This window comes from Aulonocara sp. 'chitande type north' Nkhata Bay, linkage group LG1 (genome assembly GCF_057382095.1).
Source record: "Aulonocara sp. 'chitande type north' Nkhata Bay isolate Kocher_YH1m ecotype deep benthic linkage group LG1, A_spYH_male_GT1.1, whole genome shotgun sequence".
Taxonomy (NCBI): domain Eukaryota; kingdom Metazoa; phylum Chordata; class Actinopteri; order Cichliformes; family Cichlidae; genus Aulonocara; species Aulonocara sp. 'chitande type north' Nkhata Bay.
In genome coordinates, this window is record NC_141344.1 from 4,739,005 (window position 1) to 4,795,073 (window position 56,069).

At 39.4% G+C, this 56,069-nt stretch overlaps 1 protein-coding gene across 1 annotated transcript; it reads right to left on the minus strand.

Moving 5' to 3' along the window:
- Positions 1 to 29,294: 29,294 nt before the first annotated feature.
- Positions 29,295 to 39,310, minus strand: LOC147338547 (uncharacterized). The gene is made up of 11 exons (XM_086302155.1): positions 38,245 to 39,310; positions 37,521 to 37,599; positions 37,171 to 37,215; positions 36,331 to 36,375; positions 35,031 to 35,075; positions 34,191 to 34,235; positions 33,351 to 33,395; positions 31,764 to 31,808; positions 30,707 to 30,836; positions 30,413 to 30,507; positions 29,295 to 30,210 (listed from the first exon to the last, which is right to left on the minus strand). The coding sequence occupies exons 1-11, from the start codon at positions 38,367 to 38,369 to the stop codon at positions 30,199 to 30,201; spliced, it is 711 nt and encodes a 236-aa protein (XP_086158281.1). The 5' UTR covers positions 38,370 to 39,310; the 3' UTR covers positions 29,295 to 30,198.
- Between the last annotated feature and the right edge of the window lie 16,759 nt (positions 39,311 to 56,069).

Below are 56,069 nucleotides of genomic sequence, written 5' to 3' on the forward strand. Positions count from 1 at the left end.
TTACTGAGTGAGACAAGTGACTGAAGAAGAAATATTAAATGCATCATGGGAATCCCCCAGCAGCCTACACCTATTGCGGCATAACTATGTGTTAATAGACCTTGCTGCACTGAATCATACTTGTTATTAATCTCTGTCTCTCTTCCACAGCATGTCTTTTATCCTGTCTTCCTTCTCTCACCCCAACAGCATGGCCCCGCCCCTCCCTGACCCTGGTTCTGCCGGAGGTTACTTGCTCTCACTGTCGCCAAAGTGCTCATGGGGGTCATTTGATTGTTGGGTTTGTATGTATTATTCTAGGGTCTACCTTACAATACAAGGCAACTTGAGGTGACTGGTCTTTGTGATTTGGTGCTGTATAAATAAAATTGAAATCGAAAAATTAAACTGAATATGACTGAATGAGGCATGTTGCATAGAGTGCTCAAGCTGAAAAGCACTATATACTGTAAGAACCAGCCCATTTACCATTTATGCTTAAAAGTGATCTTAAAAATAGAAATTCTAAATATTCTGTAGCCTACTAGTCTAAATACTGAAGGAAACCTGTAAGCCACTGTTCTTTTCTTGTTGGAAACCATAAATTTGTGATAGTTTTGAAGTCTTGAAACGGCAACTCCATGAAAAGCTCTTAAATATGCACTTCATAGCTACTGATATCACCTACAAAACAATTTTCTGATGTTTTATAGCATGGAGAAAATGTGAAACTAAAGAGCCAACAGTGTTCTTAAGCCTGTAATGTCGCCCTGCTTTGGTACATGGCATTGCAAATTTGTTTTGAGAATGCTTTTAATTTTTATATTAAAAGAAAAAAGATCCTTAAAAAGGAAAAGTAACTACCTGCACTTACCAAAATCAGATGTATAATTCAATCTGAGTATCATCATTTAATCAACTTTTTTCATCTTCCTTGTTTGAAGAAAAGTCTTGCTGGAAATAAAAAATGATCAGTAAAGACCAAATGCTTACCAATCCTTACAGCTCCAAACTTGTAAAGCAGAACTCACAAAGAGATGCTGAATGAGCCTTTCACTTTTCCCTCACCAATTAGCTGACTGGTCTGAACTGGATCTAATGATAATTGGGTCTGCCGCAGCACCTCACACAGCTCCTAATAGCCTTCTCTTTAATAAATCTCAAATGCAATCACTCTTCCATTACCTTCAATCACACAGGCTTACACCATTAAAACACCACACTGTATAGATTATACATGATGACAGCAATTCAATCGGTTGTCTTTTAAATTGTCTCAAGTAGAACCAGAGGTTGGACAGAACACAATGCGTGGTGTGAAGTCAGCAGTTTTGGTCACACGTGTGCCTCATAACCGTTCAATCTTGCCTGTTGTTGGCAGTCAAGCTGCGTTTTTTAGCTTTGTTTCACATTAACCACGCTGTTCCCCGTACTCAGTATATTCTGCTACCCATCTTAATGCTGAGCCTCACTCTTCCTTGCCACTTTATTAGCTTTGACCTTTGCGTGTCAATTCCAGTGTGGATACTGAGCCAGAGACACTGTGCCAGAATCTAAGCCAGAAATAAAGGGCTAACACATGTTGCATTTTATGAACAGTGCAGCTATGGATTGTACTCATACAGCCACGAATACAGGTCTGTAGGGACTATAAAACCACGCTGGGCTCTCACCCCACACATGCCCCCCTCACACACACACCCTACAACTCTCACTTGGTTCAGACTATCTGCATACATGTCATCCCATGTCATCCCTTCTCCCTTACTTCCATTTCTTTCTTCACCTTCACCCTGCAGGACAATTCTTAACACATGCTCGCATCCCCTCCCTTAATTTGACCTTCCCAACCCTGCCTCCTTTGACTACTGCAAAAGCTACAGGCTCATGCTTCATCATTCCTCCTGAGTTCTTGTAATTCTGTGAACCCACCATCACACATTCATGATTAGGTCACCTCTACTCCCCTTCACTCTCAAGGATACCTCGTGGTCAAAAGAGTGGCGTCCTTATCAGCTAATGGTTTGTTTGTTTGTTTTCTGCCATCTCAGCATCTTTTGAGTTACTGATAATCGGTGACTTTATTGCCAGACAGCTGTATGGCTCATCTGCAAATTCTGAAAATGTGACTACATATGATTCATTCCATATTCAAGCTTCTTTGTGATAAAAAATAAATTTAACTAACAGTTCTCTGCAAAAAGTGAATATACAAAAGCCAAAGCAAAATGATGCAATGATGGGGAAATTTAGTTTTCTGGCAATTACTCTGCCTGGTAATCACTACCAATATAAAGTACAAACTGCCTCTTTTATAGAACAAGAAAGCTTTCAAGAAAAAGGTAGATGACCATTAGAATTTTTTTTCTTCAGCTTTATTCCTTTTTGGAATCTCTTTCCAAAATATGAAGCACCACAGATCACTGATGCTGGTAAACATGATACTGTGTACTGATGTTACTTCAGAGGACTCATGCATATTAAACTGAAGATAATTCTAGCTTCTCTAACAGCCCTAGAGACATGCTGCAGACCTTAAGTTGCATTAAAAGTAAGCCAGTAGGATCTACAAGTGCTGTTTACATGAGAATATACCTACAAACCTGCAACCGCATTTAACAGAGCCACCATATGAGCAGCTTTATCTTGTTCTTCGTATTATGCATGCTAATACATGGGACCTGACTTTTTCAGATTTAGTCATTGTGCCATGGGGGTAGTATAGAAGGATAGACCACAAACTATCCATCCATCCTCTTCCACTCATCCTTATCAGGGTTGTGGGTGGCTGTAGCCTTTCTCAGCTGTCATTGGGCGAGAGGCAGGGTACACCCTGACAGGTCACGTATCACAGGGCTAACACTTAGAGACAGACAACAGTTCGAACTCACATTCAAACCTATTAATTTATTGCCCATAGACTCCAAGAGGCAGCTGGAGAAAATGCCACACAGAAAGGCCCCAGCCTGATGTTAGAACTGAAATCCAGACCTCCTTGTTGTGACCACGCTGTCCAAACACAAGCAAGTAAAAAATTAAAAAAGATTATCCTTTTGAAAACATGAATGTTTGTTCTTAGACTCCACCTCTCTGGGAACATCTCAGGCTCTCCGAAGTATGGAGGCCTTTCTCCCCTCACCACACTCCCTGCCAGTGGCTGATGCCCTCAGACGTTGGTGTGTTGGTGGTTCTTGGTGTCTGAGGCTGGGCGCTCATGTATGTACCAGCTCACTCCTGGTGGCCGCTTGGCGGGGTCTGGTGCCTGTGGCCCGGCTGGGCCCCTTCCGGGGGGTGGGGTGCCCTCAGGCCTCTGGCCTCTGGGCCTGAGGCCCTGTCCTCTCTGGCACAGCTGGCTGTCGGCAGAGCCCGCGGGCACATCACTGCAACCCCATCTGGTCTCTGCTCCGTGGCTGCTGGGTGACCTCTCGTTTGCGGCTCTCCTCATTTTCCCAGGAGGGTGGCATGGTTGCCCCCCTGGTGGTCCTCCTTGAGTCCTCATATTCTGGGGCCTCTGGATGTCTGGGGCCTGGATCTCCTCCATACCTGCTTCATGCCCTGGGGGACGGGGCTATGGCTCCCCACACTCCCTAGCAGATCGTTACATGGAGAAACCTTTTGAATACAAGCGTGCTGATCCACACAGGTGTTCACAGACACAAACTACACCTTTCTTGGCTGCTACCTCAAAGCACATTGTGCACTGTCGATCTTGCGTGCTGCACAATAACATGTAATATTTAATATCTACTGTTATCTACTGTTAGCTAGTTTATTGTGATGGTGTTGTATTTATTATGTTGCTCTTTTTTGTTTCTTTTCTCTTCTGTTTTTTCTCATCTCCATACAGCTGATCCAGGTGTTTTGTTTGTTTTTCTTTTTTTTTCTTCCCCCCTTTCTCACCATCTCTTCTCCCCTCTATTTTTCTTTCTCTCCCTCTCTTTCTTTCATTCTTTCTCCCTGTCCTATCCCCCAGTCATGTCTGTCCCGTCTGCAACAACTGAAAATAAAATAAAAATAAATACATAATTATAATAAAGGTCAATCAAAGGCACCAATATGGCAAGGCCATGATGATCCACTTGGTAAAGTAAATCTGCTTGGCATCTTTCTTGGCCTTCAGACAACAATTCTGATGGCTAAAGAGCCAAACGGGACAGGCAAAAAAAGGAAAAAAACATGAATGTTTTAAACATCTGTTCATATTTACTGGATTTTTGTGGTGATACCAGAAGAAAGCATAGATCATAGATGAAATTTTTGACAAAATCAAGTATTCTTTGTTTGTCTAAGAAGAAAAATGTCTTTTTGTAATATTTTTTGTACTTGTGAAAACTTTATATTAAACATCTCACTGATCTCACAGATATCTGTCTAAGCTTTCCAAGAGTCCTGATGATCTTATTTCCATTTGTGCTGTTTGATGAGTTATATGCTCCTTATGGCCAACTTTATCTCTGACAGGAGCCAGAGGATGTGTGGGTGATCAAATATTCATGTCATCTTGGGTACATTTAGAGGGGAATTTAATATATTTTGAACCCCTCCTAATTACAGTGATCGTGCTGTCTGCATGCTAATACCTGATGCAAAGCGGCACGCTGTATTAAAATTCTTTCCTCATACTAAACATTGAGTCGAAGTCGAACTACCTAGTTTATTCACAATAATAAACTACCAGTAGGTTTTTCATGTTGTAACTTCAGTCTATAAATCTTTCACACAAACAGTGGCTGGATGAATGGATTTCCACCCTAGTTGGACGTTGCTGTTCAGCAGAGCAGTAGGATGTTGAAGGTATTGTCATCAACCACTCTGTGCTTCCTTTCTCCACTTCCTTCTTCCTTTTTGGCCAGTGGCACTGTGAACGAAGAGGTCTCCCTGTCAGAGAGTCAGTGTGCATGTGTGTTTATGTGTGTGCGCACGAATATGTGAGTGTTTATGTTTATTTAGTTTTGATCTCCAGGAAAAGAAACACTGATTCATTCCATTCTCTCTTTACCTCTTTTGCAGTTCAGAAAGTTTTATCTGAATTGGTTTGTGCACGGATGCACGCACATATTCCTGTGTGGATGCACAGGATTTGCAGGCCACTCCAGGACACTGACATGCTCTTTGATAAGTCATTCCAGAGTAGCTTAATCCAATCATAGGGTGGTCTGTTTGCTTATAAAACCACAATAGGCAGCTGTTGCCATCCCTCGATTATCCATTAGTCTTTTGCTGAGCTCCCACACAAGTTCCTTTTGCATGTTCACACAGGCTTTGCGTCAGCTCAAGTAAAATTTACAGCTGTGCCATTTTTTCCCACTTCTTAATGATTAATTTAACTGTAGTCAGAGGGGATTTTCAGTGTTTAGAAAATGTTTTCGTATTTATCTCCATGGTAAATGTTTTTCCCCAAGGCACAGAAAAACTGCTATTACACTGAAATCAGATGGACACAGTTCTGCTTTCTCCTTTAATCTTTAGTCAAGTATGAACTGGATATTGTGGTCACTCAAAGTGTATGACAGCTGAATTTATTTGTATTATTATACTTTTCAAAAGTGTATACTGCTCTCTAGACTCTCTGAAAAGAACAACAAACTTTAATCTTTTAATTCAAGTCAGTTTTATTTATATAGCGCCAAATCACAACAACAGTTGCCTTGAGGCGCTTTATATTTTAAGGTAGACCCTACAATAATACATACAGAGAAAACCTCAACCATCATAGGGCCCCCTATGAGCAAACACTTTGACGACAGTGGGAAGAAAAAACTCCCTTTTATAAGGAAGAAACCTTCAGCAGAACCAGGCTCAGGGAGGGGCGGGGCCATCTGCTGCGACCGGTTGTGGGGAGAGAAGGAAGACAGGATAAAGACATGCTGTGGGAGCGAGACAGAGATTCATAAGGATGTAAGGATTTAACAATTAAAGACCAGATATTCTCATGACTTCTCAAGACATTACATATCAAGAACAGTATTTTGGTACAGTGCAGTATGAATAGAACGATCCAGATTTTTTGGGCATGAACATACTTTGAATGAACTTTGAATGACTCATAGAATACACTTCACATAGATAATACTGATTTAATATTTCTAGGAAAATGGTTAATGAGACAAATTTCATGTCAGTCTAATTAATCGGTATGCATTTTCTTCAGCTTTCTGGACTCCTCTATTAATCTTCCTTAAGTTTATTACTGTTGATGCCAATGGTACACATCATTGTATTTTATGGTTTGGTGGTCCTCTTTCAAAATTAAAAATGATTCTCGTTGCTATTTTTTTCACCTACAGAGCCCTGAAAAGAAATGCTCTAATCCTCGGATAGACTTTATCACTTCTTCACTTACTGTTTCTTGCTTCTTGTTACCCCTCAGTGATCTCAAGAACAAATAAATGTTTCAATTTAACATTAAAATGTGTTTTTCTCATGATCATAAAAGTCACATTAAACCTACTTTAAGTCAGTGTTGTAAAGCCATAAATCATACACACTTCCAAAGAGGAAATGCTTCATGTATGTGTATTTATAAAGGCAAAAAGACCTCTTGCTGCTGATTCCCATCAGCGGCTGTCACGGTGATCTATCGGCTAGGCTTTGTGGGCGAGCTGTTTTTAGATGGAGGGAATGTCACTGGATTTATGTGGCTAATGCCAAAACAGCTGCTGCCATGAATAGCTGAATGAGGCCTCATAGTCAATATCCACATCCAGATTAGTGTCGTTCCGGAAATGTTACAGGTGAAGGTTAAGACAATAGAAAGTGAACGTGTTTTATAGTATAGCAAGTTTGCAGTTTTTGTATTGATGTTAAAGAGCTTTCACCCAGTCTTTATCTCCTTGTCAAACAAATACACACTTAAATACACACACACAGACCAGTTTCTCTGCCAGCCAGCTGGCTCTGAGCCCATCTGCATCCTGTCTACCATTTATGTTCCCAGCTCGTCCATAGAGTCTGCGTGTGTGTGTGCGCACATGTGTGTGTGCATGCACGTCTTCCTGTCGAGGACCAGTCCCTTGGCACACACAGTCACATTTCCACACCCAGTTCCAAACACAGCTCCATCCTCACAGTTTCCCATTTACCCAGTCACACTGCCATAGTACATCACACACGCACAAGTGTTAGCTGAACTTGCTGTTAATGGAAAGGACTGGTGGGTGGAGCTTGGATGAATGAAGAAGAGATAAAGTCAGAAGGCTGGGCATGAATTAAATTTATAATTCTAATTCAGTCTAACTGGCAAAGAAACAGTCTCAATGTTGATCATTGATAGGTGTGCAAGATACACAGCACAGATGTATAATGTGCAGCACAGTGTTACCAGCCTGTAAACTTCTCTCACTATGGCACTCATACTCAAGTCCACTTGAAACTGACTCTGTCATCAGTGCTAACCTCAGCTACCTTGTCTTTATTTTGAGCCTTTCACAATTAGAAACATCCCATTGCTCCACAGTTGAACTTTAATGTGGAGGAGCAGCAGGGGTGAAAATGGAAAATCACTTAATGATTACACAGCGGTGAAGAGTAGACTTTATCAAAGTAGATGTCTTTCTGAAAGCACTGTAACTAAGTTTAAGAATATAATCCACCCACTGTTATCATCTCCAATGCCCTGTACCAACACAGAGCAAAGCAGCTATCTGAACGCTACCCCAACAGAGGTCGATTATCTTGTTAATAATTTCACCTCCTCACTACGTACGACTCTGGATACTGTAGCTCCTGTGAAAACTAAGGCCTCAAATCAGAAGTACCTGACTCCGTGGTATAATTCTGAAACACGTACCCTAAAGCAGATGACTCGTAATCTGGAGAGGAAATGGCGTGTCACAAATCTAGAGGATCATCATTTAGCCTGGAGAAATAGTTTGCTGCTTTATAAGAAAGCCCTCCGCAAAGCCAGAACATCTTACTATTCATCACTGATTGAAGAAAATAAGAACAACCCTAGGTTTCTCTTCAGCACTGTAGCCAGGCTGACAAAAAGTCAGAGCTCTTTTGAGCCAACCATCCCTTTAACGTTAACTAGTAATGACTTCATGAACTTCTTCACAAATAAAATTTTTATCATTAGAGAAAAAATTACCAATAATCATCCCACAGATGTAATATTATCTACAGCTACTCTTAGTACCATTGATATTAAGTTAGACTCTTTTTCTCCAATTGATCTTTCTGAGTTAACTTCAATAATTACTTCCTCCAAACCATCAACGTGTCTTTTAGACCCCATTCCTACAAAACTGCTCAAAGAAGTCCTGCCATTAATTAATTCTTCGATCTTAAATATGATCAACCTATCTCTAATAATCGGCTATGTACCACAGGCCTTCAAGCTGGCTGTAGTTAAACCTTTACTCAAAAAGCCATCTCTAGACCCAGCAGTCTTAGCTAATTATAGGCCAATCTCCAACCTTCCTTTCATATCAAAAATCCTTGAAAGAGTAGTTGTCAAACAGCTAACAGATCATCTGCAGAGGAATGGTTTATTTGAAGAGTTTCAGTCAGGTTTCAGAGCTCAGCACAGCACAGAAACAGCTTTAGTGAAGGTTACAAATGATCTTCTTATGGCCTCTGACAGTGGACTCATCTCTGTGCTTGTCCTGCTAGACCTCAGTGCAGCGTTCGATACTGTTGATCATAATATCCTATTAGAGCGATTAGAACATGCTGTAGGTATTACAAGTACTGCGCTGCAGTGGTTTGTATCATATCTATCTAATAGACTCCAATTCGTGCATGTAAATGGAGAGTCCTCTTCACACACTGAGGTTAATTATGGAGTTCCACAGGGTTCAGTGCTAGGACCAATTCTGTTTACATTATACATGCTTCCCTTAGGCAGTATCATTAGAAGACATAGCATACATTTTCACTGCTATGCAGATGACACCCAGCTCTATCTGTCCATGAAGCCAGATAACACACACCAATTAGTTAAACTGCAGGAATGTCTTAAAGACATAAAGACCTGGATGGCCGCTAACTTTCTGCTTCTTAATTCAGATAAAACTGAGGTTATTGTACTCGGCCCTGAAAATCTTAGAAATATGGTATCTAATCAGATTCTTACTCTGGATGGCATTACCTTGGCCTCCAGTAACGCGGTGAGGAACCTTGGAGTCATTTTTGACCAGGACATGTCCTTCAACGCACATATTAAACAAATATGTAAGACTGCTTTCTTCCATTTGCGCAACATCTCTAAAATTAGAAATATCCTGTCTCAGAGTGACGCTGAAAAACTAGTTCATGCATTTATTACTTCCAGGCTGGACTACTGTAATTCATTATTATCAGGATGTCCAAAAAACTCACTGAAAAGCCTTCAGCTAATCCAAAATGCTGCAGCAAGAGTCCTGACAGGGACTAGAAAGAGAGAGCATATTTCTCCTGTTTTGGCTTCCCTTCATTGGCTTCCTGTTAAATCCAGAATTGAATTCAAAATCCTGCTCCTCACATACAAGGTCTTAAATAATCAGGCCCCATCTTATCTTAATGACCTTGTAGTACCATATCACCCTATTAGAGCGCTCCGCTCTCGCTCTGCAGGCCTACTTGTTGTTCCTAGAGTATTTAAAAGTAGAATGGGAGGGAGAGCCTTCAGTTTTCAGGCCCCTCTTCTGTGGAACCAGCTTCCAGTTTGGATTCGGGAGACAGACACTATCTCTACTTTTAAGATTAGGCTTAAAACTTTCCTTTTTTCTAAAGCATATAGTTAGGGCTGGACCAGGTGACCCTGAATCCTCCCTTTGTTATGCTGCAATAGATGTAGGCTGCCGGGGGATTCCCATGATGCATTGAGTTTTTCCTTTCCAGTCACCTTTCTCACTCACTATGTATTAATAGACCTCTCTGCATTGAATCATATCTGTTATTAACCTCTGTCTCTCTTCCACAGCATGTCTTTATCCTGTCTTCCTTCTCTCACCCCAACCGGTCGCAGCAGATGGCCGCCCCTCCCTGAGCCTGGTTCTGCCGGAGGTTTCTTCCTGTTAAAAGGGAGTTTTTCCTTCCCACTGTCGCCAAAGTGCTTGCTCATAGGGGGTCATATGATTGTTGGGTTTTTCTCTGTATCTATGAAGCGCCTTGAGGCGACTTTTGTTGTGATTTGGCGCTATATAAATAAAATTGAATTGAATTGAATTGAATTGAATTAATGCAGCTCAAGGAGGATGAATTGTAAACCGTTAGGCTGATATAAATGAAATAAAGTTATTAACATCTGTTGTGTGCTGTGTAATTTCCAGAGAATCTAGACCATTTGAAACCAGTTTGGGTACTAGCAATAAAAACTGTTCTCCAGAGAGGCATTTAAAGACTGTACTTATAATGGCTTGAAACGGGAAAAAAGGACAGTGAAATACAAGATTGAGCCAAAAGGTCTGATAATGAATACAAAACTCTTATTGATTGATTTACTGATCTTCCCTTTGAGATCCTTGTGCACTTGTGGTCCACCCCTACTGCTCCCATAATGTTTAGATTGCTCTGTGGAGGTCCTTTTCTGAATACTAGCACAAGATTATTTTGAAATGGTCTAGCCTTTTCAATGCACAGTGGAACACAGTACAGTTTCAGTGGTCTCCCTCGGGTTGTTAAAGCCAAAACTCAGAGTTGACTGGGTGCAAATTCCAATGCATGACCTTATTTTGATGAAAGAAAATGAGCATGCTCTTCATGTTTCACTTCTAACCTGACAGGCCACATTTAGACAAACTGGAATCTTACATGTAAGACTGCGATTAGGTCTCTAGGTCATAGCCACAGAACAAGCTGGGTCACACCATATAAAATCAATCAAATATGAAAAGTTCAGGGAATTTTGTTGCATCCTTCATGTACTGGCAGAGTGCAACTATGAAACTGTTTGAAATATGAAAGTAAATGTTGCATGGCTTCAGTCATACTAACGTTATTGCTTAATTTGCACAAATTTAACATTGCTGTGTAACTGCAGTTATGGGACTTGCAAGGAGCTTTCTTAAAAAGCGGCAGTAAAAAAAAAAGTCAGCAAGGAGAGATAATTCGGAAGAATTTTGGTGAGAAGAGAAACTGATTCCGATGATCAGTCATGGCAAAATGAATCCCAGTGATAATATGATTTAGGATAGGACGCCTAGAGTGTAGTCGCTGGTAGAGCTGAAGATGAAGATTGAGAGTTGGATGGAGCTCTGAGTGACTTTGGTGAGGGGTGATGGTGAGGAGAAGGGTTGCATGAATGGGAGTCTGAAAGCGAGACTGATGAGGAGCACCGATTTAAACCACTCAGAGCAGAGGTTGATTGGCTCAAAGAAAAGGATGATCAGACCAGAGTAATGATGTCAGTATTACGACTGACAGGACAGTGATGTAAAGAATAAATTAGCGGCCAAACACCCAAGAAAGTACGTAGATCAGATCTTGTTTACTGAACTTATAAATAAGCTTATTTTCAGAGGTGCACCACAAGAGGGCCCTGAAGGGGAGACTGCACATCAGTATAGGATCAGCAATGTATTTAAAGTATTTGATTATGTCTCTATATTTAAAAAAAAACAAAGAGAAGTATCTGGTCTTCAGAAGCTCACAGAAATAAGCCTCTAAGGCTGCATGAGAAATTGTAATTTCCCCTCTCCTTTCCATGGCTGCTGCATCCATCAAGACTCTTCAGGGCCTTTGATGAAGCATCTTGGATGTTGTGTGTTATTTTTCATGTCACACATACAAACCCAAAACCTTGTAAGAGGGTTTGGAGGCGAGAGAAAAGAGATCTGTCTAGATTAAGAGCAATAAAATTTGATCCCAAAGTCACAGTGACATATGAGTATTACTCGAAGTGGCTGCAAGTGGGAGTTACTGCGTGTGTGTGCCGGTGTCTGTTTGCATGTGGGCGGGTGAATCCCTTTATAAACCTTGGCTGTTAAGTGGAAATGGAATGTATAATGCATAATGACAGCTATGGATCTCGTTGGAAGCAAACACGCACACATACACACACATGCAGAAATCAGTTGTGGCCCCTTTACGATCTAATATGCAACAATCTCATCACAAACAATGTTGGTAGTAATAAGTCTGGGAATCAAAGCTTTGCTTCTCCTTCCAGTGAGTGCAACAGCTTCCCATCGTCTCTTTTAGAGGCTGTTGACGACCAAAAAACAACTGCAGCTGATGGAGAGGAAGCACAGCAGCTGTAGTCAGAGACGGTCCTTCTTCACTTTAATAGATTAATTTCATTACTGGATAAGACTGACAATGTCTGAGTCCACGTTGTCTCCCCAGATTAAGATTCTATAGCTACTTAATCCAGTGCTTAATGTCTGTACACCTCATAACATTCCTCCTTAATAATTATTCGCTTAGGAAGCTACTTATGTTGTCACATTTGCATTTGTTCCACAGTTGTTCAAGCACAGGTTGCACTGTGTAAAGCCACATTAGCATTTACTCACCAGTACACTGAAATAATGAAATAATAAGACTCTGGTAGATACACCAAAAACAGCAAAGGATAAATGATATCTAAACTGAATCTATGCTGTAAGGCATGAAGTGTTCAGATTACAAGTTGCTGAATGAACGATAAATTGTAAGAACATTTTTTGAGCTTTAAAATACATATAGATAATTTGGGCTGATGAGAGTTTGTAAGAAACTAACAAAGAGAGAAGAGAAAGATGAAACACAAACACAAACATTAATCTGATTTGTGTCCACGCACACCAATTAAACATTTTGCATCTAGGGAAAATATATGCAAACAAACTGAAGGGAATTAATATAATTTGTATGTGGAAAATAACAAATAAATCACAAATATGTGCTTACCTCCTATTTTCTATCATTAATGACTGATAAACTGACAATTATTAATCTAGAATAAGATTTTAGGTTTGACCTGTTTCCATCTTGCAGTTGATCCTGGTTGGCAGTTAGAGCAGGAGTAGGAGCTCACTGTTAGGTCCCCACATAGAAAGTAAAAGTTGGGAAACAGAATATTTAATGGCTGCTAAGTATCTTCATGTATCTTGTATAAAATGTACTTTCACTGTAGATAAATCAGTTTTTCTCCAAGAACTGGAAGAGCCATAACCTTAACGACGTGCAAAAATTTGTTAATTAATGCGTAGGTCGAGCAGCTAAACCGGCCTCTGAGAAATAGAGGATTCTGATTTACCCTGATGATTTCAGTTCTCTCTCTTTCTTAATTTTTTGTGGTCCTGTGGACAAGGCATTACAAGTATAATAGGTTATTAGATTATGACTTATCTTTGTTTGGGAATGTTGCATTTTCCGTGTCTCCTCATAATGTAAACAGCTCAGTAATGTGCATCTGCATCGCTCTGGGGGACTCAGATCACTGCTTCTACTCTTTTAACTACATTAATTTTAGAACTTGCTAGACTGCTGATCCTGTAATGCACAGGCCCCTTCTGTTAGGTCTGGCGGTGACCCAAAGCTGCACAACATGGTTTAAATAACTTGAAAGGATACCAATCATTTTGTATAACAGATAAAAGTCCAATGTATCAAAAAAAGAACAAAACTACAGCTGACTTGCCTGCTTCTGACCTCCTGAGCCTCCACAAAGGACTTCATGCTCTGTCTGGCACCTAATTCATGAAAATTTATTTTCTCCTCTACATCCATTCACTACTTTTGCTTTTAAGTGTAGGCACACACAACCTATGACTGATGTTTTCTAATCTTTTTTTCCTTCTCTTTTCACATAGCAGCTTTCAGACTGAATCGAGGTGTGCATCTCTCAAATGCGCAAGCAGTCATATTCATACTTATTCCAGTTTTTTCATAGTAGATAATTTATTTCACTCGGTCACAAAACAGAGGACATGTTGTGACATCCTGTACAGTAGTGAGAGAGAAGAGTTATTGCTGTATCAGGAACTTAAAGACGTCTGTGACTGAAAGAGAGTAGAAGAAGAAATTAGAGAATCGACGAGAAAGAGGTGCACCCTTCAAGGACACGTCCTCTTTGTACTTTTTGTCACTCGTCCAAATTTCCGCACTTGAGAGCATAAGTGGAAATAAATCAGCAGACAGCTCGAACATGAATGGGCATCAGCAATGTTTGTGTGTGAGATAGCTAGAAAAAGAGTACACGCTCATTTAATACCTTTGGGCCAGACAAATTGTGAGTGAAACACCATCCGTCATTTCTGCCCCTCCTGCCCCCACCCTGACTCCACCCCCTCAGTCTCCATTCACATCGTCCCATCCTCAACAAGGACCAGAAAACCTCTATGGCTATAATTGGTGAACTGTCTGCACTGAATGACTATCACATCAGTCCTCTGTCCACCTCGCTTTGTGCTTTGTTGTGTCTAATTTGGACCGTTTTTCTGTTTTTCTTTGAACATCCACCAAAAAGTATCGTTTCATTTCTCTTCTGTACCACTTCATTCATTGCACTTACTATTTTATCTTTCTCTTTCAAGCTCCCATGTCGCCTCTTTCTACATATTCATTTGACTGTGGCATGGCGTATTGTGAATGCTAATAGGTTCCCACGCTCACAAGGTACAATACAGTGACTAGTAAATGACTGTGTGTGTGTGTGTGTGTGTGTGTGTGTGTGTGTGTGTGTGTGTGTGTGTGTGTAGGAGGCTGGGCGGTCAATCCACAGTTCCATTAGCCTGATGGAGTTTCTATTAAATTAGAAAGTCTCTCTCTCTCTATCTCTGTCTCTCTCTGTCTCTCTCTCTCGCAATCACATTAGCGCTCTTATCTCATTTGTGGAGGCTCTGCAGGCTGGGAGGAGAGGGGGCGAGTGCAGGGTGGAGTTATGATCTCAAAGTGGACATGAAAAAGGACAAACCCTTGTAAACAGAGAGACATAAGGTTGGCGACTGATGTGTATCTGCAGTATGTGTGTGAGCCAGTACGTCTGCGTGCACGTACACGTTACGTATGGATTCGTGTGTATGATGAGTCGAATTTTTCAATTGTCAGGGATGCTTAAAATGGAATTGGTCCATTAACAACTCTGACAGACATGCCAGCCTTTAATGCAGCCTGATGACAAAATGCAGCAGAGACGAGCTGAAACGACTACTCTGTGTGTGTGTGTGTGTGTGTGTGTGTGTGTGTGTGTGTGTGTGTGTGTGTGTGTGTGTGTGTGTGTGTGCGCGTGTGCGCGCTCAACTAAAGAGCAGATGTCTGTAAAGCACATAGTGAGGAAAATATGTTGGTCCTTACTTTGATGTTTTTGGACTTGAATTATTATCACATAAAGGTAGATTACAATAAAAACAAAATGAATTTCAATTGTCTTTAACTCAGTTTTGGCAAATCTAACTCTGAAAGTGAGTCTGAAGTCTAGTGTAAGTTGACACCACACTCGTGCCTTTGTCTGTAATCAATCATTAAGCACGGATTACTAGGCATACTGCATTCCACCTAATTTCTACACAAACAGAAATGAAAGAAAACAACCATTTGGGACTAAGAGGTGTGCCAACTGTCTGGCAACTTGAAGGTGACGACAGGATTCAGGCACATTGACTGCATCCATCTGTCTTTCAGAATAAAAACAATTACTGCATTTAACTCATTTTAAACCACTAATCGTGTTTAGATTTGTGTACAAATCAAAAAATGAATATGGAATAAAGGAAGATGATTAAAAAAACGATTTGGAGGAGTGTGGATTCCCAGAGATAATACCACTGCTGTTTATTTGTTTATTTTTATTTTAATTTTTTTAAATCCAACAGATCCAGAACAGTTAGGATGATCAGACAAAACACTGAGATAAGGAGCGACTGAGATAGATTTCATGTAATAAGCAGAATCATTTATAAGCCAGTTAAGTTTTCTTAAGCACATCGATTACTTTAGACAAATGAAGATTGATGAGAAAAAAACTTAAATTGGAAATAAGAGGCTAATTCCCCAAAGCTAAATCTAAATGTAAAGAGTTTGAGAAAAACTGTGAAAATCTCCAAGTGATTTTAAAATAAAGTCAGTTATGAATGGGATAAGAGGCTGAAAAAAAAGAAGAGCTAGCTGGAAGAATTACTTTTCCTACTACAGTATCAGCCAGAATTTAAGGAAACTTATACATAATGATCACCTAATTGGTATCCACCCAAATAATACACGGAAGCAGTGAAAAGAAAATCAAATCAAGTGATCAAAAGCTGTAATGATGCCTTTGATATTACTAATGTGTGTTCATGTGTTTGTGTGTGTGCCCAGTACAACAACAGCAGCACAGCAAGGACTCAAACAAATATGTGCTCGAGGGCCTATGACAGACTTGTTACACCTGTGATTGGTATTTTTACTTCATCTGAACACTTTTCCCACCTCTTCATATTTTTTGCTAGAAAGACACCTTTTTTTAAGTTTGACTGTTGGGGATGTTTAGCACGCAAACACTAAATAACAGAAAACTTTGTATATCTAGAAGTCGCTGTGTTCAGCAGATGACTACTTCCCCAAAGTAATTTCCAAACCAAATGTGTTGACAGTTATATTATAGTAATTATAATATTTTGTTTCTGCTGGCAATTAAAGCCCCTAAAGACATCTCATTGTCTTTGTTCTTGCTAGAGGGCTGCTATGACCCAACAACATAGCTGCGTCTTACTCTTGAAATATTACTCATGCAGGATTGTTACTGTGTGGTATCAGACAGCACATTCAAAGGACTGTTTCAGACAATTGCCATTCCTTTCATCTGCCTGCAATACAAATGTTCCTTTTATCTCAGTCCTTCTATCCACAGCATGATGGTTGTGCTCATTTGGAAAGCTGTGAATTGTATTATTTGAGTCCACTATATTCTGTAGGATTTAAGGGTATGGTTTTTATTTTATGTCATATGTATATGTACAGTGATGGATACTTAAATAATGTTGGTTTACAGTTCCAGATAATTAAGTGCATGCAAGTGGGCCCTGTGAGGGAAAAGTCTGTTCTTCATACTGCTGCGAACAGTCAATTTTAGACAGTTTTTACTACTCCTTGCTTTCTGTGATGTAAATGACTCTGGCTGTGAGCACAGAAACCCCCTCATGCCAGGCTGTTTGTTTTCCAATCAGGACAAAGCTGGTTTAAAAGGAGGGGTAGGCAAACTTGTTTCACATTATGAGGTTAAGGGTCTCACCACAGACCGTTACAAGGTAAGGGTTATTATAAAACATGAATCACACAGAGCTTGGCCCTGTGCTGGAATGGCAATGTAACTGTCTTAAGATGAAAAAGACCCAAATTCAGGACACATGTAGCCATCTTAAAATCAAACATCCAAATCATTAAACCAAAAAAACAGGAAGTGGTCACACACTTACAGACACTCAGTGAAGGCAAACTATCCAAGCAAGCGGCAACAAGGAAAAGTCCATGATGAAACATACCAAAAACACAAGGGACATGTGGAGGCTGGAAAGCTCGACAAAATAAACAAGACTACAAGACAATCTGGCCACTTGGAAATGATACACATGAAGTATGCATACAGGTGGATGATTGGCTAATTGGAAGCAGTGTAATTTACACAACGCAGGTGACACTGATTAGAGCAGCAGTACAGATACCTAGGGCTGGTCCTAACTGAGTGAAGTGACCCAGATGTATCCGCCTGGCAGTCATAGTAAGCACGCAAGATGCTTCATTGCTTACCTTAGTACTACTTCCTTTAACAGACGATGCACTGGAGTATCTTTTATGCAAGAAAAGGAAATAATATTTCACATCATTCACAATGACAGTCATCAGATCATGTTAACTGAGTGAAGTATGAACATTACACAGCTTCTTTTTGAAGTGTTGCGTTGTGTGAAGAACATAGATTTACATAAGCTCTCCAAATTCAAATCCATGATATAGTTCAGTTTGCATTAGTAATGTCTGCTGTTGTACTGTCAGCTTTCAGAATTATCATGAATTAACTTTTACATCAGGTCCAGTTCAGTTCCTTTTCTTGACAATTCAAATCCTTTTACACAAGGTGATCATTTTAAACACTGGTGGTCTTTAGCACGGTCTGCAGGAAACAATATTGTAAGAAGATGAGGTAAGGCAGCGAGGTAACATTGTGTAATGTCACTACGTTACATTTTAAGCAGTCTAGTATTGGATTCTCTAAACACCATGTTTCCAAAAGCCTTGCACATCCTCCGTCATATCTTTCCTCGGCCCTATGAAGCTTTCCATCCAGGTCAAGGAAAAGTGATCAGGAAAGGGAGGTAGGTGTTAGGTTTTTGGGCTATTTTACCACATCCCAAGGAGGGGACGTGGGGACATGAACAAAGACAGGAAGTTAACTGACAACAGTGTAAAGAGGCTAAGAATTCAAATATAAAATAAAACAGGAAATTATTTAACAGGCTCAAGTCCTCCCGTGACCCTGAGTTGAGCCACTCTAGTAGAGTACAAAAATAAAAACATGAGGTTGGAAACAAGCACAACAGATTTCCTTTAAAACAATGCTTTGGACAACGTACTGAGCGTTATGATGTTTCAGGCACAAACATCGGAGTAAACAACAAGATAATGTCCCCAAAGATAGTTTATACCTTAGGTCACATTGAAGGTGATGTAAGGTTAGAGTTAAGGGTTGAGATAATGACTTTAATCAGGGCCTGCCATGTTAAAGTGCAGTATTTTGTGCAAGAATGTCTGTGCTTGATCACCTCCAGCCATCCAAGGATGTCAGCCCACCTGAACAACCGAAGTAGCAAGCATGTGGCAACAACAAGAGATGCAGTGAACCAAGCGAGAAGAGATGGGCACATGGAGACATTCCAGCATGGAGACCTGTTAAACGGAGACAATGTGTCCCTGGAACGTATAATTAACAGCATGTGAATGAGTGTGTATGTGGGTGTGTGCAGGCGACAGTGAGCCATTAGCCAGGTTTAAATGAAGGTCTGCATCAACAGCAGCTATTCTAATAATGACTATCTTAGTCACAGACAAACTAATGTATGGTGGCGTCTCCTATGTCCTATTGTCTTTATGTAAGAGTGTGTGTGTGTGTGTGTGTGTGTGTGTGTGTGTGTGTGTGTGTGTGTGTGTGTGTGTGTGTGTGTGGCTGAGTAAGGAAACATACCTCTTAAACTGGCCAAGGTGACACTCGGGTCTCTATGTGCAGACGCTGTTCATAATGCACCTCTGGCAGCGATTGGGTTTCTCTGTTCTGCTGAGTGCTGTGAGCGTTAGACAAATATCAGCATCTAACAGCAACGGTCACAATGTATCTGACTTTATTATACTCATCGTTAAACTGTAATTTTATGTTAAAACAGGATTTATATACATCTATATCATAAGTGGTATCCTTATGAAGGTGACCTCATATGCACGCATGCACACTTGCCGGCACTTATGCAAACACACACTCCCACATGGTTTCAGAGAACAGCCCCTCACCTCTAAATCACCCAACCACAGAGATTAAATTCAAAGGCTGCAGGTAGTGACCTCACCGCTTACCTCATTTGTTGAACCTCTGTGATTGGTTAATGGTTAATGTGAGCCATTTAGTACCATCTGTCTCAGTAATTAAATAGTCTCTTTGTTCTTCCTCCCTCGTTCAGTCCGGCCTTTGTTCTTTCAGAACAGTTTCAGATATTCTTCTCGTCAGCTGTTTTTGATAGTTTTCCCATGTTGCTGAAACCCTCTCAAACCCTGACCCTACAGCAGGTTCATGTCCATGATATTGCATAACAGAAGCTCACTTTCATCAAAAAGCCATACTAGAGTAGTTTTAGCTTCAAGGACTTGTTAGTTCAAGCTTTGCAATTGTCACAATTTGCAGTAAATGGAAACTGCCACAGTCAGATTTAATTGGGTAAGAGAAACCAATCAATATAAAATGTCATGCACAGTCAACAGGGGACTGCAAAATGCAGCTCAGTGGTTTCGATTAGTGAGGGTCAAGCATGCAGAATAGCCCTTAAACACTGTTTGGGTCAAATTGACCTGTTTTGACATTTGACAGTAGTAAAAATGTCTTATATGTCATTCTTTTCACCCGATGACCTTTGTAAAAAAATAGCTGGAATTATACAACAATGATACATTTTAAAATTGTATACTGTTGTACGCTTGCTACAAATGTATAGATACTGAGGCTCTTCTGGGTCATATCTATTGAGACAGGTTTTAGATCCACCAGTGGGAGTCAGATCAAAGAAAAAGTTTTTTTTAGAAAACCTTGAAACCGTACATACCATATGTCTGTGTATATGTCGGATGGGAGTGGTGATAGAGTCCGAGAGGGACCTTGACACTGACATGAGAACTATCTGCTTTACAACCACATTTGACTAGATTCCCACAGAGACAAGCACTTTCTGGACTAAAGGATTCCTAAACAGAAAACAGCACAGGAGTGATCACATATGATGCATATAAGGAATAGAGTCATACGGTTAGAGGGAGCCCTGAAAGAGGGTGACTTCACATAGACATGAGCTCTGTAACAGGACAGCACAGTGCTGGGTGGTTACCACTATTGGCTCATAGCGAGAAAGTTCCTTGTTCAAATCCTATCTGGGGTCTTTCCATGTGGAGTTTGCATGTACTCCATAGTTGTGAGTGCTTTCTTTTGTGTTCTTTTCTGGCTTCCTCCAACAACATGCACGTTGGGTTAACTGGTAATGTAAACTAGCCATGGATGTGAGCTATATGTATAGAATAAAGTGCTTAGTTCTTACATTGTGTGTACTGCATTTAAGCCATATTATTTGATCATTTAGCTGAATTATCAAGTGAAAGTTCTAAAAAGCATCACAAATTGAAAGGTTGAGTTCAGTAATTTGAATTAGTGATGGTCAAGGTTGGCACGCAGCGATCAGCTAAAGTTTTGCTTCGCTGCAGCCGCACCCCTGTACTCTGAACTTTACCAGTATCCAACTGGATGAGTAACGATAAAATAATTCTATGGAAAGAATTGGAAAGAACAAATCAGAGGCCAAAATCTTTTTGCATCGCATGGTGGAAAATGTGATTTATATTGATTTTGTCCATTTGAGCATTCTTTTTTATTGGTTCTTATTCACTTTTGGATACAATCTTAAGTGACCATTAGCAGAACTGCAGTACTTGACTTTTCAGCTTCAGTTGGTACTTAGTTTTAGCTGCTAATTTAGCACACATAGTTTGAGCTATATATTTACATATTTCCAGGGTCCGGAAAATCAAGGTGGCAATGGCAATGAAGCTTAACTGGAAGCTCAAAAGTGCACAGTTAAAAAGCCGGTGGTCGACATCACAGAGGCTTTTTGAATATTTTAGAGATGCAAAATGTGCAAAATGAAGGCAATCTCCTTCCCCCTTACAATTACCTGAAATGTTTGTTCAGTTTCTGTTGTTTCCCAAAGCAGTTTGTGAAATCGATGCGTAGGAAAATCATTACCAGTCTAGATGGAAGTATTAAAAATGGTCAGTTAATGTGTAGTAACATAATATGTACCTGCTGTGAATAATATTTCCTATATTACATCAATTACTAAATTTTACTGCTTTTGTTGTTGAAGGCACCAAGGCTCTTAAATATTTTTGCTTCCATTATGCTGATGCCCAAAGCGAGAACATGTTATTCTCCAACTGTTACAAAACAATCTGTTGTACGCTGTTTGAGAGAGCACAAAGACTTTATAATCGTCACCACTGCACCAATCAATCGACCTTCAGTGTTCAGGCCTTCAAACTGCAACGTATGCTTGCGTGTGTTGATTCTCCCAGGGTCTTATGTCTCTACAGGTCCTGGGAATCAAACACAGCAGAGGACAGTAAACACAGCTGGGGTCATGTGGGAGGAAGGATATATGTTTTACATGGCCATGGTCAGTTCAGGAGAGAGTGATATCACAGCAGGCTCTGTAAAGAAAAGGGAACTTTTAGTTTTAACACAGGAACACCAAGCAGGCGGGAGAATCAGGTGATATCTTACACACCTGTCTTTTCTCACATGTAGCACACTGCACAAAATCGTTCCTTCTCACTAGCATCTCTTCTGGGTAAATCTTAGCCTTTTAATACAAACTACCACTGAGACAGGTTTCTGGATCAAAGGTTTGTCAAATACATTATAAATGAAAAGAAACAGGCACCAGGTGAAGGGGATCATGCACGGCTTGTCGTCTACTGCCATCTGTGCAGTCTGTGGTGTGACGTTCACAACTGTTTCATATCCTCTTTCATATGTTTACTTCCTTTGAAAGATGCTTTATTTGTCAATAACAGCCAGTGAACCATGTAAGCAAAAACTTGATTGGGAAATTACCCAGAAATGTGAAACTGAGTGTTTTTAAAGGGACGGAAGAACTTTTTCACTGATTCCTGAATGTTCTCTAAACTTCAAAAAATGCTAAACACTTAGTTCTATCTTTTATAGTTGACAGATCCTAATCTGAACATACATATATCTGCTAGTTAGCTGTGCAAGTTAACATACTAATAAGACGCTATAACCTCAATTTATTTTATTTCTTAAATAACTCTATAACTGATTAGAAGGTCAAGAAAAAAAATTGGTCACATGACGCACGTTCTCATGAACTTGGCTTGATGGGAGTATACGTTTACTGGACACTGGGGTTACGTCTCAGTGGTTTCCAGTATCTGACATCATAAAGGTGTGAAAATGCTGGAGGCAGTATAGTGACCAGCAATGTTGCCCAATATCCTGTCTAACCACTGCCCATCCTCAAGTCACTCCATTCACACACAAACCCTTTGCTTAGGTTTGTCTCAGGCATCAGCTCTAGGTGAGCTCGTCTCTTTCTGTCTGTGTGTCTGACACTCTTAAATGACTTTTTTAATGAATGTAAAATGCAAAAAAAGGTTTTATTTGAAAGTGTTCTATCAATTTTGTGACGTTTTGTCACTCACGCTCACTCAAACACACCCACACGAGCACCACTTCCCACAACAAGAGCACGTAGTCACAAACGTAGTTGTAAGAGGAAGGAGGTGATGTCACCAAAGTCTCTTCCTCCTCCACCTCTGCTCCACATTTCCACCACTTCTTCTGATATGTCTGTAGTTACGTAAAGGAAAAGTGTAAAATGCTCCTGAAAGAAAGGAAGGAAGGAATTAAGCCTATGTTGAATGACCTATGTTGAGTGAGGAAAGAAGAAAGAAAATCATCTGATAACATGAAAACCAGATACACCAACCATAAAAGCGTCGATAGTGTGAACTTTGAGGTCACAAATTATTATGAAGTAGCATTTCCCATTCAGTTTCCTTGCTGAGGGAGCAAGCTTGTCATTAACAAGCAGCCACTTTGTATGTGTGTGCATATATATGTGTGTTGCTCCATCATTTAGTCCACTCCACAATTCTATGATGAATTAGTATGACCCTTGACCTCCATTATAATAGCTGATAGTGAGTTATGCCCATGGGTCTCTGTGCCAGCTAAATCATTTAGCAGGAGGGACTGCATTACAGAAAAGACTTTTACTACATCATGCTAAAAAATAAAATGAAATAAAACTGCTTTTTAATGGTTTGACACGGCATAAGTTCTGGGATTTGAACAGAAGCTAAATACTAAAACCACAAGTGTGACAGAAAAATATATCACTATAGAAACATTTGATTCACTGCAGTCACACTTCTCACATTTGAAATGACTGATTTCTTTTTAAATTTGTTTTTAATGTTCAGAAGATTTGAACATGAGCTGAGACCTCAGTTAAACGCATCTGAGATATTAAAACAAATAAATTATTCACAAACAGGTGACAAATACACAGACAGAAGGGCAGAAAATTAGGCTGATGTCAGGTAAAACTGTCACCTCATAAATGTGTGGCTTGTGTCGACTCATAATGTTAAATGAGAAAAGTTGACAGCAGTTATTTAAATCAATACCGAATATCAAAGTGCCTCATTGCATTATGTATTCCAGCGTGTTGCCTCATTTGATTGTTTTTCCGCTACATAAAAAAAAACCCCTGATGCACAACATAAAGAAATTCCTGCATAAAAATTCACCAAATGCTTGTGTTTTTTGTTAAAATAGATCCACGTGCAACTTTAACCCTGCATCTTAAAGTTTTGCAGTGTTTTTCAACGAGTAGAGACCTGTCACACTTTTACCATAATGCATTGCATCATGTCACTGATCTGTATTATGCCAATGTCTTTAAAAAGGTGCTAGTATTTCACACCAAGGGAAAGACAACAGGCTCATTCAATGTGAAAAATGTCAAATGGCCCTATTTTTAGTGTGGCAAAAGATTCAACTCAGTTTATTTATATAATGCCATATCACAACAACATTTGCCTCAAGGCACTTTAAGGTAAAGACCTTACAATAATACAGAGAATACAGATCCTTTAGGAGCAAGCACTTGGAAGGAAAATCTCCCTTTTAACAGGAAGAAACCTCTGGCAGAACCAGGTTCAGGCAGAGGCAGCAACCTCTCGTAACCAGTTGGGGGTGAGGGGGGGAAGACAGGACAAAAAAGAGAGCTGGACTCATTGTGATACATTTGAGATACTCACAGTATTTAATACCATAAGTTATTAAAAGTAATACTATAGGTTTCCTATTCCGTGTAACCATGTTGAATTAAAATCATCTATCTCTGATCCTGCTAATAATCTGTTACCTTCCCCACCTCCCCTGGACTTCTTGGGAAACACGAGACTGTACTAGCCCAAAGATTTTCATGTTCATAACTCAAATAGTCCAGATCTGGATGTCATTGCTGTAAGGGCTGCAAACAAAAAGATATCCATCACTGTTGTACTGGATTTTCAAGAAGGCGAGGAAAATAAAGTCCAAAACAGAAGACAGAGATAAAGATTATCACCAGAGCATATCGCCAAATAGGTAGTCATTACATTAATTGAACACTTTCCTCATTTTGCTGGAGGACTTCCACTTTGAAAACTGCTGGTCTGGAACCATGGTGGTTGGATAATTAGCCACTGCTTCCCCTTCCGCCCTCTCCACGGTCTCTCCTCTTTCCCTTCTCTTTCTAACCATCTCCTCGAGGCGCTTCTTCCCTTTGTGACCCTCTAATCCATCAGGGTTTTGTTCTTTGCCTTTGTGGCTGTCAGATTGGGAAGTGTGGTCAGAGTATTGAGACCATCCTTCTTTATTACATATCAATTTAAAAAAATCTATTTAAATATGCCAATAACAATGCCCATTAAAAACAAAGTAATCAGTAGTAAGCAACAGCCAACTGAAGCTCAGCGATTATTATAGCCAGTGATATTCCAAAGGTGATGAGAATTAAAGTGAAGCCAATCGATACTTAAATGGATGACCTGGTTTATACGGTAGCACTTTCTTAGGTATTTTTGTTGTGATGAGACTAAGACATCACTCTTTCAAAGATGCCAGCCAACACAGAGACAGAAAGATTTTTAATGGACTCTGCCACAACTAAATATAAATAAATAGAAATAAGGTATGTAAAAAAGACACTATATCATGTACACGCTATCCTAATGAATACATTTTTATGAAAATGTCACATTGCTCACTGATTGGTAAAATATCTGCTCGTCTTTTATTTACCGCTACAGGAATAACTGCATCTAATAATTGAATATATCATCACTTTCCAGCTAATCTTCCTTATCTGTACTTTTGGGTCTCAAGGCCAGCCTTTCTTCCTGCAGTTCACTTACTGAATGATAAATGCAGACTAAATCGAGTCATTGGTCCTCCCAGAGGAAATAGCTGTTGAATTAAACCATAAGGTCACTTGCAATGATGAAGGCTTTCACTCTTCACTTGACTCCTGGGATTTGATCAGTCCTCTTAAAAGTGCCTCAATATGGCTTAAAATAAAGCTCAACTTTTCATTGCGACATGCACAAACACATGGTACAGTATCAAACACACCCATGAGAAGAGCAGGCAGCAGTAGGAGTGTATGAAAGACGATACGACTGTTTACTTGATGACCTTTGAAAGAACTGTGGTCAGTCTACCACCCATAGTTGCTACACGTAGGATGAATAGCTAGACGTAATTACCGAACTCATATGGAAATCCTCTGAAACACAAGAGAATTGCCACAGTTGAGCAGGGTAGGCAGACTCAATCTGATGCAACCCTGTAATTTACATAAATTGGGATGACAGACATGGAAGAATAAAAATGAGCTGTGAAATGCCTTGTGTTTATTGTCTGATTTGTGCATGAATGTGTGTGTATGCGCGTTTGTGTATAAGAGATACAGTAGGAGGTAGTAATTACCGGCCTACACTAGAGATAGAGATCAAGATGGAGGGATGATTATGGGATCAAAGAAAGAGAGTGGGTAGTATGAACTAAGAGTGATGGACATTCACCCAAATACTGTCTAAAACTCACAAGCAGCTTAGCAACACTGGTACATTTATGTCAGCAATATTATTCAAAATTACTACAGCAACTATAATCTACAGCTGTCCAGCATTTTTTCTTCATTTTTCTTCTTTTTATGATAATTTTGTTAGTGTTTTTTGGAAAATAAATCACAGCACCTAACATGTGCAACTATGGCATCCTACATCCACCAATAGAGGGTCAATGTAATAATTACAGACATTTAATATGAATGAATATCTCGATAGCAAACTGTGCACAGAACCATATAAAAGCCATAAATGCTGTAGTGATTTAGCAAGAAGCTACCTCTATTGAGAGTTAGGACCAGGAACACCTTCCTCCGCAATGCCCATTTTGTACCGAGAGGCTTTGTTGGTATTTGTGTTAGTACTCACAGAGTTGTAAATCTGGTAACAGGGCACATAAACTGGTAACAGAACAACTATTTCCTAATTCTCTTTAGAGACTACTTTGTAGAGCAGTAGTCTTCTGCCGGTGGTCTCCTTGGTAACACTGGCTCATTTCCTGGTTAGCTTGCTTGGGTGATTTGAGTACACCAATGTTTCCTTTGGGATTCCTATAATGAACCCTGTCTGGCCCTCTGTCTAGATTGAAGTGATACTAAATGAGGAAATGGGAGTTAATAAATAAATAAACATGACATATTGAAATTAAACATTTATTAGTATTTATGTGCAACCTTGTACACAACCTAAAAAATGAAACCAATATAAAGGTATCAAAACAAGTTCCTCAAGTTGTCATCCATCCATCAATCCACCTATTTTTTGCTGCTTATCTGGACTCTGGACCTGGGCAGCAGTCCTTCAGCACATCTGGGATGAAGCTGGGTCCAAATGTGAGTCAGTCCCCATGGACTGAGGCAAAACCAGCAGTCATCTGCCAGTTTTCACTTCTACTGCTTAGAGTCACTCTCCATTGTGTTTCTGCTGTTTGTGGCTTTTGAAGTATGTTTTATTGAATTTATCTGAAAATGAATTGCTGCCTTGTTAATTGTACAAACTGTACAAGAACTGTGTAAACAAGTTTTCGATGAGTGTAGTATTTTATTTGTATGCTACCTCGCACCAATAATCAATACCTGTGTCTGTGTGTTGCTAGCTTTCTAACTTTAGTTGATAACTTAGCACACCACTCAGCACAGCTTAGCACTTTTTCCTCACAGCAAGATGATGCTCAAACCAAAAATATGTCTGTTATACCCCATTCCTACAAGACTGCTCAAAGAAGTTCTACCATTAATTAATACACCAATAAATATGATCAGTCAATTAATGGGCTGGGTGCCACCAGCCTTTAAGATGGGAGTAATTAAATCATTACTTAAAAAGCCATCACTTGATCTAGCTGTCTTAAATAATTGTAGACCATCCCCCAACCTTCATTTTATCTCACGAACTCTAGAAAGAGTAGTTGTAAAACAGCTAACTGATCATCTGGAGAGGAATGGTTTATTTAAAGAGTTCAGTCAGGTTTCAGAGCTCATCACAGTACAGAAGCACCTTTAGTGAAGGTTACAAACGATCTTCCTATGGTCTTTCGCAGTGAACTCATCACTGCCCTTATCCTGCTAGATGTCAGCATTCAGTAGTACTGTTGACCATAATGTTTTATTAAAGAGATTAGAGCATCTGACCCTATATGTCTGACCCTGAATCCTCCTTTAGTTATGTTGCAATAGGTGTAGGCTGCATCCCATGATGCATTGAGTATTTCTTCTTTAGTAACCTTTCTCACTCACTATGTGTTAATAGACCTCCCTGCACTGAATCATGCTTGTTATTAATCTCTGTCTCTCTTCCACAGCATGTCTTCTATCCTGTCTTCCTTCTCTCACCCCAACCGGTCGCAGCAGATGGCCCGGCCCCTCCCTGAGCCTGGTTCTCCTGGAGGTTTTTTCCTGTTAAAAGGGAGTTTTTCCTTCCCACTGTCACCAAAGTGCTTGCTCATAGGGGGTCATATGATTGGTGGGGTTTTCTCTGTATGTATTATTGTAGTGTCTGTCTTATAATAATAAAGGTTGTTTGAGGCGACTTTTGTTGTGATTTGGTGCTGTATAAATAAAATTGAATTGAATGTATTAAAGGTGTGTCTGCTGTGGTTTGAATCATGTCTTTCTAAATTTAAAAATGTGGAGTTTTCTTCACACACTAAGGTGAATTATGGAGTCCCACAGGTTTCTGTCCTAGGACCAATTCTGTTTACGTTATATATGCTTCCCCTAGACACCATCATTCAAATACATACATTTATATGCAAATAATATCCAGATTTATCTATCTATCAATGAAGCCAGATAACACACACCATAAATACTTGGATGACTTCTAATTTCCTGCGTTTAAACTCAGATAAAACTGGGGTTATTGTACTTGACCTTAAAAATCTTAAAAACTACTTACTCTGGATGCCGTTTCTTTGGGCTCCAGTAACACTTGGAATCTTGTTCAAATTAAGACATTTTTTATTGTGAGGTGACAGAGCTGCCCCAAAATAAATTATGAAACCTAATCATACCATGAATAATACAGATCACCACATACACATATCAATAAGTAATCTTAATCATTTACACAGATATTATTTCCTCCACATACATTATGCAAATGTACTGTTTATAAGATTGGGGAAACCTGCAGTCAGCTGAGACTGAAGAAGTCACAAGCCAACAATACTTTCACACAGTAGAACTTGACAGATGAGGCGATATCTGCAAACTATCAGCATGAAAAGAGAGCATTCCAGTGAGAAGCAGGTCAAGACCAAGCTGCCAGTCTCTCATAGATCATGTCCAGTTCTTCTCTCTGTCTGTTTTACTGGAAAGAGTGCAGCAAGGGACAAAATCATTCACAAAGGCACATATCTATCCATTTTACATGAAGGACGATATTCTGGCTCACATCCACAATGATCTGTGCCAGCGGATTGGCTCGCTCCTTTTCTTATATGACTTGGCAGACTCGCTCTCTTTCTCAAACACACACACACACACACATACGTGTTTTCGTGATATATCAGTACGTATGACAAAAATGTGACAAATGGGAACGTGCCTTTCCGAAGGTCCTAGAGGCATGGGGATCTCAAAAAATTTGACCCATGCTTCCAGGAACACACCCATCTGTTGAGATTTTGGCTAGGGCTAAATTTTGGTCAAACCTGAATTTAATGCTACTTGTGAGGACACTGTCAGGTTTATGTGACTTATGAGTACCATAAGGTCACACACAGATATTTCATGTTTAGGTGAATTGTGAAGCCCATGGAAACACATAATTTTCAAGTATACATGACTTATAAGGACCAGGTAACGGTAGGTTCTGCATTTTTAGCTTGGCTCCTTTTGAGATTACAATATAATAGACATGGATGCACAATAGTAATGCTCATCAGTTGGGTAACTTCTGACAGAAATATCAGACATTTATGTGTTAATAAAACAGTAAATCTGAGCTGTGTAAAGACTTAAAAAAAAAAAAAAAAGACATGGGTCAAATGTGGTCAGTCTACTTTTTAAGTCTTGATATTGTAATGCATTAATTAATTTTGTAGTGAATGTTCATGTGAATAAAAACGTGGAACATTATCTGCCTTTTTTATCATTTAATTGCAAAAAGCACCCAGCATAAACCACAGATTTATGAGTAAGAACAATGCAATACAGAAAACTGCAATACTGACATAACTGTGGAAGTAACAAAGTATCTTTCTTTTAATGCTATGATCCTGTTGTGGCTGTAGTACCTTATGACAACCCAGTCTCTGCCTTTCAGAGCTGCCGGCTCTGCTTGGAGGCAGCAGTCACATTCCTTTTTACCTGGTACTTTGCAGCTTTTTATGAAGTGAAACATGCCGCTCAGCAACCTTCACTTCATCATTTGTCCACTTGCTTCTCACCGTCCCAGCTGTCATAAATGGAAACAAAAGAAAATATCTTAATGTGAATGCAAGAAAAGATAGAAAATATTCTAGTTTATAATGTGAATACAAAATGTTCTTAAACCTTGCTTTCTACTGGAGCACTTTAAAGGAGCAATAAGCACAATTCATCATACTTAGGTTGAAGGAATTAAAAATGACTATGTGAAGAACTAGAGGTGTAATTACATCTGGAGTACAGCATGAAGTCACAATCCCTCTCTCTGTGTTGATCTCCAGCCATAGACTTTGGTTTGGTTCACAGGCAGTGCAAAACAGCACACCTAGCAGTGAAAAGATATTGCTTATTGCTCCTTTAAGGATGCTTGGAATGAACCATTTGAAGTGCTGTGTTCTGCTGGGAATCAAATAAGATGAAATGATTTATGATAAAAGCTCTGAATAGTGTCATGTCTGAAAACAAACTTGTTCTTTGATCACAAGTATATTAACCTAAAACATTTTGTATTTTGGTGCCTTTACCCCTTCTTGGTGAAGTGTTGCTAATGTTTTTGTTGTCCAGGGTGATTGAGGCAGAGGTGCCCTTCATGTTGTCCAGGGCAGCTGAGTAAAGCGTGTGGCTTGGAACCCCCGGAATACTTGGTCCTTGAGCCTTTGAAAAGTAACAGTGAAATATGAGAATCAATGCATGCAATAGGTCTGTTTGCTTTTTTCTCTGCATTGTAGGCAAAGTCAGCGTTAGGCAGTGTGTAATTCTACATTAAGGGGCTAAGGGGCGATCGTGGCTCAAGAGTTGTAATCAGAAGGTTGCCGGTTCGAGCCCCAGCTCCGACAGTCTCGGTCGTTGTGTCCTTGGGAAAGACACTTCACCTGTTGCCTACTGGTGGTGGTCAGAGGGCCCGGTGGCGCCAGTGTCCGGCAGCCTCGCCTCTGTCAGTGCGCCCCAGGGTGGCTGTGGCTACAATGTAGCTGCCATCACCAGTGTGTGAATGTCTGTGTGAATGGGTGGATGACTGGATGTGTAAAGCGCTTTGGGGTCCTTAGGGACTAGTAAAGCGCTATATAAATATAGGATATTTACCATTTGATATGAATATTTTACATGTGAACATAATCTACTAATAATACTCATCACAGTGTGATTGTTTGAAATCGGATAGAGTGTTATTATCTTCATGACAAACATCCCTGCTGTTCAGTTTCAATGTAACACAAACTAGAGTTGTTGGTTCTAACAATTGAGAAAGGCTAAAAAAAAACAAAATCATGTCCTTCAAAGCTTAAAACAATCTGAGGACAATGTAACACAGAAATATCAAATTTAGTAGGAATAAAGATCAAGCTGATGCTTTAAAGGTAAAGTTAGGACTAACAAATGATATGCCAATTTCTTTCTCCTAAGATGTTCACAAACAAGTAATGCTAATGTTGAATATGGGAAACTTTCAAACTGATTATTTTAATATAATCAAAGGGCACTTAATTTATGCACTAGGCCCAACTGACACATATACTTGATGCCAAATACAAAAAAATAATGTGTAACCTGTTGGAAGAATGAAGTGGGTGTGTCACTCACCAATTGGTCTGAAGGAGGTTGAGACAGGACCTCGGCACTTGGTGTCTGCAACAAAAGACAACAATATAACGTCAGAAACATTCTCTAGTATAAATCCCGACTATTTAATTAACTACAGATCATATTTGTATCAGTGAATATTATTACAGAAGGATCTGACTTCCTTATACCAGATTCTATAGAAACTTAACACTGTACGGTTCTGCTACCCAACGATATGAGGACAGTGTAACACACACACTACAATCACTGGTCCTACCATATGAGGACTTCTACTTAAACACACTCCTGTCCTTCACAGCTTAAAACAATATGAGGACATGACGACTGAACACATGTAGAGTTCACATTCCTGACTTCTAACTTCTCCTGCTGTTGTCAATAAAAGCTCTAAACCCAACACTGATGTACAGCCATCTATTTCCCCAGAAATTAAATCATGTAAACTGATCAGCGGGAGCTTATTTTGACAAAAACATGTGTAAAACGACAAAAATATCAAATTTTGTCAGAATAAAGATCAAGCTGATGCTTTAAGGGAAAGTTTGGACTAACAAATGGTATAGACAATTACTTTATCCTAATGCTAATGTTGGTTTTGGTTAACTTCGACTAAAACTGATTGTTTTAGTACAATTAAAGTGCATTTCATTTATGCACTAGGCCCAACTGACACATATACTTGATGCCAAATACAAAAAAATAATGTGTAACCTGTTGGAAGAATGAAGTGGGTGTGTCACTCACCAATTGGTCTGAAGGAGGTTGAGGCAGGACCTCGGCACCTGGTGTCTGCAACAAAAGACAACAATATAACGTCAGAAACATTCTCTAGTATAAATCCCGACTATTTAATTAACTACAGATCATATTTGTATCAGTGAATATTATTACAGAAGGATCTGACTTCCTTATACCAGATTCTATAGAAACTTAACACTGTACGGTTCTGCTACCCAACGATATGAGGACAGTGTAACACACACTAGAGTTGTTGGTCCTACCACATGAGGAAGGCAACTGAAACACACTCCTGTCTTTCACAGCTTAAAACAATATGAGGACAGTGTCACACACACACTACAATCACTGGTCCTACCATATGAGGACTTCTACTTAAACACACTCCTGTCCTTCACAGCTTAAAACAATATGAGGACATGACGACTGAACACATGTAGAGTTCACATTCCTGACCTCTAACTTCTCCTGCTGTTGTCAATAAAAGCTCTAAACCCAACACTGATGTACAGCCATCTATTTCCCCAGAAATTAAATCATGTAAACTGATCAGCGGGAGCTTATTTTGACAAAAACATGTGTAAAACGACAAAAATATCAAATTTTGTCAGAATAAAGATCAAGCTGATGCTTTAAGGGAAAGTTTGGACTAACAAATGGTATAGACAATTACTTTATCCTAATGCTAATGTTGGTTTTGGTTAACTTCGACTAAAACTGATTGTTTTAGTACAATTAAAGTGCATTTCATTTATGCACTAGGCCCAACTGACACATATACTTGATGCCAAATACAAAAAAATAATGTGTAACCTGTTGGAAGAATGAAGTGGGTGTGTCACTCACCAATTGGTCTGAAGGAGGTTGAGACAGGACCTCGGCACCTGGTGTCTGCAACAAAAGACAACAATATAACGTCAGAAACATTCTCTAGTATAAATCCCGACTATTTAATTAACTACAGATCATATTTGTATCAGTGAATATTATTACAGAAGGATCTGACTTCCTTATACCAGATTCTATAGAAACTTAACACTGTACGGTTCTGCTACCCAACGATATGAGGACAGTGTAACACACACTAGAGTTGTTGGTCCTACCATATGAGGACTTCTACTTAAACACACTCCTGTCCTTCACAGCTTAAAACAATATGAGGACAGTGTAACACACACACTACAATCACTGGTCCTACCATATGAGGACTTCTACTTAAACACACTCCTGTCCTTCACAGCTTAAAACAATATGAGGACATGACGACTGAACACATGTAGAGTTCACATTCCTGACTTCTAACTTCTCCTGCTGTTGTCAATAAAAGCTCTAAACCCAACACTGATGTACAGCCATCTATTTCCCCAGAAATTAAATCATGTAAACTGATCAGAGGGAGCTTATTTTGACAAAAACATGTGTAAAACGACAAAAATATCAAATTTTGTCAGAATAAAGATCAAGCTGATGCTTTAAGGGAAAGTTTGGACTAACAAATGGTATAGACAATTACTTTATCCTAATGCTAATGTTGGTTTTGGTTAACTTCGACTAAAACTGATTATTTTAGTACAATTAAAGTGCATTTCATTTATGCACTAGGCCCAACTGACACATATACTTGATGCCAAATACAAAAAAATAATGTGTAACCTGTTGGAAGAATGAAGTGGGTGTGTCACTCACCAATTGGTCTGAAGGAGGTTGAGACAGGACCTCGGCACCTGGTGTCTGCAACAAAAGACAACAATATAACGTCAGAAACATTCTCTAGTATAAATCCCGACTATTTAATTAACTACAGATCATATTTGTATCAGTGAATATTATTACAGAAGGATCTGACTTCCTTATACCAGATTCTATAGAAACTTAACACTGTACGGTTCTGCTACCCAACGATATGAGGACAGTGTAACACACACTAGAGTTGTTGGTCCTACCACATGAGGAAGGCAACTGAAACACACTCCTGTCCTTCACAGCTTAAAACAATATGAGGACAGTGTAACACACACACTACAATCACTGGTCCTACCATATGAGGACTTCTACTTAAACACACTCCTGTCCTTCACAGCTTAAAACAATATGAGGACATGACGACTGAACACATGTAGAGTTCACATTCCTGACTTCTAACTTCTCCTGCTGTTGTCAATAAAAGCTCTAAACCCAACACTGATGTACAGCCATCTATTTCCCCAGAAATTAAATCATGTAAACTGATCAGCGGGAGCTTATTTTGACAAAAACATGTGTAAAACGACAAAAATATCAAATTTTGTCAGAATAAAGATCAAGCTGATGCTTTAAGGGAAAGTTTGGACTAACAAATGGTATAGACAATTACTTTATCCTAATGCTAATGTTGGTTTTGGTTAACTTCGACTAAAACTGATTGTTTTAGTACAATTAAAGTGCATTTCATTTATGCACTAGGCCCAACTGACACATATACTTGATGCCAAATACAAAAAAATAATGTGTAACCTGTTGGAAGAATGAAGTGGGTGTGTCACTCACCAACTGGTCTGAAGGAGGTTGAGGCAGGACCTCGGCACTTGGTGTCTGCAACAAAAGACAACAATATAACGTCAGAAACATTCTCTAGTATAAATCCCGACTATTTAACCCTCGTTTTACCCTAGCGAAAAAAGGGACCCGCTTGGGTAACTTTGGATTTTTGATTCTCAATATATCAGTCATTTTAAAGACTAGTTGCATGAAACTTGGCCAGGATGTGTGTTTTAGGATTATTTTTGAAATTCAATGATCCCCTCTATGGTGTGGTGTATAGTAAAGAAGATTCACATATGTACTACCTCCTTTTACCCTTGTATCCGTTTGGGCCCCATTGACTCCCATTATAATCACATATTTTCGATATACTGTAATCCTGACATGCGATAATGCCTTTCTCGTGAATACCTAATGGATCTAAGCCTCAGCCTTCAAAATAAAGGAAAAATAGGTTTTGGATCAAATGAGCACAATATTAGGTACAGCACCACCATAGACATTTTCAGTGCTTTTGAATGGAGGACATGGTTATCTTACTATGCAAAATACATGACAATAAAACAGCTGACCACCATAAAATAGTCTTGATGTAGTGGAACTGATATAAGAGAGTGGTGTGAATGTGATTGAGAATATATATATATATATATATATACTGTGTGTGTCGGTCACAAACAAAACGGCCCGTAGAGCCGCCTCCTTGAAGTGAACAACGGGAGCCTGCTCCGTTTTTTTCTCCTTTCTCTGAACCTCTGTCAATGTTATTTTGCTTCACTTTGCACATGAGCCTTGTTTTTGCCCTCAGCAGAGAGGGGAGGGGTGCAAAAGCAGCCACGTGTTTGCAGAGCAGAGGGGGAGGGGTGCAAAAACAGCCACGTGTTTGCAGAGCAGAGGGGGAGGGGTGCAAAAGCAGCCACGTGTTTGCAGAGCAGAGGGGGAGGGGTGCAAAAACAGCCACCTGTTTGCTGAGCAGAGGGGGGGAGGGGCAGTTGTTACTCTCCCAGTGGCATCTCAACAGAGCCGGAGGGAGAGAGAGAGATCGTTTTGGATTCAAGTGCACACTTGAAGTCTGTGAGAATAGTTTGCAGCCTTGTCTTACTAGTCATTTCTGCACAGACGCCACTAAATGCACAGACTCACGCACACACAACACGAAGCGCACGGTCAATTTAGGGGAGCTTGGAAGCTGTGCTCATCGTGCAAACAGCGCGTTATTATCGTAACGGCTGCAAAAGTTAGGATATGTCCTGTCTGCAACATCCATCTTCACCTGTTGGAAGAATGAAGTGGGTGTGTCACTCACCAATTGGTCTGAAGGAGGTTGAGACAGGACCTCGGCACCTGGTGTCTGCAACAAAAGACAACAATATAACGTCAGAAACATTCTCTAGTATAAATCCCGACTATTTAATTAACTACAGATCATATTTGTATCAGTGAATATTATTACAGAAGGATCTGACTTCCTTATACCAGATTCTATAGAAACTTAACACTGTACGGTTCTGCTACCCAACGATATGAGGACAGTGTAACACACACTAGAGTTGTTGGTCCTACCACATGAGGAAGGCAACTGAAACACACTCCTGTCCCTCACAGCTTAAAACAATATGAGGACAGTGTAACACACACACTACAATCACTGGTCCTACCATATGAGGACTTCTACTTAAACACACTCCTGTCCTTCACAGCTTAAAACAATATGAGGACATGACGACTGAACACATGTAGAGTTCACATTCCTGACTTCTAACTTCTCCTGCTGTTGTCAATAAAAGCTCTAAACCCAACACTGATGTACAGCCATCTATTTCCCCAGAAATTAAATCATGTAAACTGATCAGCGGGAGCTTATTTTGACAAAAACATGTGTAAAACGACAAAAATATCAAATTTTGTCAGAATAAAGATCAAGCTGATGCTTTAAGGGAAAGTTTGGACTAACAAATGGTATAGACAATTACTTTATCCTAATGCTAATGTTGGTTTTGGTTAACTTCGACTAAAACTGATTGTTTTAGTACAATTAAAGTGCATTTCATTTATGCACTAGGCCCAACTGACACATATACTTGATGCCAAATACAAAAAAATAATGTGTAACCTGTTGGAAGAATGAAGTGGGTGTGTCACTCACCAATTGGTCTGAAGGAGGTTGAGGCAGGACCTCGGCACCTGGTGTCTGCAACAAAAGACAACAATATAACATCAGAAACATTCTCTAGTATAAATCCCGACTATTTAATTAACTACAGATCATATTTGTATCAGTGAATATTATTACAGAAGGATCTGACTTCCTTATACCAGATTCTATAGAAACTTAACACTGTACGGTTCTGCTACCCAACGATATGAGGACAGTGTAACACACACTAGAGTTGTTGGTCCTACCACATGAGGAAGGCAACTGAAACACACTCCTGTCCTTCACAGCTTAAAACAATATGAGGACAGTGTAACACACACTACAATCACTGGTCCTACCATATGAGGACTTCTACTTTCCTGTTGGAGGTTGAGACACGACAGAGGGACAGCAGGGTAGTAGCTTGCACAAATGATTCTATTGACACAACAGGGAAGTGAGATTAATGAACTGAACGCAACAGACTCTTTCAAAATAAAACAGGAAACATGGCATGAAAATACAAACGTGGTAATATACAGCCCTAACATAAACTCCTTAAAACGATATTAATAACGTTAAGCCAAACTCAACTAACCCGCCATTAAACATAAGAAACTCAAAAACCTTAGAATAACATCAGAAACGCTGGGCCAGAGACCCAGACCGTGAGCAAATAACTATAATATTATTGATTTGTGCTGAATAAGAAAACATTAATATTATCATTTAAATCCCCCCAAGCATATCTTGTGTTGAAAAAAAAAAGTGTGTTGCAGTTAGCTACACTGAGCTTAGACTGACTGTCTCTGCAGTTGAAGATGCAGAGCACATGCAAGGCCGCAGGTCCCTTTAACTCCGGTGGGAATTTAAAAACAGTTAAATTTAACTTCTAATATCTATTGTTAAAGATAAATCTTAAGTAATTTTTTAGCATTTATCATCATTCACCACTTTCAATTTGTTCAAATCGGTTGTGTATTGTTTTAATTCCGTTTAACTAACCTTAATTAGCTTGTTAAACATACAACTTTACCTCGCGGAGCTTTCGTCGACGCATGGATATCAAAGGTAAATACATACCTCAAGATAAAGCTCTCCTGAGTGCTGAAGGTCCCGGATGTGCCGTTCACGCAGAGCTCCGGCGAGTTTGTATCTTGCCGTGACCAGCAGCTCTTTGGTTGACGCTTTCGAACAATCAGATGCATCTTTACTCACTTTTTGACCAATCAGAGACGTCGTTCTATGCTCCACTGACGAAATGCTGCATCCTCTCACCAGCCACGGTCTCTCCTCGTCCATTTAACAACAAAAACACAGCAACACGTGCTGGATTTGAGGTAGGAACACTTGAGAACTGTCACAATGTTTTGCAAACTGCTGTTACAGTTAATTTCGTTCCGTTAATTTGTTTGGTTCCTATTCTGAAGTAACACTTAATACACATGGGGTTAGCTTGCTGGTCTAGTTTAAGTTAGCATGGGCATGCTGTTCACTGATAGAGTAAGGCTAAAATTGTCCTGATATTGTCAGTGTGTTATCATAAACATGCAGCACCCCTAGACCCCCAAGTTAAAATACAGATAATAGATAAGCAATTTAAGAAAATAAGTATAATGTGTATAATAAATGATTTTACTGTCACTTTCCTGGGTCTGTTGACCCAGCGTTTTAAGTTTTAGTTTGTTTAGATGTCGATGTTTATTTATAAGTTCTTTAGGTTTGCTAAGTTCATTTGTTTATTAGATTACCCTTGTGATGTCTGTTTTATTGGGAAAGTCTTTGTCCTAAATGCAGTGAGTCTAGTTTTGTTTCCCCTTGTCCCAGCTGTTCCTCATCCCCTCATTATCTCTCTGTGTACTTGCAGTGGCTTGCAAAAGTATTCGTCCCTCTTTTCCACATTTTGTCACATTACTGCCACAAACACAAATTGTCATGGTCCTGGGTCGGTGACCCAGCGCTTTTAGTTTATTATTATGATGATGATGATGATTATTATTGTTTGAGTTCTATGTGTTATATTTGGTCTGCCTTTGAGTCTGTGTCTCTGTCTATGCTGTCACCCCGTCTGTTTGTGAATCTGTCTGTTTAGTTCTGTGTCTTGTTTGGTTCCCCGTGTCTGAGTTTCCTGTTTTATTGTGAAGGTCTCTGTCTGATGTGAGTGTGTTCAGATTACGTTTCCCCTGTCCCGTCAGCTCTGATTCCTCCCAGCCGTGTTGCCCTCCTGTCTCTCATCCCCTGATTACTGGTGTGTGTATTTAAGCCCTGTGTGTTCTCCTGCCTGTTACTCGGTGTCCTGCTCGGCGGCTGCCGCGCATCCCTTTGTCGTATGCACCCAGGTCTGTTATTTTAGTTCTTCCCAGTTTAGGTGTCTTCAGTTATTTGTCATGCCCCACTGCTTGTTTGCCACTACACCTTGTAAATAAACTTCACTAGCATTTTCATCCACTGCTTGCATCTTGGGTCCTCCTTCCTCCACACCACACGGCTCGCCTTCCCAGCCGTGACACAAATCAATTTTAATGGAATCCAATTGCAGCAAAAGGTGGTTCTACAAAGTATTGACTCAGGGGGCTGAATAATTGCGCACACCCCACTTTTCAGTTATTTATTTGTAAAAAATGTTTGGAATCATGTATGATTTTTGTTCCACTTCTCACGTGTACACCACTTTGTATTGGTCTTTCACGTGGAATTCCAATAAAATTGATTCATGTTTGTGGCTGTAATGTGCCAAAATGTGGGAAAGTTAAAGGGGGCCGAATACTTTTGCAAGCCACTGTAAGTCCTGTCCTCATTTGTTCAGTGTCAGGTCATCTGTTGTCTTTGGTGCCACGTTTCCATGTTCCAGGTATCTTTGTATCCATGTCAGGTTTCATGGTTTGTTTGTTTTTTTTAATAAAAAATATTTTCCCCAGGTTAGGTTATTGTTTAGCTTCACCTCTGCCTTTTGTTTTGTAATCTTTTAATTTCAATTCAATTTTATTTATATAGCGCCAAATCACAACAACAATCGCCTGAAGGCACTTTATATTGTACAGTAGATCGCACAATAATAGATACAGAGAAAAACCCAACAATCATAGGACCACCTATGAGCAAGCGCTTTGGCGACAGTGGGAAGGAAAAACTCCCTTTTAACAGGAAGAAACCTCCAGCAGAACCAGGCTCAGGGAGCGGCGGGCATCTGCTGTGACCAGTTGGGGTGAGAAAAGGAAGACAGGACAAAGACATGCTGTGGATTAATAACAAGTATGATTCAGTGCAGAGAGGTCTATTAACACACAGTGAGTGAGAAAGGTGACTGGAAAGGAAAAAACTCAGTGCTTCATGGGAATCCCCCGGCTGCCTACATCTATTGCAGCACAACTAAGGGAGGATCCAGGGTCACCTGATCCAGCCCTAACTATATGCTTTAGCAAAAAGGAAAGTTTGAAGCCTAATCTTAAAAGTAGAGATTAATAAACGGCTTGCTTTCTGTTAATATTCAAATTTTCTTTCACGTTCCTTTGTGTCAGCATTTTGGGTCCACTCCTCAAATTCATACATATGTCTAACCGTTTTTCCCCACTCGGCGACACACCCGTCGGGGGTCAAACTCTGGTAATTGGCAATTCTGTTCTCAGACATGTGAAGCTAGAGACACCGGAAACCATAGTCAATTGTCTTCCAGGGGCCAGAGCAGGCGACATTGAAGGAAATTTAAAACTGCTGGCTAAGGGTAAACGTAAATTCAGTAAAATCATAATTCACGTCGGCAGTAATGACACCCGGTTACGCCAATCGGAGGTCACTAAAATCAATATTGAATCGGTGTGTAACTTTGCCAAAACAATGTGGGACTCTGTAGTTTTCTCTGGTCCCCTCCCCAATCAGACCAAGAGTGACATGTTTAGCCGCATGTTCTCCTTAAATTGCTGGCTGTCTGAGTGGTGTCCCAGAAACGATGTGGGCTTCATAGATAATTGGCAAACCTTCTGGAGGAAACCTGGTCTTATAAGGAGAGACGGCAGCTCTCATTTCTAGAAATATGGACAAATTAATTAAACCCCCCATAATATGACTATCCAGAGTTGGGACCAGGAAGCAGAGTTGCAGTCTTACACGCCTCTCTGCAGCTTCTCTCCTCCTGCTACCCCCCCAAAAACCCATCTCCATAGAGACTGTGTCAGCTTCCAAAAAGACAAAAAACAAACTAAAAACCAGCAACAAACAACTTAAACATAAACAATTACAAAGAAAGAACAATACAGTATCCACATCCTAACTAAAGAGTAAAACAGTGAAATGTGGATTATTAAATATTAGGTCTCTCTCCTCCAAGTCTCTGTTAGTACATGACTTAATAATTGATCAACAAATCGATTTACTCTGCCTTACAGAAACCTGGTTTTAGCAGGATGATTATGTTAGTTTAAATGAATCAACACCCCCGAGTCATTCTAACTACCAGAAACCTCGAAGCACAGGCCGAGGGGGCGGTGTGGCAGCAATTTTTCACACCAGCCTATTAATTAATGAAAGACCAAGACAGACTTTTAATTCATTTGAAAGCCTGATGCTTAGCATTGTCCACCCCAGCTGAAAAATTTTAGAAACCAGTCTTATTTGTTATCATCTAATTGTCCACCTGGGCCTTACAGAGTTTCTCTCTGATTTCTCAGACTTTTTATCTGATTTAGTGCTCAGCTCAGATAAAATAATTATTGTGGGTGATTTTAACATCCATGTAGATGCTAAGAATGACAGCCTCAACATGGCATTTAATCTGTTATTAGACTCAATTGGCTTCTCTCAACATGTAAAAGAACCCACCCACCACTTTAATCACACTCTAGATCTTGTTTTTAACATATGGCATAGAAACTGAACATTTAACAGTGTTTCCTGAAAACCCTCTCCTGTCTGATCATTTCCTGATAACATTTACATTTACAATAATTGATTACACAGCAGTGGAGAGTAGACTTTATCACAGATGTCTTTCTGAAAGCGCTGTAACTATGTTTAAGAATGTAATCCACCCACTGTTATCATCTTCAATGACCTGTACCAACACAGAGCAGAGCAGCTATCTGAACGCTACCCCAACAGAGGTCAATTATCTTGTTAATAATAATTTTACCTCCTCACTACATATGACTCTGGATACTGTAGCTCCTGTGAAAACTAAGGTCTCAGATCAGAAGTACCTGACTCTGTGGTATAATTCTCAAACACGTAGCCTAAAGCAGATGACTCGTAAGCTGGAGAGGAAATGGCGTGTCACAAATTTAGAGGATCATCATAATTGGAGAAATATTTTGCTGATTTATAAGAAAGCCCCCCGCAAAGCCAGAACATCTTACTATTTGTCACTGATTGAAGACAATAAGAACAACCCCAGGTTTCTCTTCAGCACTGTAGCCAGGCTGACAAACAGTCAGAGCTCTTTTGAGCCAACCATCGTTAATTAGTAATGACTTCATGAACTTCTTCACAAATAAAATTCTTATCATTAGAGAAAAAAATTACCAATAATCATCCCACAGATGTAACATTATCTACAGCTACTTTTAGTACCGTTGATGTTAAGTTAGACTCTTTTTCTCCAATTGATCTTTCTGAGTTAACTTCTATAATTACTTCCTCCAATCCTCCGTGTCTTTTAGACCCCATTCCTACAAAACTGCTCAAAGAAGTCCTGCCATTAATTAATGCTTCAATCTTAAATATGATCAACCTATCTCTAATAATCGGCTATGTACCACAGGCCTTCAAGCTGGCTGTAGTTAAACCTTTACTCAAAAAGCCATCTCTAGACCCAGCAGTCTTAGCTAATTATAGGCCAATCTCCAACCTTCCTTTCATATCAAAAATCCTTGAAAGAGTAGTTGTCAAACAGCTAACAGATCATCTGCAGAGGAATGGCTTATTTGAAGAGTTTCAGTCAGGTTTCAGAGTTCATCACAGCACAGAAACCGCTTTAGCGAAGGTTACAAATGATCTTCTTATGGCCTCTGACAGTGGACTCATCTCTGTGCTTGTCCTGCTAGGCCTTAGTGCAGCGTTCGATACTGTTGACCATAATATCCTATTAGAGCGATTAGAGCATGCTGTAGATATTACAGGTACTGCACTCCAGTGGTTTGTATCATATCTGTCTAATAGACTACAATTTGTTCATGTAAATGGAGAGTCCTCTTCACCCACTAAGGTCAATTATGGAGTTCCACAGGGTTCAGTGCTAGGACCAATTCTGTTTACATTATACATGCTTCCCCTAGGCAGTATCATTAGAAGACATAGCATACATTTTCACTGCTATGCAGATGACACCCAGCTCTATCTGTCCATGAAGCCAGATAACACACACCAATTAGTTAAAGTGCAGGAATGTCTTAAAGACATAAAGACCTGGATGGCCGCTAACTTTCTGCTTCTTAATTCAGATCAAACTGAGGTTATTGTACTCGGCCCTGAAAATCTTAGAAATATGGTATCTAAGCAGATTCTTACTCTGGATGGCATTACCTTGGCCTCCAGTTATACTGTGAGGAACCTTGGAGTCATTTTTGACCAAGACATGTCCTTCAATGCACATATTAAACAAATATGTAAGACTGCTTTCTTTCATTTGTGCAACATCTCTAAAGTTAGAAATATCCTGTCTCTTAGTGACGCTGAAAAACTAGTTCATGCATTTGTTACTTCCAGGCTGGACTACTGTAATTCATTATTATCAGAATGTCCTAAAAACTCCCTGAAAAGCCTTCAGCTAATCCAAAATGCTGCAGCAAGAGTACTGACAGGGACTAGAAAGAGAGCAGATTTCTCCTGTTTTGGCTTCCCTTCATTGGCTTCCTGTTAAATCCAGAATTAAATTCAAAATTCTACTCCTCACATACAAGGTCTTAAATAATCAGGCCCCATCTTATCTTAATGACCTTGTAGTACCATATCACCCTATTAGAGCACTTCGCTCTCACACTGCAGGCTTACTTGTTGTTCCTAGAGTATTTAAAAGTAGAATGGGAGGCAGAGCCTTCAGTTTTCAGGCCCCTTTTCTGTGGAACCAGCTTCCAGTTTGGATTCGGGAGACAGACACTATCTCTACTTTCAAGATTAGGCTTAAAACGTTCCTTTTAGCTGAAGCATATAGTTAGGGCTGGACCAGGTGACCCTGAATCCTCCCTTAGTTATGCTGCAATAGACGTAGGCAGCCGGGGATTCCCATGATGCATTGAGTTTTTCCTTTCCAGTCACCTTTCTCACTCAGTATGTGTTAATAGACCTCTCTGCATTGAATCATATCTGTTATTAACCTCTGTCTCTCTTCCACAGCATGTCTTTCATCCTGTTTTCCTTCTCTCACCCCAACCAGTCGCAACAGATGGCCGCCCCTCCCTGAGCCTGGTTCTGCCAGAGGTTTCTTCCTGTTAAAAGGGAGTTTTTCCTTCCCACTGTCGCCAAAGCGCTTGCTCATAGGTGGTCATATGATTGTTGGGTTTTTCTCTGTATCTATGAAGCGCCTTGAGGCGACTTTTTTTGTGATTTGGTGCTATATAAATAAAATTGAATTGAAATTGAATTGTACTTCTGTGACATTTACCGTTGCTTAGTTAATTAAGTGACTTAATTACTCACTTTTATTTACTAATTGAATTACTAAATGAAGCTGGAATTGTGCATTCTGCAGTTTTTAATAGTGTGTTATTAGTTTTTAAAGAAACAATATGCATTTTATACTATATTGTAAAAAGTATAAGGTAAGTTGAATTTAAAATATAATTAATAAAGTGTTGACTTTTTTCATCAATTCTTGTAGATACACAGAGTCGAGACTGAGCCTGATGATCATACTGAATCAGATGACAGCGGCAGGAATCTCCAAGTTCAACTGCAGATTGCAGATGCAATTATATTAATGTAGATTAATATAAACTCTTCAAGGGTCAAAATCTGCACACACATCATTCTGCATAGTGAAGGTCAGACAATTTGTGCATTGATCTTGAGAAGTAAGACTCATTAATTAATAGTAATATAATTAGACAAATGTTGAAACTTTATATTTCGATACATTTTGTCAACAACAAAAGAAACCAAGCTGTGCAGGTACTGATAACTGAATCTAAAGACCTTCATTTTTGTCAAGATTTGCCTGATTTAACTGTTGTTACCCTTGCTTATAGCTCACCTTAATATGTATAAAAATGTGAAAAGTTTTTGATGTGTGTTAGAATGATTGTTTAATTGGCAAGGTTTGAACGAACAATTTTCAGAAGCCTCAAAATTCATCTGTTACTATTCCACGAATGATTGAAATAAAGTTCACCTCCATTTCAACATTGAATACGACTTTGGACATAAGAACTAAAAGGTGCTGTCCACGCATGTGTCCGCTAAGCCCCAGAAGGGTATAACCTGGGTCAAATGTGTTATTGTGTCTGACACACCTACAATATGAGGACTCGCAGAGTGACGTCACTGAAAGTGTGTTTAAAGTGTGTTAAGTTCCAAAACTGGCCAGTAGGCGGCGAAACTGAAAGTGAGCAAAAACGCTAAACACACTTAAACACACTTTTTCATAAAATTGTGATGTTTCAGGACTTTCGAGATTTTTGGTTTGGGAGCATGTTGGGAGCCTCTAGAACACTTTAGAAGGCTCAGAAAAATGAGGACCTCAAAAATGTCCTCATTTTTCTGAGCGTCCTCATTTTGTGAGTGTGTTATCATAAAATTGTCCTAAGATGTCATGAAAACAAGTACACACACACACACACACACACACACACACACACACACACACACACACACACACTGGCAAACACAACCAGCAGTACTGCTCAAGTGGTGCTAAATCATATATTCAGAGTAAACAATCCTTTAGATGGAAACAGGCAATTAGTTGTGCAAGCATACTGCATGGCTTAAAGCACTAATATGAACACTGAAGGTAAGAAAGCTGCAGAGACTCAGATAAATTCGGCAGTTTGGAAAAACGACCGCTTTCGTATGCAGGGGTTTAAAGAAGTCGACTGCAAATTGATCTTTCAGATTGATCTGTCTACTTCCTAATAAACACCAACTATTTGATTCACCAGCTTAACTGCAATTGATAAAAAAAATATATGATGTGACTCGTTTCATTTCCTCCACAGAAACTATGATAGAAAATTCTCTCGTTTTCTGGAAATCTGAAAAAAACAAAACCCTTTTTTTTAAATAATAAAACAAAATAACCTTTAAGAGAACACACATACTCTCTCTCTCTCACACACACACACACACACACACACACACACACACACACACACACACACACACACACACACACACACACACAAACACACTCATTTTCATATCTTAGTGCTTACCCTAACCCTACCCATCAAAAGTTAATGTCTACCCCACCCCATTAGCCTAAACCTAACCATAACCTAATTGTAAGCCTGACACTAAAAGCACATTTTGAGCCTCAAAAATACCTTCAAATTCGTGGGGACAGACATTTTGTCCCCATAAGTGACTGTTCGTCCCCACAAGTATAGTGCTATTCCAGTTGTCTGTCCTCACAAAGATGCCTAAACATGTACACACAAACAACACTGCTGAATTATAAAACGCCTCTTTCTGCTCAGGTGGGGAGCTGGTTAGCTTTGCATTGACATCACTTGAGCTCACTAGATCAGTTTATTAACAAACAATGACGAAGGTCTGAATTCCCCACCCTAACAAAATAATCATCACAACCAGAAATATGTTAATTTACCACAAGCTGCTTACGCAAACTATAAAAGGACTAATCAGCCAAAAATAATTAGGACCCCTGTAGGTTTGCAGTGAGTGTGCTTGGCCTTTAAACCCAGATGTCACCACAATGAGCTATTATGAACACAACACTGACATTTTAAGTAAGACTTGTGACAGATTTGAGAAATTTGGAGTAATTTTCAGAAATTTTCCCAGGTCACCTGGTACATGCAAATCCAAGTTGACAGAAACCTCTAATTTAGGTTTCTGTTAACTGTCATTATCAAATCACAGTTTAATGATCAGGAATGAAACAACATGGATAGAGCTGGTATAATATAAACATAAAATAAAGATCAAAGACAGAAAAGCACCTTATTCGTTGAAGGCAAAAAGAAAAGATGATAGAAGATAATGCATCCATAGAACAACAGTGCCCAAAACATCCTTCTAATTCAACTGAATTAAGATGGTTAAAACATCATTTTTATCAAAATGCAAAACACAAATATACATAATTATACTTTACAGCAAAGAAAACAATACAGATAAATTATAATTTAGTGCAGGTGTACAGAAATAAGGGGTTCAAAAAATTGTTACAATCACGACATCTGAACTGACAAAGAGGACATGGAGATGAAAATAAAGGATAAAGGAGCAAAAAATTGGAAAGAAAGTTTTACATGTGTGATCATGAGATGATATTTCCAGAGGCTCAGCAATGGAGTTACAAGGGTATTTTTGTTTCACAGAATGAAGTCAGCTGGCTGTCCGTAACCACAGAAGGTGTTCCAATGAGACGGTACTTTCTGGTTTTGTAGTTTCCCTTCCTAATATGGTCTTCAAAGCATCTAGTTACAGCAGCAAAGTGGAAGTTAGAAAGCTTATTATTAAATATCCAGTTGTGTAAAAGAACCGTAGCCTGTGGCATCAGCTCATCTGTAAATGTACCTAACTGAAAACAGAGCAATCTAACTTGAAGCTAATGGGTTTTAAAACACACCAGGCATTTTTTTAAACTAAAAAGCCACTCATGCCTAAATCAAGAACCAGGGCTCAAATTCAGAAGAGCATCCAATTTCGACTTAATCAGTTCACTGTTTGCTTAAATTAAATTTTTGTGTCTGAATAATGGAGGGAAATGATTTCTGCACATATAATGTAATTATTAAAAAAGAAAAGAAATGTATCTCCTTGGTGACATGCATCTGCACTCCAAAAAACTGACATTAGATCTTGAAGATTAGATACCCTTGAGGCTTTTTTTTTTTTTTTTTTTTGGCTGCTCCTTTTAGGAGTTGGCATAGCAGATCATCTCCCACCCTGTTTCCCTAGATATGGAGGCATTTAGCAATTTTAAAGCTAAATTAGTTGATAATGACCTAAAAAGAGAGTTCAGATATCAGAGAAAAACAGTGTAAGTGTTATGTGATCAGCTAATACTAGCTTTCTTTGTTAGCAAAGTGCATCCAGACTGTGTACATCTGGGTTTCTTGGACTGCAAACCATCCTATTCATCCGATAATTGCATTAAAAATGTCAAGACGTGCACATGGTCACACCCAGCAGAGAGCTAAAGCATCTACAGCTGCCTGTTGGGCACTCATCTGCCTTTAGGCATGTATTTAAGACTTTTGATTTAATTTAAACAAGGGAATTATATAAAAATGCCCACATTTAGGTGTGGAGAAGAAAAATTATGTATAGAAATTAAAATGTGTTTTTTGGGCCAGATTTTAAATATGCTTATTTCAGATGTAAAGTTGGCCATTTTAAACCCTATGGAACCCAGCCTCAAGTGGCTATTTGAGTAACTGCAGTTTTTGAATGCATCATTATTTCAGCATCAAAGGTTTTCATTTGGTGCCAGTAATATATGGATGCTGTTCTACAGCGATATGTGCTTCATAAAAAAAAAAAACTCTTTTTTTCCATTGTCAAGCATACATGGGTAATTTTTGCATACCAACGCCTACATTTCTTCAGCAGTATGCCAGAATGCTTCATGTTGCTGATGGCTGCTATGACAGTTACAGCCTCTATATGGCTGTATTGATGTTCAGTGAGTACAGAGAGGTAGTGCTGCCTAGAGCCTCAATGCACAATTCCCCAAATACTTGTGTTAAAAGAGCAAACGAAAATGCACGCAAGTATTTTTAGGGATATTGTCTTTGTCAGCCTGTTTGAAGCAGCCTCATTACATGTCTGAATTGTGACAAATGGGCAACTAAAGCTGAACAAGTATTTCAAACTTTGTTAAAAAACCCCAAAAACAACGTAATCTGCAGCAGCATGACATGAAGAGTGGCCTCTATGACTGCTCATTGAAACTGCAAAAAGCCAGAAAACTAACTTTCCATGTCTTGCATTTGTCAGTGTGAGTTACCTTACACAGAGACACAGGAAAACACAGACAGAATTATTCATGTGGAGGACTATTCATACTGCCAAGAACTGCTTTCAAAAACTTCAAGTCTCTTGTTTCACAGAGAAGTCACCAGTACTTTTTGGTTCATGCGGCACTATATCTGTCACCGTCTGATAGCTGCGACTTGTAGCCAGTGGGGAAAACATCACAAGACCTCAAAGCTCTGCAAGGATGCAGACACCCGCACAAGCAGCAAGTCCCACAAACATAAACCATTGTGTACACTTCACAATATCTCATGTCCCGAGGGATGTAAGCCTCACTGTAATTGCCCTTATGAGACAGGAGACCTATAACTTAGCTTTGTTTATATGTATCCCCATCAGCCCCTAACTTCTTGTCTGCTTGTGGTTGAGGTCTCATTTCATTATATTTAAAGGCTCATTCTTAACATTCTTAACTAACCCTCTCATTTTGCATTAAAAGTTGTTTTGAAGCAGTGTAAGGATGAAATAACATGTTATCGTCCATTCCAGCATCCTTCCTCTTACTTTATTGCAAATTGCTGTACCTGTCACACTTGGTGGAAGAGCTTCAGAGCTCAATACAAAACTGTTTTTGGGTGATAACTGCTTCACAGCACTTGATTGTACATGGTGGGAGAAAAAGTAGTTGGGGGGTTGGTACAAAAGTTGACACACAGAAAAGGTCACAAAGCAGACAGTGCAATATGTGTCTTGCAACCTACTGTGGCCCCAGGGGACCCCAGACAGACAGTTTCCCATAGAATGTATCCAGCTGCTTTGGCATGTGCATGTGTGACATGACAAAGTTCATAAAGTCTGAGAGACATTTAGAGAGCATATATTTCCATTCAGAGAGATCTACACGTGGAGCATCATCCAGAAAGAGGTTTAATTTACACGTACGCACCTGCATGACAAGAATAAATGTTGACTAGACAGACAGCCGACTGCCACAATAAATAGCCCCGTAAATCTACTGAGCTACCTACTGTCTGTGTGAATGTGAGCGTCTGCATCACCCCGGGGACGTAAGTTTGTGGTCGGATGAGTGGTGGTTGCTAGTTCGCTATCTGTCTGCATTCCTGAGCCAGACGCAATAACAAGACAACACAGTACCAATACAAACACACACCATGCCACAGAGAATAACTGGGTGGAAGTGAATATAAAGATGTACTTATTGTGGCATCTCATTCAGCATTCACCCACCGTCCATCCTTTCTTTTCTTTTTTTTCACTTGTCTCACTTCTGCTTCTGGTCCACAACTCTGGCTTACAGCCTAGAATCATAATACAGTGTAATTATGTTAAAAAGTTTTACTTTTACCCAGAGCAGCCAGTGATGCCAAGCCCTCTGATTACCTGTATTTCACTGCATTTGATCACTCTGTTTACTTCCTCTGAGAATAGACCACTGCTCCAAATATACTACAGTGAAGGTATGACTTCTCAACCCACAGATAGTCTGGCTAAGAATAACTGTGAGAGTTTAATTTGTGGTCATATCTAAATGTGGATTACAGTGCGTCACACTGCCTACCACTAAAAGACTTCGTCTCACACATTGTACTTACATATGTACAAATATGGATAAATGTATGAACACCAAAGAGCCAATGAAATAGAACAGAAATAGAAGAGTTAGAGTACAGTGGGACTTTATACAGTAGCTTTAGGCTGTGACGCAAGAAAACAAAATGTTTTGCCCAGATTTGAAGAGTGGAAAGATGTTATTTAACTGAAACTTTTTATTAAAATATATTTTTTATCATATAATACACAACATATGTTTGTTTGTTTTTTTATTAAAACATAAAGATTCCAGTAAGATCAAATCAAACTCTTGGTCCACAATAAACAATGTTTCCATGCAATTTACATAAACCACAGAAGACAAAGACTGACATCAGTGGACAAAGAAGTATAGATATACATAGATTAGGCAGACATCTTATACGTCAAACAGTCAGTGAGAATGTAAATGGGGTTCTAAGTGCTAAACCATGAAAACTAAATTGTGCCAGGTTGGTTTATTTGAAGAAGAGACATTTAATCTATCTTGGCTTGTACATGGATTTCTTCTTATTATTGTTATTATTGCAAATCCCCAAATAAACAAGCAAACAAAAACATGAAGTGGAGAAATGTCACCATATTAAAGATTTAAAAACATCTTTGTATATGCTTAATTATAAACTAGATGCTTAACAAAAATGAAAATTTCATGTTTTCTCCTGGAGATGGTGGCGTTTCTTGGTTCATCCTATTTTTCGGGGGGTTTTTTTAGTTTTGCATTTGAACTATTGGCTAAAATTTTAATATTAAGACATTTAATATTATGTTAAAGTGTTATTAATTTACTATATTTTCATTGTAGCATGCAAAGCGTTAATGCAGTTCAACTCCCCATTGGGGAGGACAATGATGGTGATGCTACAGCTCAGAAACTCCACTAAAGGTGCTTGTTGCTGGCTATGTGGTTGAGAGGATGCTAGTAACTAGTGTTGAGCTAAGTGTTTGATGCCACCATTTCTATCGTTTGATGTTTCTAACGTAGAATCGCTGTGGTCATCAAGTCTCTTTTTGGCCGGTTTTCATCTTTGTTTTGAATTGTCGGCTTTGTGTTCATAAGTAAACACTAATAGAAAGATTGTATATGTGTCCTCATGACTTATTTACCTGCTGGAGTAATTAAGCAAGGACTTAATCGTTTAAGTGCTTCTTACTTTTAAGATTACTTATTGAGTAACGACTCCAACATTGCTAGCAACATTGAGTCCCCATGCACTTAGGTTAAGTCATTATACTTAGTAGGCTTACCGCACTCTGAACAATGAACATAAACAAGCTAACTGCAAATTGGTGCTTATTTTTTAGCAATGCAACAATACTCTAATGAGTACATTTTACCAGCAGATACTGCACCCTGGTCCTTTGTCTGTCATATCCCTGATAGAACACAAAGAAGCTTACACCTCATATGATACACTTTATCCACCCCATATATTTAATCAATCAGTAACAACAAATTGCAGTGAAATAATAATAATGAAAGCAAATAAGATTCCACTTGCCAGAAAAGTATAAAGGCTATTGAGATATACATGACAACTGTAGGATAATCCATTTCTCTGCTCTCTTTCTTTGCTCTGTGAAAAAACAACGTCAAAACTCCTCAGAAAAGGATTTGTTGTTGGTCAATAATCATGTATCCATAAAATGAGAAACAAATGTAAACCGGGCTGTGTTCTTCCTGTTTGTGGCCACACTTATGCATTCTGCTGGTGGCCAGACTCAGGGATGATTCCTGCTCGCTGCATGTTTTAAATGAAAATGGTGCTTTAATGTCAGAAACTCAGCAGCTCTATATAACGCCCACCTTTGACTGGTTATCAACACTGTTAGCCTGGTAGAAGTCGTAGGCAGATTGCAGACAGACAAGCGGCCACCTACTCAGCCCACTCAGCCAGTCAGAAGTACATCCAGACTCAAGCCATTGCCCTGAGGCTTGAATGCATGCAGAGGCAAGAGTCAGTCAGACTGCACTCCCTTTGCACAAGAATGCTTTATAGTGATGCAGACATGACCGAAAAGGCACAGAAGTTATTAGACCAATAGAAGCAGGGGGTGAGAAAAGACTGATAACCAGCTGCCCAGAGAAAATGAGCGAAGCTACAGGCATCAAACACAGCTAGGGAGGCACTGGCTCTACATATTTTCTGTTCAGCTAAAATTCAGCATGATTGAAATTCACAAACTAAACTACATTGCCGCTTTCCTTTTTCATTTCTAGTCAAAAAGAACATTACTTAAAGGGAGCAGTTTGGTTAATTTGCAAGTTTAAATTTAAAATTGGAAGTCAGGTAAATTGAAGGTGCACAACAACTGAAATTCAACCGGTCTTTCTGAGTCAGTGTCTCACTCTGTCTCTGTTATGTGTTTCAGTGTGCAGGCATATCTTAACTTTGAGGATGGAATCCTTCACAGGAATCCTTCTGACCAGAGGCGGGAACTGATGGAGAAGCTGAAAAGAAGACAGAATAGTCACACACAATGAATGTGCAAGAGTCACACAGGGAGATGAAGTGAGCAGAAAAGTGATTCTGCCTTGAAAAAGATGAAAATGGGAGCGAATGGGAGCCGAGATGTAGAGGCCCAAACTGAAAAGTGTTTTATTCTATCTCTGTTAGGATGATATAAAGCACTATCTCATAAAAGCATTTAAAAAAAGAAAAATCCATGCCCAAATTCTCTGATTAAGTTTACTTACAAAATTTATAGATAAGTTTTCAACTTTCTAAATTAATATCTTAATTAATTACCATAAACAAATCATTATCATGTTTTGATAAACAGTATTGCTCATGCTAATGTGACTCAAAATAGAACTGAATCCCCTCCAAACGATTGCTTCTTGAGGATTTTTGCTGAAGGTACGGTACGTCCTATCGTGCCTTCAAGCAATCGTGCCTCATACTGTGCAGCATCAGATACAATGGAAGTCACAGCATGAAATGACAAGCGTGGCACTTGATGACACTCTGCACCTCAAGGGTCTCTTTTGTTTCCAGTCTACCCATGTCTCTGGATTAATGGGGCATTGCTGTCAAAATGCTAAATGTAGCACCTGCAGCTATAGATAGTGAAAGCTTTATTGCATGGCGCTAACTCGTACAAGGCTAGTTTGAAGAAATATTCTTATTTCTGCATAGATGAGAAGATCAATACTCCTGCCATTGCTGTGTATTGAGTTGCTGCAAGGAGGTAATTAACATAAAGCTTGTTCGTCTTTGTTGCCCTGCTTTAAGTTATGCTAAACTGAGCTGAGCTAGCGGCTTCCAGATCCACCTCTGTGAGTGGTAGGCTAATGGTCTAATCAGCTAAATCCTAAGAAAGAAAACAACCATTAAATGCATCTAAATAAATTAATAATAATAATAATAATATATACATCACTAGTTAATATCTAACATGACAGCATAGCAATATATTCTGTGCCACAGTGCTGCACCAAAATCCTCTATTCATTCTGTAATTAAAGTACTATTTTAACAATTATCGGTATTGAAAATTTGATTTGTCAGTGGCTATGTCACCATATAAGTAGTCCTCAATTATGTGCAATCCGTTAAATCTGTTTAGAGGCAATAAAGTGACCTAGTTTGATCATGAAATCTAGGTCAAACTTATGAATTACAGCCCCAGAAGAGAGTGAAGGTACACAGCATTGTTCAGATCTTTAGTGCATAGAGATTTCTACAGATCTTATATGCAGAAGCACTGAAGAAAAAAAAGATTTTGAGCCAAATAATTTGTCTTTGGCTGTCACGTATCCTGTATCATAATACAGCTGTAACATTATCACTGATTATTATGATTTCTAGTTGTGTAGGCTCATGTCTCTATAGACATGCATGGGTTCTGAGCCCTCGCTCCCCTTGAGCAATTGGGCTGATGCATTGTTTTTTTTCTAGAGTAGTGACCAATGGAGCAACTTGTGCATAATCCGAGTATAAAGTTGGAGCCACTGGCAGTTAGCTTAGCTTTGTTTAGCATAAAGACTTGATGCCTTTATGCTAAACAGCAAGCTGGTTGAAAAAGATGCAGGCGCTATGCTAATCGCTGCCTCGCAGCAGCTCAACATGCAGAAATGACAATGAAACTGATTATTTCATCTAAACAGAAACATTAACATTTCACAAAACTATTCTTTTATGAGTTAGTGGCTCTGCAATAAAGCTTTCGTGATCAAAATAGCTGCAGGTGCTACATTTAGCATTTTGACAGAAATATGCCATTAATACTATATATTAATGGCATATTAGAAAGACAGGAGACATGTTGATTCATACATATATAGAGATGTAGATGTATTTGAGTGGTGGGTAATGATCTAACCATCTAATCCTAAACCAGAAAGTTAAAAAATAGAGAAAATAATTTTTGAAAAACTGGTAAATTTCTAAAACAAGCAGAGTTCCTTTCTCCTTGGTGCATTAGACTTTCTCAAACTCCTTTACAAACTCCTTTAATTCCTTTCTCCATTTTGGCATCTGTTTGTTTCCCTCACCATTCCTGCTCCAGCTGCCTGGAAAACATGACAGCATCTCAAATACCTTTCCAGGACCAGGGGTTCCCACTCCTGTTGTGTGGCCTACTAACATGGACTCGTCAAACTCCAGATGTCCCTGCCCTGATGGGCGGCAGTGTTTTTCCAGATAAAGGTGTATGCGTGTGTTTGCCTGGGTGCCACCCTAACAGTTGTTAGACTGCCCAGAAAACATTAAACTAATCTTGTGTCCAGATGCTCACCGTATCTGTGTGTGCCCACATCAATGTGTTTTCTGCAATATCAGCTGAATAAGCTGCCATAAATACACACCCTTACAACAAACACTAGCATGCATTTACAGTCTGTATTGGAAGCTGCTGTTTTAATGTGACAACAGAAGAACAAAGAGTAATAACAGAAATCCAGAGGTCCGAACACATTTCTGAAGGCTATGGATGGAGATAGTTTTCGGAGCTCTTCGGTTAATTGTGTATTCCAGGATGACTCAATAACCCAGTCCCCATCTGACCCCTTTGCACTTTTTGTTTAAGCATTTGTGTGGAGGGCCTACCACATTAACTGCTGTTCAAAGTCAACTAAACTGAAGTGAGTGATTAAGCACCTGTTTTTTGTTGATATGCTGGAAACTCCACACTGACAGATAATAGTCCCATATGATTAATTCAGAAGGACTCCATCAGTAACACTCTGAAAACTAAACAAG

Coding starts and splice junctions, on each gene's coding strand:
- LOC147338547 (XM_086302155.1), bottom strand. CDS start 38,369: ATGCATCTGATTGTTCGAAAGCGTCAACCAAAGAGCTGCTGGTCACGG. Junction 36,376..37,170: donor AACCTCCTTCAGACCAATTG/GTGAGTGACACA, acceptor CTTTTGTTGCAG/ACACCAGGTGCCGAGGTCCT. Junction 30,837..31,763: donor AACCTCCTTCAGACCAATTG/GTGAGTGACACA, acceptor TACTTTTCAAAG/GCTCAAGGACCAAGTATTCC.